Source organism: Aquarana catesbeiana, linkage group LG03 (assembly GCF_042186555.1).
Source record: "Aquarana catesbeiana isolate 2022-GZ linkage group LG03, ASM4218655v1, whole genome shotgun sequence".
Taxonomy (NCBI): Eukaryota; Metazoa; Chordata; class Amphibia; order Anura; family Ranidae; genus Aquarana; species Aquarana catesbeiana.
In genome coordinates this window covers 679,862,342-679,934,430 of record NC_133326.1, presented here as the reverse complement: position 1 = coordinate 679,934,430, position 72,089 = coordinate 679,862,342, and the positions used below count along the sequence as shown (strand labels likewise).

General features: G+C 42.6%; 1 protein-coding gene across 1 annotated transcript; it reads right to left on the bottom strand.

Annotated features, from left to right (window-relative positions):
* Positions 1-19,348: 19,348 nt before the first annotated feature.
* Positions 19,349-70,923, bottom strand: LOC141133519 (uncharacterized). Its single transcript, XM_073622945.1, has 5 exons — positions 70,808-70,923; positions 41,301-41,696; positions 39,534-39,878; positions 26,876-27,265; positions 19,349-21,150 (listed from the first exon to the last, which is right to left on the bottom strand). Exons 1-5 carry the CDS (start codon positions 70,848-70,850, stop codon positions 21,053-21,055), a joined length of 1,272 nt encoding a protein of 423 aa, XP_073479046.1. The 5' UTR covers positions 70,851-70,923; the 3' UTR covers positions 19,349-21,052.
* Between the last annotated feature and the right edge of the window lie 1,166 nt (positions 70,924-72,089).

Below are 72,089 nucleotides of genomic sequence, written 5' to 3'. Positions count from 1 at the left end.
AATCGATTGATTTGTGTTATCCAAGACATCTACTTGCTTAAGAATGCGAATCCAGTAAAGTAACCATTACACAGAACGAGACACTATCCCTCGTAAATAATGATATCTGATTGGTCGTGACCACGCAAAAACACTGTAATAAAAAGGGAGTGTGGCAATTACACCAATCAACGTCCGAGATGAAGCTACGCTACTAGCCCAGCGAAACACGTTGACGTCATCAACGGCGCTGTCGCGTGCCAAGACGCTATGTGAGCTGGATACTCGTGAGAGACCGAACGCCCGTCTCTGCAGGCACGAACAGCGATACTCACCTACGAGTACTGGGCGGGTTGGTGGAGCCATAAGGCGACGGAGCAGAGAACTGACTGCACGGCTAGTGATGTGTCAGTGCATTGGCTAAAAGCGAATGAGAATCCCCACAGCCTAGAAGCTACAACAATTGCTCTGTTAACTGCACAGACATGGACCACTGAAACTGACCTCCTTACAACAGAGTGGTAAAGTATAGATTCAATTTCTACTATACCAGCTAAAGACAGTACTGCAAGTCTGGACCCTGAATCATAGGTCCCTTAGCTATCTGTGTCAGTGCTGCAGCAATTTAGTTGCCTACCTAATGGCAAAGATATCTACAGTCGGCGATCAACAATGTATGCAATCAATGCTGCTATCAGTTACATTTACATTTATGCACTTTCTGCAGCTTATATAATTCAAGGAAGACCTATGCACTAGAGCAAGAGCCAATTTACTACCTGTGAGGATTAGACCAAACAACTCACCTGTACTCCATGAACTGCCTGACCAATGTGGGACTAGTTTTTGCAGTCCCTGACTTCTCTGCATAGCCATTAAGAGTACCGGCATGTACCCAACATTTTTTGTATTGGCTAGGTACCCCTACCCAATAATCTCCCCCCTCACTACTTCTCCCATCTATCCTGTCTCCTTTCCATTTTTGTCTTGATCAGTGCCAGTTATCACCAGAATTCTGATAATTAAGTATCTATTATGATCCTTTTGGGATAATATTTTTACCCTAATTGAACTAGATACTGGCTCACTGACCATCACAAAGCGCCCAGACTGTGTTCAGCGTTGTCTTGTATTTTTGTGTGTTTTGTCTTGTTTTTTCATATTGACATGCGGTTACTTGTTTAATACCACACTATGATTAACTGTTTTTTATGGAATACACCAATGTACTTAAATTATGTGTTCGATTAACATTAATATGACATGATTTAATTTTTAATCAATAAATTTGATACCTTTTTGATACAACTAATTTTGATCCATTTTGTTGCTAATAGTAACCTCTTTTTTGCCCGGCCTTTCTCTACTGCTCAACTCCCTTCCCCCTTCCCCTTCTCTTGCGTTATTACAATCCAGAAAGCAGTAGGTGGGACTAGGAGTGTCAAGGTGTTGATTTACAGGCTGGTGAATCAGCAGTAACAATGCTCATAGCCACGTCCCCTGCAATCTCTTCTCATTCCTCTGTAGTGAAGGCACATCCTACATGAGAGTGACAACTCTGCTCTGAATTTAGGAGCAGTGCAGCATCATTGCCACCCTATCATAGGAAGCTACATTCGGTGGCTTCACTGGCAGGCTCAGTCATCAGGTATTTGAGGGACAAAGAGAAGTTGGGATGCACTTAAAATGAAAGTTGTTGTGAACACAATCCTAAAAAATGCACAATGTAATACAGGCAGTAAAATTTTTTAACTTCATTATAAATGTTTTATACCTTTATTTTAATTTTTTATTTAGTGGTCTTGTGACCGCACAACCTCCCTTTCTATCTCCCTCTACCAGTGTATTGAATTATTGTCTCATACCACAAGGAAGTGCATACATTAACCACTGCCTAACTGGGAATTTACGGCATGAATTTGATGTTAAATTCCGGAGTTACGGCTGCAGCTAGATGCCATAACCCCGGTATTTTCTTTTCCCTTAGGCAGCAAGCTTTCAGATAAAAGTGGTCCCAGTGGCAGCGGGAGAGGTGCCCCCTCCCACCGCTTCCCAGTGGTTCCCGGGATTACGTTACCAATGGTTGAGCCCGAGGACCATCCGGCATTGGTGGTGGCTTGCCATAGAAAAAAATCAATGGAAAGATGCCCTTGGAGGACTGGAGTGACCTCCGATTCTCGGGCCATGCAAACATGTTTTTTTTTTCTTCTTAAAGCGAAAGAAAAAATGTTTTTTGATATTTTGGTTTTAATGATAGTTTTTTCCCGAAAAGAAGCCCGGGTCTTATATTAATTTTGGCAACAAAAGACACAGTAGGGCTTATTTTCGGGGTAGGTCTTATCATGCCATGTGCTGTCTTCTCTCCCCCTCTACCTCCCTGCCTGTCAGGAATCCTCTGTGAAACCGTGTAAAAGTGCTTGTAAAATACTAGAATCCACTCTATTACAGTAGTATATAGTGTAAACCGTGTATGTTTATGTAATCTAATTGTGGCACATACCTTCTTATAGCTCCGCTGGGCACTTATGTGACCCGCCAGAGCTCTGCAGAGGGAGGGGGGCCCAAGATCCTCCCGCTGACAGCTTGGAGAAGAGGAGAGCAGCGTGAGATCAGCTGAGCCCCGCTCATCACTTCCATGGCCTGCCAGAGCTCTCTTTCCCACTCCAAGCACTGCAGAGGGGGGGACGAAATCCCCCACTGACAGCTGGGAGAAGAGGAGGAGAGTAGCAGGAGATCAGCTGAGTGCCGTTTGGCACTTTCCATGGCCCGCTTGAGCTCTCTTTCCTGCTCCAAGCACTGCAAAGGTGGGGCTGAAATCCCCCGCTGACAGCTGGGAGAAGAGGAGGAGAGCAGCGGGAGATCAGCTGAGCGCCGAGCTGCGCTATAAGAAGGTATGCGGCACAATATGATTACATAAACATGCACAGTTTACATGATATAATACTGTAATAGAGTGGATTCTACGATTTTACCAGCACTTTAAACTAGGCCTTACTTTCGGGGTAGGGCTTATATTGCAGCCCTTTCCTAAAATCACAGTAGGTCTTATTTTCGGGGTAGGTCTTATTTTTGGGGAAACACAGTAGAAGAAAGATTTGGGATCTCTCCATAAAGAGGACCTGTCATGCTGTATTGTTATCACAAGGGATGTTTACATTCCTTGCGAAAGCAAAAAAAAGTGATTACATTTTTTTTTTAAAGGGGCAGTGTAAAATTGAGATCGTAAAAACATAGGTCACACCTATATATATATATAAACAGCGTTTGCAATACACATGTGAGGTATCGCCACAAATGTCTGGGTGAGAGCAATAATTCTAGTACCTCCTCTCTAACTCTAAACTGGTAACCTGTAGACATTTTTAAAACAGCGCCCATGGAGATTTTTAAGTCCTGTAGTTTGGTGCCATTTTACGAGTGTGCTCAATTTTAAAGCATGAAATGTTAGGTATCTATTTACTCTGCGTAACATCATCTTTCATATCATATTAAATACAAAAAAAATTGGGTATGTATTGTGTTTTGATTTTTTAAAATTCATTAAAGTGTATTTAAAAAAAAAAAATGTGTCTGAAAAACCACTGCAAAAACCTGTGTATAATAAAAAGTTGCAACGACTGAGATTTTATGCTCTAGGCTAGGATCTCTGCAAAAAACATATATATAATGTTTGGGGGTTCTAAGTAATTTTCTAACTAAAAAAACAGATTTTTACTTGTAAACTACAAATGTCAAAAAAAGGCCTGGTGCTTCCAGTGGATAATGTTGGCAAGAATTTATTATTTCCAAGAATAATAATTTTTAAACCGCTTGCCGACCGCCACACACAAATATACGTCGGCACAATGGCACAGGCAGGTAAATGGGCATACAGGTACGTCCCTTTAAATTTGCCGCCTTTCGCGGGAGCGTGCCCGCGGGTCCTGGGAACTTGATGTTCTTCCGGAGGCCCGCGATTGCGGTGTGGAGAGGTAAAACAGGGTAGTGCCTATGTAAACAAGGCATTTCACCATTCTGCCTTGTGTCATGACAGAGATTCACTGCTCCCTGTGATCGGGAGCAGTGATCGCTGTCATGTCCTAGGTAGCCCCTCCCCCTCACAGTTAGAATCACTCCTTAGGACACACTTAACCCCTCCCCATCCCCTAGTGTTTAACCCCTTCCCTGCCAGTGTCATTTACACAGTAATCAATGCATTTTTATAGCACTGATCGCTGTATAAATGACAATGGTCCCAAAATAGTGTCAAAAGTGTCCGATGTGTCCGCCATAATGTCACAGTCATGATAAAAATTGCAGATCGCTGCCATTGCTATTAAAAAAATAAAAATAAATAAATATGCCATAAAAATATCCCCTATTTTGTAGACGCTATAACTTTTGCGCAAACCAATCAATATACGCTTATTGCGATTTTTTTTTTTTTTTACCAAAAATATGTAGAATACATATCGGCCTAAACTAAAAAAGAAATGTGTTTTTTTTTAGATATTTTGGGGGGTAATTATTATAGCAAAAAGTAAAAAATATTACTTTTTTTCAAAATTGTCGCTCTTTTTCTGTTTATAGCGCAAAAAATAAAAACCATAGAGGTGATCAAATACCACCAAAAGAAAGCTCTATTTGTGGGGAAAAAAAGGACATAAATTTTGTTTGGGTACAACGTCGCACGACCGTGCATTTGTCAGTTAAAGCAACTCAGTGCCGAATCGCAAAAAGTGCTCTGGTCAGGAAGGGGGTACAATCTTCCGGGCTGAAGTGGTTAAAGTACATAAACTATGGTAATAAACCCAGATTCTTACTGACCTGTTTTGGAAAGTTTTGCAAACTTTATTGTTCAATACTTGCTATGAGCATTGAGTTTAGAGCCGCTGTCAATCAACAGAGCAGGGCGGGTGGGAGGTGTAGTGGAAAAACTGGATACAGGAGTAGAAGAACACCATTGATACACCATCTTGTACTTCCAAGCAGCAAGTCTATAGATAAGAACTGACTGCGTCCGTCTGGATCTGATTTCATGCTTGTCGTGGTCAGCCTGAAAAATGGAAATGAGGGGAACTGGCAGGATCAACAGATTTTTGTACAGCACATGAAGAAAAAAATAACGTATAACATTGGTACAGTGTGTATTACCAACAACCTTATTAATGCACAAACGCATATGGTATATGTAATATTTTCAATATTTACGCATACACAGGAGACCAAAGTTCTACTTGAAATACTGTATTTATTGTTTGATTTCAACATTATAATATGAATTTGCACATCATTATTATTATTATTATTATTATTATATTATACAGGATTTAAATAGTGCCAACAGTTTGCACAGCACCTTACAACATGAGGGCAGACAGTACAATTACAATACAATTTAATACAGGAGAGACCAGAGGGCCCTGCTCGTTAGAGCTTACAATCTAAGAGGGAGGGCCAAGAGGTACAAAAGGTAATAACTGTGGGGGATGAGATGATGAAGAAAATTAAAGTACAGTTGTTAGGTGGAGGCAGGAGGGGCTTCTCTGAACAGAAACGTTTTCAAGGAACGCCTAAAAGTGAATAGAGTTGGAGATAGTCTGACAGATTGGGGTAGGGAATTCCAAAGGATGGGAGAGACTCAGGAGAAGTCCTGGAGGCGAGTATGAGAGGAGGTGAGGAGGAAGCTAGAGAGCAGGAGATCTCGGGAGGAACGAAGAGGGCGATTAGGTTGGTATTTTGAGACTAGGTTAGTGATGTAGCTCGGGGCAGAGTTGTGGATGGCTTTGTAACTTATTGTTAGTATTTTGAACTTCATTTGTTGGTTGGGTGGCAGCCAATGGAGGGATTGACAGAGAGGGGTATCAGACACGGAGCGGTTTGTAAAGTGGATGAGTCTGGCAGCAGCATTTATGATGGACTGAAGGGGGGTTAATCTGTTTAAAGGTAAGCCAATGAGAAGGGAGTTGCAGTAGTCGAGGTGAGAGATAACCAGGGAGTGAATCGGGAGCTTTGTCGTTTCATTGGTTAGGAAGGGACGTAGTTTGGAGATGTTGCGGATTTTGAGACGGCAAACTTTGGAAAGTGATTGGATGTGGGGCCGAAAGTAGAGTTCAGAGTCCAGGATAACACCTAGTACTCTTGCATGTGGGGATGGGTGGATGGTTGTGCCATTGCTCTTGATAGAGAAGTCAGGGGAAGAGGCACGTGGGGGAGGAAATATTATGAGCTCGGTTTTGGACAAAACCATTAAACCAAGAAGTATATATACAAAATAATAGCAGCTACAAGCAGTTAAGAAAAAAGTAAAATAATAAAATATATACATAGTGGTGTAACTAGAAGACTGATGAATGCAATACATATGCTATGGAAGACATGTGCAGCAGAAATGGTTTGTACACTACACTGTACAGTGGAACTTCGGTTAACGAGTAACACGGTTAACGAGCGTTTTAAAAGACGAGCAACTTTTTTTTAAAAATCCTGACTCGGTTTGCGAGTGTTGTCTCGCAAAACTAGCAGAATTCAAGCTAATGTGTGCAGTACCACATTTTGACAGTGGTGCGGGGGCGCCGGTGACACTCGGAGCGGTTTGGAGCCGTTCGGAAATACTCGGAAACACTTGGAAATTCTCAGTTCCCGAGGGTTTCCAAGTTCAGCTGAGCTGTACCTGAGTATTTCCAAGACTCTCCAGCGCCCCCCCACCTCTGGCCACATGCGGTATTGCATGCAATAGAAGTCAATGCGGAACAAATTATCTTCATTTCCATTGACTTCTATGGGGAAACTCGCTTTGATATGTGAGTGCTTTGGATTACAAGCATTCTCCTGGAACGGATTATGGTCGTAATCCAAGGTTCCACTGTATATAATATATGTAGCACATACACTAAGTATAGATATAGATATATGTATTAAGAACTGATTGTCCAAATACCATATAATAATAATAGGGGGCTATGTATACAGCTTATAGCTACTACATGGGGGAAGTACAGCCCCTCTTATTTTATATATTTCCCTAATGCCACAACTAAGCTCTTGGATAATTAGGTTCTTCGGAATAAGCTAAAAAAAAAAATATTTGATGATATTTGCCACAGTGGTATAGTCTGATGTAGGTTGTGAGATTAATGTGATAGCTGGTCCCTGTCGATATTGTTTATATACTCAGAATATATAGTAACCCAGAAAGGTCTCTTTTACATGAGGCTTGCTGCTATACACCTATATGTGTTCCCACATAAACTCAACCTTAGATAATAAACCGGTATGGCACTACCCCTCTATTAGTAAGAATTAACAAAATGTGAACAGGGCTACAGATAAATAACTTAAATGGATGCTATCCTTGCAATAATAGTGATATCCACAATGCCAAAAAACTCAATTGCTAGTGTATATATGGCCTAACGTGACCATATAAACATGTCAAGATAAATAACAGTTAGTGAAGACCATACACACTTGAGATATGACACCTCCTAGTGACAAAACTTTGTGTGATAAAGGCTCAAGATACACAAATAAGCGTTAATAAAGTCTTTAAATACAACGCTCTTCCTCTTCACGGATCTTCACGATTCTGCAGGGAAAATATGAACTCCCCCGTACGGCATTTTATAGATACCTCCAGCCGCGTCATGCTCTACAGACTCAATTTGGTGTCAATAGTACTAAGTTCTCAGACTGTCCACTGATTGGAGTCTTAAGGTCACAGGGCCCTAAAGGTTGGATTTCTACCGTTTACTCACATTTATTGGCTACCTCACTTCATACAAGTCCTCTGGAGGTTCGCAATAAATGGCAAACACTTATACTTGACTTATGGGATGAAGATTGGGAGGAAGTGTGTGCCTCCCATTTCATAGTTTCACCGGCTATTAATAACAAGCATATTCAGCTATACATGGTACATCAGTCTTACTTAACACCGGTGAGATCACATGCGATGCACCGTATTCCAACGTCGGCATGTACTAGATGTACCAGCCAACGTGCGGACTTTGTCCATGTGATGTGGCTATGCCCTGTTATTACTATATACTGGAAACAGGTGATAGATATACTGTCTACAATTCTTTCGGTACCCGTACCGTGTGATCCACACATCTTTCTATTGGGAATACCTGATGAAGAACACTGGCCAAAGTTCACTAGAATAATGCTGATAGAAACAATATTCTTGGCCCGAAAGGCTATTGCGCTCATAGCCTATCGCATTAGAGTGCACCCCAAAGCTCAAACACACATGCTTGTGTATATATATATATATATATATATATATATATATATATATATATATATATACACACACACACACACACACACTGTATTTATCGGTGTATAACACGCACTTTTTCCCCTTAAAATCAGGGGAAAAGCGTGGGTGCGTGTTATACACCGATCCCTGCTGTCTCTGAGAGAAGAGGAGCGAGCGCCTCTGAATTACATAGAGCTGCGATTCCCTGTGTAATCAGCGCTCCGTCACTCACAGCCACGCCTCCTGGCCTCACATTGGGCCACTGTTCTGTCTATCATATGAGCAGGACCAGGAGGCGTGGCTGTGAGTCACAGAGCGACGGTTACACAGGATATCGTGGCTCTGTGTAATTCAGCGGCGCTCGCTCCTCCTCTTCTCTCGAAGACAGCAGGGATAATCCAACACTGACAAGGCTGCAATGATGGGAAAGGTGAGGCTGCAGATGGGCACTGAACAGGCTGCATTGTTGGTCAATTTAGAGTCTTAATATAAAATTAAATGTAACAATCTAAATATTAAAAATGTCAAAGTGCTAAAATGGTGTAAACCTCCCAACTAAAACGTTGTCGCACTTGAAGTTAATTTGTATTGTAATTATCTGTAGAGGGGTTTCCACCATCCCTGCTAAGTTTTAAAAAATGTTTATGTCTTATTATGATTTTGATGTGTATTACATGTGAAATCACACATCACTGGAATTATTGCACATGAATTTAATCTGTATGGCAAATATCTATAGGAGGGACTTTGAGTGAGGCACACGGGAGCAGAAGTCAAACTAGAATAAAGTTTCAATTTTTTAATATGAAGTAATACATAAATTCATAAGTTTACATTTGTAGGCACATAGCTCAATAAATATAATTTGTATTCAATCATAAAATATGCCCTTTCTGCCACACTCCGGAGCTGCGACGCATACTGGGGATCCCCCCTCCGCCTTGTTGTGACGTGGGGTGGGCGGTGCCTCCTCCACTGCGCGTCGACGTCATGCCTTCCGCGCCGGCTGGTCAGCGTCTTTATGACGCCCCATAGCGGCAGTGTGTTTTCCATCTCCAGCGCTTGGTGGGGTCGGTTTGGCCAGCTCGGTCGCCTGGCTGGCGGGTCTGCGGCGCCTCCCGGTCCCCCTTTGGTTTGCTGGTTGCATGACGTTGGGGGTGTGTTCTGCGGCGGCACTCCCCGCTTTGGCTTCTCCCAGTGAGGTGTCTCCCAATCCAAGCTTTATCCGTACACCATCAAGCAGCCACACACTTTTGGCAACCATGCCCCTACTCCCTCCTTCACAGGTATGGTCTTTCTTCACCCCCTTTTCTTTTACTCACTTTCCTTCTTTTGTTCTACCATCCCCCTTCTCTGGTCTCTTTCTGAACTATTTTGGTCATTTCTCTCATATTCTATTCTCTCCTTTTCTAAACTTCTTTTTACTTTTTCATTTTTCTCTTTCTCTTTCTTTCACCCTTTTCACTCCAACCCATTCTCACTGCTACATACTCTTTTCTCCATTTTTTTTTCACACTATTCTCACCTATTCACTTCGTGTTTCCGTTTTTCAGGTCTTTTTCTTCACAGCTATGGTCTTTCTTCACCCCCTTTTCTTTCACTCAGTTTTCCTCTTTTGTTTCACCATCCCCCTTCCCTGGTCTTTTTCTGTACTATCTTGGTTATTTCTCTCATATTCTATTCTCTCTTTCTCTGAACTTTTTTTCTTTTATTTCTTCACTTTTTTCCTTCTCTTTCTTTTATTCGTTTTTTACTCCAACCCATTTTCACTGCTTCATATTCTCCCTTCATTTTTTTCACACTATTCTTACCTATTCACTTCATGTTTTTGCTTTTCAGGTCCTTTTTTTTCCTCCTTCCACTGAGGTCACCCCGTCACACTCTGACCCAATCTGGGGGTTTCTCGTTGCCGGGTCTGCTGCCTGGACATGCTCCCTCAGCTTTGGACCCTGGCATTGTGGGTGGGCTCTGCATTCAGGGCTGCGCCGCCTTTGCACGGACGCATTTGTAAGTTCATGGTCTTTGTGGAAGAATGGGGAATTTTATGTTTTACATTTGCCCACTCGTCCTTTAAACTACTCTAAATATTGCTAATTTCCCCTATTTATAGGTGATTAATACGGTTATGCTCCTGATGAGTGGCTATAAGGTCCCGAAACGGCGTAGAGCTTACAACTACCGTTATTCATACACCATTATTAGCTATGTATGGACGTTCCATTGTTATTGCATTTTGTCTTTGCCACTTTTTTCTAGTGACACTGCGTGCCACATATTTACTGTTATGCGTTTTTTATTCATATCCTCATATGTTTACATAGAAGTCCTTATTGGAATGTATTTTATGATTGAATACAAATTATATTTATTGAGCTATGTGCCTACAAATGTAAACTTATGAATTAATGTATTACTTCATATTAAAAAATTGAAACTTTATTTTAGTTTGACTTCTGCTCCCGTGTGCCTCACTCAAAGTCCCACATCCTTTTTCTTTTTTAGTTTTTAATATTGAACCAGGATGGAGGAGGGGTATGAACGGCCCCACTATCCTCATTTAAAGTCCCAATACTGCTGATTTCTCTCCTTTTAATCATCTATAGGAGGGGTTTCCACCATCCCTGCTAAGTTTCATTTTATACAGTATGTCTTATTTTCAGTTTGATGTGTATTATATGTGATGTTACATATCACAGAGACCGGTTTTGTGGTAATATTGACGTTTATTGAGATTTCCATACATTAGAGGGTTCCACCATTATTGTTAAGTTATTAACCACTTGACCACTGGGCACTTAAACCCCCTTAATAACCAGACCAATTTTCAGCTTTCAGTGCTCTCACATTTTGAATGACAATTACTCAGTCATGCAACACTGTACCTATATGAAATTTTTGTCCTTTTTTCATACAAATAGAGCTTTCTTTTGGTGGTATTTAATCACCGCTGGGTTCTTTATTTTTTGCACTATAAAAGAAAAAAGACCGAAAATTCTGTAAAAAAAATGCATTTTTCTTCGTTTCTGTAAAATTTTGCAAATTAGTAATTTTTCTTCATATATTTTAGCCAAAATTTATACCGCTACAGATCTTTGGTAAAAATAACTCAAATCGGTGTATATTATTTGGTCTTTGTGAACGTCCAAAAGCTATGGTGCCAATATCTGAAAATTGATCACACCTGAAGTACTAATGGCCTAATTTCTTGAGACCCTAACATGCCAGAAAAGTACAAATACCCCCCAAATGACCCCTTTTTGGAAAGGAGACATTTAGAAATAGAGTTATTTAGAAAGTTGAAGTTGTCATTTTTTCCCACAATTCTTTGCAAAATCAAGATTTTTTTTCACAAAATTGTCATATTAGCAGGTTATTTCTCACACACAGCATATGCATACCACAAATTACACCCCAAAACACATTATGCTATTACTCCTGAGTATGGAGATACCACATGTGTGAGAATTTTAACAGCGTGGCCACATACAGAGGCCCAACATGCAGGGAGCACCTTCAGGCGTTCTGGAGCACCCAGGTGATTCTGTAATTTCTCTCCTACATGTAAAAATCATCATTTATTTGCTAGAAAAATACATAGAACCCCAAAACATTATATATTTTTTTTAGCAAAGACCCTAGAGAATACATTGGCGGTCGTTGCAACTTTTTATCTCGCACGGTATTTGCGCAGCAATTTTTCGAATGCGTTTTTTTTGGAAAAAGAACAGTTTTGTGCTTTAAAAAAAAACAAAACAGTAAAGTTAGCCAATGTTTTTACAATGTGAAAGATGAAGTTATGCTGAGTAAATAGATACCTAACATGTCACCCTTCAAAATTCCACACGCTCGTGGAATGGCGCCAAACTTCGCTATCTAAAAATCCCCATAGGCAACGCTTTAACATTTTTTACTGGTTACATGTTTTGAGTTGCAGAGGAGATTTAGGGCCAAAATTATTGCTCTCACTCTATCGATCGCAGTGATACCTCACATGTGTGGTTTGAACACCGTTTTCATATGTGGACGGGACTTATGTATGTGTTTGCTTCTGCATGCGAGCACACGGGGACAGGGGCGCTTTAAATTTTTTTTTTATTGTTCATTTTACTTTATTTAAATTAGTTTGACGCTTTTTTTCCAAAAAAAAAAAATTTTTTCATCATTTTTATTCTTATTACAAGGAATGTAAACATCTCTTGTAATAGGAATATGGCATAACAGGTCCTCTTTACAGTGAGATATGGGGTCAATAAGACCCCACATCTCACTTCTAGGCTGGGAAGCCTGAAATCCCCAAAAAAAAAAATGATCCTGGCTTTGATCGTACCAGTGAGTCGGTAGAAGCACCTGAGGCCTCCCGTAAGAATGATCAAGCAGTGGAACAGCCACTATGATCATTCCTATGGTGTAGGCAGGACTGTTTTTAAGGCAGGGCAAAAGGGGCAGCTGCCCAGGGCCCCATCATTGTAGTGGGGCCCAAAGCAGCTGCCTCATACTTGCCAACTATCCCAGTTTAAATTCCTTTATGCCTTGAAGTTTTAGTCCCGTGCTGTGTCCTGATATCTCAGTGTAAAGTTCTGTTGCTGCTGCCCAGTTCTGCCCTATTGCCGTGTACAGATGACTCACCTGCAAATCTTGTGTTTACATGTAAATAACCTGCATTGATATGGAAATAGCCGCAGACTGTGGCATTGATATGTAAATAGAGGCGGCATTCATATGTATATCCTGTCCCCCTGAAGTCATATCTTCCATCACTTCTGCTGAATGCTGCCCACTGGGGAGATAAAGGGGCATGCTTGAAAGTCCTGCCTACAACTGTGGTCATTCAGCCTAACATCAGCCTGTTCTGCAAAAGTAAGCACATTGGAGGTGGAACCCTTCTTTAAAAGAACATAGTGCCACAACACCCTGAATTTTAGTGCATGTGAATACGCAGGCAGGCAGTGAGGAGATGATGTTCTGTAACCTTTAGCAACCAATCAGTGAGCAATAATGCTGTGCATTGACCTCTTGCAACCAATTATTGAGCAGTAATAATGTGCAGTAACCTCTCACAACCAATCAGTGAGTGGTATAGATATTCAGTAACCTCTAGGAATCAATCAGTGAGCAGTATTGATGTACAGTAATCTCTAGCAACCAATCAGCAAGCAGAAGTCATGTGCTGTAACCTCCTAGAAAATAATCAGTGAGCCATAATGTGTGCTGTAACCTCTAGCAGCCAGTCAGTGAGCGGTAATGATACACTGTATCCTCTGGCATCCAATCGTAATCACTGCCTGATCTGAATCAGTAAACTGATTTTGAGTCTAGCTGCTATTTATTGTATGTCTCAGAGCAGGTGGAGAGCGAAATTGTGTGGAAGAGGGGCCCCAAGAAAATGTTTGCCCGGGGTCCAGTCAATAATTAAGACAGCCCTGGGTGTAGGGAATCGCTGGCTGAAAAAGCTGATATCTGAATGATGCCTGAAGCTGCACCCATCATTCAGATATCCCCGCACAAAGTCAAGGACGTAGTATGATTGTCCATTTATACAATATTTCTAACACATGGCATGTACATACCCAAAATGACACCCCAAAATAGATTATCCTACTCCTCCTCAGTACAGCAATATCACATGTGTGAGACTTCCACAGCCTGGCCACATACAGAGGCCGAGTACAGCCGAGTATGGCTGAGTATGGCTGAGTATGGCTGAGTATGGCTGGGTATCCCCGAGTATTGCAGAGTATGACTGGGTATTGCAGAGTATGGCTGGGTATCACCGAGTATTGCAGAGTATGGCTGGGTATGGCAGAGTATGGCTGGGTATTGCAGGGTATTGCAGAGTATGGCTGGGTATTGCAGAGTATGGCTGGGTATTGCAGAGTATGGCTGGGTATTGCAGAGTATGACATGGTATTGCAGGGTATGACATGGTATTGCAGAGTATGGCTGGGTATTGCAGAGTATGACATGGTATAGCAGGGTATGACATGGTATTGCAGGGTATGGCTGGGTATGGCAGAGTATGACTGGGTATGGCAGAGTATGGCTGGGTATAGCACGGTATGGCACGGTATGGCACGGTATTGCAGAATATTGCGGGATATTGCGGGGTATTGCAGGGTTTTGCGGGGTATTGCAGGGTTTTGCGGGGTATGGCTGGGTATGGCAGAGTATGGCTGGGTATGGCAGAGTATGGCTGGGTATTGCAGAGTATGGCTGGGTATTGCAGAGTATGGCTGGGTATTGCAGAGTATGGCTGGGTATTGCAGAGTATGACATGGTATTGCAGGGTATGGCTGGGTATGGCAGAGTATGGCTGGGTATAGCACGGTATTGCAGAGTATGGCACGGTATGGCACGGTATTGCAGAATATTGCGGGGTACTGCAGGGTTTTGCGGGGTATTGCAGGGTATGGCTGGGTATGGCAGGGTATGGCAGGGTATGGCAGGGTATGGCAGGGTATGGCAGGGTATGGCTGGGTATGGCTGGGTATGGCAGAGTATGGCTGGGTATGGCAGAGTATGGCTGGGTATAGCGGGGTATAGCGGGGTATTGCAGAGTATTGCAGGGTATTGCGGGGTATTGCAGAGTAGTGCAGGGTATTGCTGAGTATGAAGGGATGGCTGAGCATGGATGGATGGATGGCTGGATGTGACTGCATTTGTCACAGAGCAGCGCTGTGGGCACTACACATCCAGCCCATCCGATCCCTCCCCCTCTGTACCGATTGGTACACAGAGGGGAGGGAGGAACCGGCGTCATGTCATTTGACAGAGCGATCACATGGTAAACGGCCGCCGTCATTCGGCTATGGGCCGGTTGCTAAGTGGTTAATCAGTAAATTAGCGCTGCACATTTTTTTTTCGTGCTGTGGGAACACATAACAGTGCTTAGCAGAAGGCCTTTTACTGACACTTTTTTATATTACCTCCAGTAGTTTATTGTGAATAGTAGTGTGGTGATTACGTATTATACTAAAGATCGGCATGTGGAATTTATAAACATAAACGGATTTCAGTTGTGTCCCACCAAGTCGGCCCCCCCATGGACAATGTGCCTGGCTGCTGAGTTCATTGCTCCATCCCTGCACTCAGTGCACTGATGGGCACTACCAGGCAGCACTGATGGGCACTGATAGGCAGCACTAATGGGCACTGATTGACAGCACTGATTGGCACTGATAGGTGGCACTGATTGGCAGAACTGATGGGCACTGATTGGCACTGATAGGTGGCACTGATTGGCAGAACTGATGGGCACTGATAGGCACCGCTGATTGGTAGCACTGATGGCCACTGATTGGCAGCACTGATGGCCACTGATAGGCAGCACTGGTTGGCGGCACTGCTGGGCAGCACTGATTGGCACTGATAGGTGGCACTGATTAGCACTAATAGAAAGCACTGATAGACAGCACTGATTGACAGCACTGATGGGCCCTTATTGGCAGTGATAGGTGGCACTGATTGGCAGCACTAATGGCACTGATAGGCTGCACCAATTGGCACTGATTGGCGGCACTGATTGGCAGTATTTAGTGGCACTGATTGGCAGTACTGATTGGCAGCATTTAGTGGCACTGATTGGCAGCACTGATAAGCATCACTTATGGGCACTGATTGGCATCACTGATTGGCATTGATAGGTGGCAATGATAGGCAGCTCTGATGGGCACTGATAGGCAGAACTGATGGCAGTGGCAGGTGGCAGTAATTGGAACTGGCAGGATTGGCATTCAAAGGTAGCACTGATTGGCACTGGCAGGTGGCACTGACTGGGGGAGAGGGGGAGTTTCGTTTAGAGTGTGAAACTGTCATGTAATGTAACTGCATTCACGGAGAGAGGAGCTGTCACAACTCAACGGTGATGTCGGGGGTGGGCAGGACTGAACAGCTATCTAAACACCAGCCAATGATTGGGCTGCTTAAGGAAGGGGGCAGAGCCACATACATGTAGCGGCCGCCCAGACCCATACCATTGGCTGGTGTTTGATAGCCATTTGGTCCCGCCCATCCCCGACATCACCACTGAGTTGTGACAGCTGGTCTCTCTCCGTGCATGCAGTTACATTACATGACAGTTTCACACACTCAGCGACTCTCGCAAGCTTCACGATCTTCTGCATGTGAGACTGTTCTGCAGAGACTGAGCTGCAGACTGCATGGATGACACATTCCAGAGCAGATCTCGGAAGTCAGCACGGCAATTGGGGTATCACTGCATATTGAAGCCATTTTTCCTGTAACAAGAGTTATGCTGCCATCCATTGGAGTTCTACTCCTAAGGGGAAGGTTTATATGGACCTGTTCAAGGTCTATATATGAGATGAGCACATAGTTTGAATGGTGAAGGGACACATGTTGGTGACTTATGGAGAACACCAGATTCACACCAGAGTGTTGTTTTTAAAGACTATATTCACACTTATTTTTGTATCTTGAGCATTTATCACACAAAGTATTGTCACTAGGAGGTGTCATATATTAAGTGTGTATGGTATTCACAAACTGTTATTTGTCTTGACATGTTTATATTATCACCTTAGGATATAAAATAAGTATTGAACACGTCACCATTTTCCTAGGTAAATATATATCGAAAGATGCTATTGACATAAAAATTTTCACCACATGTCCGTAACAGCACATGTAATCCATACATACCAAGAGACCAAAACAATTAGGTTCAGAAATTGAGTTATGTGTAATACAATGGAATGACACAGCATAAAAATTTTGAACACGCTAACTGAAATTTATTGAATATTTCATACAAAAACCTTTGTTGGTAATGACAGCTTCAAGATGCTTCCTGTATGGAAAAACTAGTCACATGCATTGCTCGGGTGTGATGTTGGCCCATTCTTCCACAAAAAAAGTCTTCAAATCTTGAAGGTTCCGTGGGCCTCTTCTATGAACTCTGATCTTTAGTTCTCTCCATAGATTTTCTATTGGGTTCAAGTCAGGTGATTGGCTGGGCCATTCTAGCAGCTTCATTTGCTTTCTTTGAAACCAATTGAGAGTTTCCTTGGCTTTGTGTTTGGGATCATTGTCTTGATGAGATGTCCACCCTTGTTTTATCTTCATCGTCCTAGCAGATGGCAGCAGATTTTTATCAAGAATGTCTTGGTCTATTTTCCCATTCATCCTTCCTTCAATGATATGAAGTTTGCCAGTAACGTATGGTGAAAAACAGCCCCACACCATGATGTTCCCACCTCCAAACTTCACTGTTTGTATATCATGGGGTGATGTGCCATTTGACATCCAAACATGGTGTGTATTATGGCATCCAAAGAGTTTTTTTTTATCTCATCTGACCAGACTAAATTCTCCCAGTATTTCACAGGCTTGTCTAAAAGTTGTGCAGAAAAATTTAACATGCTTTTTCTTCAGCAATGAGTCTTGCATTGTGAGTGTGCATACAGGCCATGGTGGTTGAGTGCATTACTTATGGTTTTCTTTGAAACAATTGTACTGCTAATTCCAGGTCTTTCTGAAGCTCCCCACAAGTGGTCCTTGGCTCCTGTAAAACTGATAAATCTTTTCACTCCTGTCAGAAATCTTGCGAGGAGCACCTGGTCGTGGCCGGTTTATGGTGAAACAATGCTCTTTCCAGTTCCGGATTAAGGCCCCAACAGTGCTCACTGCAACATTCAGAAGTTTAAAATCCTTCTGTAACCAATGCCATCAGTATGTTTTGCAACAATACTATTGCGAAGGTCTTGAGAGAGCTCTTTGCTTTTACCAATCATGAGATGTCTCTTGTGTGACACCTTGATAATGAGACACCTTTTTATAGGCCATCAATTGAGACTGAATCAGCTGATATTATTTGCACTGACAAGGGGCAGGATACTGTAGCTTTCTAATTTCTGATAGATTACAGCTGGTGTCTTGGCTTTCCATGCCTTTTTGCACCTCCTTTTCTTCATGTGTTTAATACCTTTTCTCTGTGTCATTCCATTTTATGACATATAACTTAATTTCTGCACCTATTTGTTTTGGTGTCTCTGTATGTATGGATTGCATGGGTTGTTCCCGACATGTGGCGAAATGTCATGTCAATTAGGCATGTGCAATTCGTTTCATTCCGAATTAGTTTTTTAACGAATTTCGACAAAATTGTTAATTCGGGAATATCCGAATTAACGAAAACCCGTTTAACAAACTTTTTCCAAATATTCGTAAATTCGATAAAATTGGACATTCGTAAATTTGGGCATTCGTACATTCGCAATTTACGAATGTACATTCGTACATTAGTAAATTAGTGAATTCGTAAATTTGTAAATTCGAATTCGGAAATCTGAAATAATAGTTAACTAATAATAACTTAACTATTAGTAATTACTAGTAACTTTTAAATTATAGGTATTGTAATTTCCTTTCAAATTTGGCTGTTAGTGAACATAACACATACAAATTTATACGAAGTTATGAATGATCCGAAAAAACGGAATGGAACGTAATGAATTAATAATAATAAATAATAATAATAACAACGTTTTATTATTATTATTTATTATTAATTTGTTCCGTTACATTTGTTTAGATGCAGCATTCATTTTGGATAATTCGTAACTTCGGATAAATTCGTATTTGTTACGTTCACTGACAGTCAAATTTGAAAGGAAATTACAATACCTATAATTTGAAAGTTAGTTACTATTTCAGATTTTTGAATTTTCGGGTTTTTGGATTTTCAAACTTCGAATTTACAAATTTCCGAATTTTCTAATTTACAAATGTACGATTTTACGAATGTACGAATTTACAAATGTAAAAATGTACGACTGAACGAATGTACGACTGAACGAATGTACGAATGAACGAATGAACGAATGAACGAATGAACGAATGAACGAATGTACGAATGAACGAATGTACGAATGAACGAATGAACGCATTTATGAATTTACGAATGAACGAATTTACGAATTGCGATCATAACGAATGACCCGAAAAACGAAAAAAAATAATTTACTAATGAAACAAAAACGAAAGTGAACACATTTTTTGGCTGTGCACATGTCTAATGTCAATAGCACCTTTAGAAATATATTTACCTAGAAAAATGGTGACGGGTTCAATACTTATTTTACATGTTTTTATACTAGCAATTAAGTTTTTTGGAATTGTGGGTATCACCATTATTGCAAGGATATCATCCATTTAAGTTATTTGTCTGTAGCCCTGTTCACATTTTGTTAATCCTTACTAATAGAGGGGTAGTGCTTTACCAATTTATTACCTAAGGTTGTGAGATTGTATCCCATTGCCTTTTACCTTATACATACCTGTATACAGTATATACATACACAAAAAATACCATATACATATACATACATACATACACACAAAATATGTTCATAAATACACAATATATCCCAAGTATATCAAATGGATGATGCATATCTATTAGAATATAGAACAAATAGAGAAAAATAATATAAAATAAGTATTTTTTACTACCCAGATGTTAAAATAAATCTTACCCTCTTAATAAATGATGTAAAGCTATAACATGGTCCCGGTATAGTCTGTATCACAATTTGGCTTTATATAATTCAATGACAATTATAATATATTTTAATTGGTGAGTGCCTAAACCATTTCCTTCTCATTGTTATATAAGTTGATTTTGCTGTGGATTTGAACAGCCATTTTTTGGGTTTTAACATCTACCGCCACCTCCAAAACCAGCACATTACATATTCTATATTAGATAGATCAAAACACTTTATTGTTGAAACAATTTCAGTGAGGCACTCAAGACAGGAGGAAGTCAACTAAACAGTTGCTGGCAGAGCTATACTTATCAGCTACCATCCTGCGCCCAGTCCCTCTATCCATCCATGTCTGCTGCCCCTGATTTCTAATGGTCTGGAGAAGATCACAGGGCACAGTATCTGAGCCTCTTACCATTCTAGTGGCCACCTCCGACAGACCATCCCTTATGCCCCCACACACAGTTATTTGATGGCAGAGTTATTTTAAATATAAAAAAATAAATAGAGGGCAGCGGTGGCCCGTCCATAGGGGTGTAGGGGTGCCCCCCCAATCTCTGTGCGTCAGCCTCCAATGACCATGTGGGGCGCGTAGAGCTCTAGGGGTCTTTTTATTTTGTGAAGCATGTGATTAGAGCCGGAGGCTTCAAAAGGGCTGGGCTTGGGGCGCTGAGGACTGCTCTCTGAGCTCACCCACTTGTGGACAATAGCGAATCAACATTCACTATAGTCATCCTGCTTCTCCTCCCAACCAATCAGGACAGGAAGTGGATTCTGAGACAGGATTGGCAGGTAGGAGAAGCTGGGGAAGCCTTCTGCGACCTGGATGCGGTAAGTGCGGGGCTTGCGGGTTTGAGAGCAGGGCTGGTGAGCAGGCGGAGGGGTAGGTGTGGTGTTTGTTTGCTACACCCCCGCCCCCCAAAAAATGGAGCACCAGCCACCACTGATAGAGGGGTTATTTGCAAATCCTCTCTCTCTTTATTGGAGAAAACTAGCCAAATGCAGTCTGTTAATGGAGGATCAGCATGGGAGGATAACCCTATCATGTCAGATACTTTTAGATATCTTCTCAGCCTCCAAGGTGCTACTATTTCTATCTAAAAGCCCCAGGGGAGCAGCAACAAGGACACATGGGACCCCAGACACCACCCAAGTTCGCTGGGCCACTAACAAAGGGGGCTTCACATTTTGGTATTTTAAACAGACTTCCCAGGAACAGAACATGGAGACCCCATCACCTCAAATTAACAATTTACAGTTGTTTTTTCAGGTGTCCCGAGTCCCAGCTGCTCTTCTGATTCATTCAGTTTGGATGTTGGTGTGGTCACTTTTTCTTCATATAGATGGCACACAATATTATACTCAGTACAAATAAAAAGGTTTTGATCCCAAAATAAGCTGCAAGTATCAGAACTTGCTGACCTGTGAAATCCAAGAGAGACAGAAAATAAATATTAGAATGTAATAATTTAGTTTTTTTATATGTTTATTATTAACCACTTAAAGACCGAGTCTCTTTCTGAGATGTGTTATTTACAAGTTAAAAACCTTTTTTTTTTGCTAGAAAATTACTTAGAACCCCCAAACATTATAATTTATTTTTTCTAACACCCTAGAGAATAAAATGGCGGTTGTTGCAATGCTTTCTGTCACACCATATTTGCGCAGCGGTCTTACAAGCGCACTTTTTTTGGAAAAAATATACTTTTTTGAATTAAAAAAACAGTAAAGTTAGCCCATTTTTGTTTATATTGTGAAAGATAATGTTACACCGAGTAAATTTATACCCAGCATGTCACGCTTCAAAATTGCGCCCGCTCGTGGAATGGCGACAAACTTTTACCCTTAAAAATCTCCATTGGCGACGTTTAAAAAATTCTACAGGTTGCATGTTTTAAGTTACAGAAGAAGTCTAGGGCTAGAATTATTGCTTTCGCTCTACCGATCGCAGCGATACCTCACATGTGTGGTTTGAACACCGTGCGGGCGCTACTCATGTATGCGCTCGCTTCTGCACGCGAGCTTGACGGGACGGGGCACGTTTTAAAAAAATATATATTTATTATTTCTTATTTATTTTACTTTTTTTTTTTACATTGTTTAAAAAAAATTGTGTCACTTTTATGCCTTTTACAAGGAATGTAAACATCCCTTGTAATAGAAAAAAAGCATGACAGGACCTCTTAAATATGAGATCTGGGGTCAAAAAGACCTCAGATCTTCCGCCCTGCAGTGATATGGAGACGGGTGGGGGCTTCCCCTCGCTCGTCTCCATACCCAAGCAGGGAACAGACACGATCGCCTCCGCCACTGCCGATGGCCCTGGTAAGAGGCAGAGGGCACCAGATCACGGCCGGAATTGGGGGGCCCCCTCCTGCCGCCGATAAAAGCGATCTTGCGGTGAATCTGCCACAGAGACCACTTTTATCTTGTAGCAGACCACCCGCTGAAGAAGAGGATACTGGGGTTATGGCAGCTAGCTGCTGCCATAACAACGATATCCTCCTTCAAAGTCATCACGTAAAACGACGGTGGGCGGTCTGGAAGTGGTTAATTTATAGATGCTGTATATTTTTATTGCTTTATTTTGTGATTACACACAGCGGAAGCTGATTGGTGGGCGCCCGGCACTGGATTTCTGATAATCGTCAGGCAGAGAGACAGAACTATGATCTGCCTATGTAAACAAGGCAGATCACCATTCTCACAGGGGGGAGGGGATGGAGTTTGTGTCTCTGCAAAGCAAAGAATAAATTATGTATCTTCCCCTAGTAAAAGCACCTCCCACAGTTCCCAAAAACACTGGCTAGGCACACAGTTAACCCTTTGATCGCCAAAAGTGTCAGTGTCAGATTTCCCGCCTCAATATCGCAGCCCCGCTATAAGTCGCTGATCGCCACCATTACTAGTAAAGAGAATGCAAAAAAAAAAATTATCCCATAGGTTGTAAAAACCATAACTTTTACGCAAACCAATCAATATACGCTTATTGGGATTTATTTAACAAAAATATGTAGAAGAATATATATTGGCCTAAATTTATGAAGAAATTTGATTTTTTACATTTTTATTGGATATGTTTTATAGCAGAGAATTAAAAAAAATGTTTTTTTTTCAAATTTGTCAGTCTTCTTTTGTTTATAGACCAAAAAATTTAAAAGGTGATCAAATTATACCAAAAGAAAGCTCTATTTGTGGGGAAAAAAATGATATACATTTTATTTGGGTATAGGGTCGCACAATTTTCAGTTTAAGTTACGCAATTCCATATTGCAAAAAATGGCCTGGTCATGAAGGGGGGTAGATCGTCCTGGGGTCAAGTGGTTAATTAAAGCCCTACAATGGATATTTAAAAAAATAATAATAATTTGGGATAACATAAGAATTCCAGTTTTGGTCAATTTTTTGTTTATGCCCCTATCTGGGGGAATTGCACCTCACTCCATATTTGATGGGTGTCAAGCAGATCAAGAAAGGAAGGTAAAATTATGGGGACACTAAATTCTAAAATATAATCTAACCTGGTCTGTGATATTCAAAATAAAAAAAAAGGTAGAATTGGGCATTAATCACCATGTAATATCTAAATTAGATTCTTATTCGATTACCAATTTACTTTATGTTAAAGCTGTAGTAAACCCCTCTTGATGATTTTTACCTACAGGTAAGCCTCTAATATGGATAAAAAAGAAAGAGAAAACCTGCGCTATCAAGCAAAAAATTAATATAACTGCAGCTGCAACAAAACCACAAATATCAATGAGACTTTGCACTTGGGTGGAATAACCTTTGTTTTTTTGTTTTTTTTTGTTTTTTGCACACCAGTTTATAACTTTATTGTTGGTTTATATGTATGCAATGGTCAATATTAGTATTTGACTTACATGTCGCTGTTTGCTCTGTAGCATAGCAACTTTCTAATTCACTCACAATTAACTTTGATGGTGTTTTTTATTTATTTTTTTATTTATTTGTTTATCTACTTATGATAATCATGTAGTAATATAGATTTAAATATCTAATGCAAGAGCACAATTTTTTCTTTGTAATCCTCTAATATGGCCTGTAATAAGGCTTACCAGTAGGTAAAATGAATTGCTCCTAAACCTGCACCATTTAGGAGATATTCACCCTGCATGCACTCTGAAGGTCCGGCAGGAATTTCAGAGCTTCATGCTGGAACCGAAGGCTCCCGCGAGGGTGAAGTCACCGCGGCTCCGGTCAATCACATAGCCGGAGTGCGCAAACCCGGAAGAAGGACAGGGGGAACATGTCAGCCCTCTCAGCAGTAACATTACAGCACTAGAGGGCTTTGTTCCAAGGTAAGTATTTCATAATATGCTAGTATGCAATGCAGGGGTTGCACGTGCAGGGGTTTCTTCCAAAAAAGTAAAGCATTTATACCCTGCTACTCCCATCCACCTTAAACTGAACATAGACTGACTGCTTTTCAAATGTCTCTTTGGTAAACTTGCATTCATGTTACTGCTGTTTCACATCCATCTGTAACCTTGTGCACATTATTGTGATGTTTATTTTTGTTTAAGTCTTCCCTAAATTATGACTTTCCTTATCTTTACAATTCTGGCCTTTTGGTCCTCTTGCAGTTTGTGGTGTGAAAAATTTGCTGTGCTAGCTGTATGTCTAATATTACCTCCTTATTGATTAATTACAAAATTCCATCCCCACGCATAACAGTTTAAAACAAGACCTTCTTTATGGGGAAGAACGTGCAGGGGTTTCTTCCAAAAAAGTGGGCTTCTTTAAATGAGTGGCACTTCCACTCTTGCACTTCAGTGATTTGTAAACAGCAAACTACTTTACAAAACAGACTGCAGATAACCTAATTTCCAAATCAACTCTCCTTTCTCTGAAACGTGCAATCTTTACCTCTCCTTTTCACAGTGGCAGCCTCTCTCATCAAACTCTCTTTTCTTCACCCCCTTCTCCACCCCGCAATCTGTACATATCATCCTCACTTCTCCCCTCTCCCTATTACTGCACTCATCACCTCTTTCTAACTCTAATCCCACATGCTAACAAAACCCCTGGGATGCTGAAGAATGTCCCCTCATATAAATCGTATTCACATATTACCTCCCTTACTCTTCTGTTTCTCCTAACCCCTGGAGATATATCTCCAAACTCTGGGCCTCCCTTATTTAACTGTACCCAACAAACCCATCACCATCACCCCATATCCTCTGGCAGTAGTCGCAATCTACGCAATTTAGTTTTCATTCCTCTTCTTTCCAAAACCAGCCTCCCCTTCTCCTGTGCCCTCTGGAATGCCCGCTCTGTCCACAACAAATTCACCGCCGTTCATGACCTCTTTGTCACTAACTACTTTAATATAATTGCTAACACCCAAACCTGGCTCTATGAATCTGACACTCCTTCTCCTGCTTCCCTCTCCCATGGTGGCCTTCTATGGACTCACTTCCCTAGACCTAATGGACGCAAGGGAGGTGGAGTGGGATTCCTCCTATCCCCCACAGAGCACCTTCCAGGTTCTTCACTCTCCTCCCCCCTCTCCTCCCCCTCTGTCCCTCTCATCATTTGAAGTTCACTGTATATGCCTATTCTCTCCAACTCCCTTAAGAATTGCTGTGATCTGCCGCCCATCTGAACCGTTATTAACTTTCCTCTATGAGTTTTTGGCCTGGTTACCCTACTTTCTCTCTTCTGAAAATTCCCACAATCCTTCTTGGTGACTTCAACATCCCTGTTAATACAAACACTCCTGTTAATTCTAAACTTCTTAGTCTAACCTCCTCATTTGATCTGAAGCAATGGGTACAAGCTTATACTCACTCTGATGGCAACACCCTTGACCTTGTATTCTCCTACCAATGCGCTCCATGCAACCTCTTCAACAATCCTTTACCTCTCTCTGATCACCACCTTATTAGTTTCTCTCTCCTTCACCACCTATCCCTCCAACTGCCTAACCATCACCTGAAGAAACCTTCGCCACTTCAACCCTTCTCTCCTCTGTTCTGCTGCTATTCCTCTATGACAAAATCTCACCCCTGTCCTGCCCCAACCTAGCCACTTCTGTCTACAATAAATCCCTGTCCTCCACCCTGGACGAGCTCTCCCCCCCATTACACAGAATCAGGTCTCGACCCATACAACCCTGGCAAACAGATGACACCAGAAATCTCAAAAAACATAACATGACTTCAACCAATACAAATCTGCCCTCCAAAAATAAAATTCTTGTATCCACACAGCCATCCCATCAGACCTATTTTACCACTCTCATTAACACCTTCTCATCCAGTCCCCATCAACTCTTCTCTTTGTCCTCCACTGCCTCCCCCACTAACTCACTCACTGCCCAGGAGATTGCTAATCACTTCAAAAATAAGATTGATACAATTTGTGATGAAATCTCCACTCTACAGGTATCTCCCCAGTAAACACCCCATGTCATCAGGTTCAATTGACACTCCCCTTATTCAAACCTGCTACTATAGACAAAGTTGCTCAACTCCTTTCTTAAATTGCTATTAAATGAAAACTAAGGCCAACATTCTTTGGTCTGACTTCTCTTGTGGGTTATGGGAGTACACTTACTTTTGTCCTCCTGCAACCCATAGTCAACTGATGATGAGCTTTTGCACATCAGCAGCTGATGAGGCAGAGCTGATCCAGGCTTGGGAAGCATACCAAGCCCAATATTGTTGGGATCCACCACACTGCCTGATTGACAGCTGGTTCACCTTTCAGTGTACAGCTGAGAGCTGGAGCCAGCCACTCGCTCCTCCGCCCTTACCCCAGCCCGGAGCCAACGCAGCACAAGGACTTGTAGTTCTCAATGGATCAAAACTGCAGTGACATCACCACACTTGTAGTCCATTGATACCTCCTCCAGCTCCACAACTGAAGGTTTGTACCTCAGTACAGACCCAAGCTGGAGGAAGAACCTGCAGGAGGCAGAGCATTGCACCAATGATTCATTGATCACAGTTGCAAAACTTTTCAGGCTCAAATGTGAAAAATTATTATGAGCACATTTTGGCTTTTTGCAATATGGGTGTATTTATTCTTTTTAAAAAGGTACAATTCTCCTTTTAAGCCCTGTAATGCATAAACATGTTTGCACATTTAATGAGAATGAAAAAAATAAAGTAATTTATACCTGTGGAGGTCTGATTTTTTACATTTCGATATAATTGTGTCCCGCTCCCGTATTTCAGCACTGAGTTGGTCTTGTTAGTTCCAATGCAAAATTTCAGCATCACAAAGCAGTAGTAGGTGGTGGTATCTGTATCTTGGGCCCCGTTTATTTGGAGATCAGTTGATCCATTCAGCTGAGTTCTTCCACTGTAACTGGGATGAACCATCAGATCAGAGGGGTGATAGGCGTAGGGTCCCGTTGGGCTGCCCACTCTCCAGAAAACTCCACTCCACAGAAGGATTTGGTCTGGTGGGACGGTGTATGAGCAGCTGATGGTGACAGAGGCTCCTTCATTAGCCATTATATTTTCAGGCTGAGTGACTTTGAACTCTGGATCATTCTGAGTAGGATCTGGGAAGAGAAAGTGTTTTACTTTAAAAGAAAATATATAGTGAGCAAATGTCGATTTTGGTGGGGGATGGATCTTTGGCACTCTAGGCTCACATCGGGTGTCATTCAACCCAGAAGACAACTATCACTGCGGTTACCAAGTGACTTTGGTGTTTTACACTCAAGCAGGACCGAGTCATTGTAATAATTAAATAAATTTGCAAACAAAATACATATAATGAATGTGAGTTGTTTTACCTACCATAGGATACTTATTTCTGGCCACCCAATACTAAGACATACCCAGCTCCGCCACACAGCAAAACCCTGCCTGGCAGAAGGGGAGATCGGATTTTTTTTTCTGCTGCATTTAAAGCAGAATTTTACGCATAAAAACTTGATAAAAAAATAATGTTCTTTAGCAAGGAACACACATTCCACATTAATAATGATGCTACCAACATTAGTGTGTGCTGTAAATTGCATCCAGCATTGCTCCTGTTTTTCTTGCTGGAGGCAGCCATTTTGTTGAAGCCCAGAGCCCCTGAGCAGCACTAAATCTTTAGGCTGTCAGCAGATCTGCCGCTGCCTTTTTTGCATACCAGAGCCTTAATCCGAGCATGCAGCCTAGCTGGCCAGGTAAGGGAGGGGGATGGGTGTGTGGCTCCCCTATCCTGGACTATACCAAGCCATGTCCTCGACATGGGAGGGTGTCTCCCTGGCAAAGCACTTTGTCCCCATATTGATGAGGACAAGGGCCTCTTCCCCACAACCCTGGATGGTGGTTACATATTATTATTATTATTATTATTATTATTAAGGATTTAAATAGTGCCAACAGTTTGAGCAGTCCTTTACAATATAAAGAGTGACACTATGGTTACAGTTCAATTCAATACAGGAGGGTTAGGGGGGTACTGCTCCTGAAAGCCTAAAAATCTAATAGGTTGTGGGGATCTGTCGGCAGGGTCTTATTGAAAACGTATTTGATAATAAGGGGGCACCCAGATGCTGCCCCCCCCCCACATAAATACTGTAAGTATGGGCTATATAGAACCTCTGCGCATTCACAAAAAATAATAATTGTAACCTATAAATAAAGACACTCATACATTTGAAAAGTCTTTTAAAAACATTTACAACATACATTATTTGAAGAGTATCCAATATTGTACACAATACCTCTTGACACACACCTCGTACTCTTCTGCGATAATTTCAAAAGCCCAAAGACTTTGGAGTTATATAGAGGAATTCAAAGATGATATAGGTAATAGGATCACTACCCCTGAGGATATTATATATACACATATTGGTGTTTTTACACAGATTTGTGTAAGGTATGCTATGAAATGTCTCATTTACAATACTTTTTGGATTCTTTGACTCTACCGTCTTTATCGTAGGTGGATTGCTCCATATTAGATTCCCCTCTTACCTTGGAGGAGCTGCAGAAAGCGGTTGCTAGTATTCCTAATAACAAGGCTCCAGGAGGCGGTGGGTTGCAATGTATATACAAAACATTATTGGGTGACTCTGTTGCCTAAGCTATTGGCTGTGTTCAATGAAGCATTTGAAGAAGGTTCATTATCGCATTCTATGAGCGAAGCCTTGATAGTTGGATTGTTAAAACCAGAAAAAAAAAACGTTATTGCCAGAGTCATATCACCCAATTTCATTACTTATGGTGGACGTGAATGTTTTAGCTAAAATAGCCAATCAATTGTCTTATTGGAAAATAAATCAATCCGGATCAATCTGGTTTTATACCAACCAGATCCTTGGCTTCCAATATTTGATGTTTGTTCCCTAATTTGCAAATTTCAGCAGTTAAGGCAACAGAGCAATCCTTTTCTTGAATGCAGCCAAGGCCTTTGATAGTACAGAATGGAATTTTCTTTGGCAGGTTTTACAAAGATTTGGCTTTGGCAACTGTTTTATAAACTGTGTTAAACTCATATATGCATCCCCTATAGCACGCACACAAGTTAATGGGAGGCTTTCTGAATCTCTTTCCCTCTTAGAGGTACCGGTGTAGGCAGTTACAGTCTACTTTCTCCCCTGTAGGAGGTGCTCTTCTGCAGTGGCACTGTTGTTGGAGATGAAGTCAAGAGGAACAGAATTCCTTTATAGTTTACTGGGTCACTGGGGAAGCATTTAATTGGTTGTTGCTGTCCCATGTGACCCAGGAAGCCATCTTGGGTCAGGCAGAGCCATTTTAAGGCCATGGCTACCAGTTTTGGTGCGCATTTGCAAGTTGGTAGAATAGGGACAAGTACCTTGCTTGTTAGGGACATGTAAGGGTCCAGGGCTCACTACGCATGCACCAATGGCGCGTTGCCGCAAGAGAAAATCCGTGCCAATTGTGCATGCACCAAAGACGCCTCAGTGCGCCAACCCGCACCTGCGCAGAATACCTGATGGAAAAAGGCAGTAGAATGCTCAGGAAGCGCACAGGAAGTGACCACAACCTGATGGAAAAAGGCCGGAAAATGCCCAGGAGGCGCACAGGAAGTGACCTCAACCTGATGGAAAAAGGCAGGAAAATGGCCAGGAGGCACACAGGAAGTGACCTCAACCTGATGGAAAAAGGCAGGAAAATGGCCAGGAGGCGCACAAGAAGTCACCTCATACTTCCTTATATAAGCCCAGACACTGCCAAATTGCTGGATTATCTTCAGTCCCCCTTGTTTCTGTGCTAGTGTGGGATCTGTCTGAACTTGTTGTGACCTGGAAACCTATTTGACTACTCTTGATTGCTGCTTGACCTCAGATTTGTACCTTGACCATTCTACTTCTTTGTCCCTTTTGTACTCAGCTGCCAGCTTGGAACCGACCCTGGCTTGGATCTCAACCATTCTTCTTCTTATTAACCCTTTTATACTTCGTTGCCAAACGGGACTTGACCTCGGCTCGGATCTCAGGCTAAGGCTTGCATGGTGCTCCGCACCCCTGGCACCCGTGCCACTTGGTGTCCACCAATTCTCTGTCTCCATCTCCAGAGGCTTCAAGGACCTGAGGTGCAAGGGAGGCCTCCCCACTACTTCAGTCTCACATCAGGTACATGGCCCTTATGACACGACAGTTGTAAGGGAAAGGTTCCCTAAGAGAGGGGGGGAAGTGTATGGATGCATCTATCATGGCAGGGGTGCTATTTGTCACCCCTGCTGTTTGCCTAAGCCTTAGAGCCATTGGCTGCAGCTATTCGGCAGTTCTCACAAATAGTGGGTTTTCAGGGATCTATGGGGGAAGATAAAATATCTGTATGCAGATGATACTCTCTTTTTTGTGGGTGATACCATACACTCCATGTCCCTAATTACTACTTATGGGAGATTCTCTGGGTTTTCCCTTAACTGGGACAAGTTTGTGATGATGCCTTTAGATCCCATTAGAGAGACCCTCCCAGTTGCAGCTTCTCAAATAAATGTTACATCTTTTAAATATTTTTCTCTTAATGTGGCAGAATATCCCAACTTGAATATATTTCCATTATTGTGTAAAATGCGCAAAGTTTTTGTTGATTGGTAGAGACGATCCCGCGGTTCTAGTCGAACGTAAGTTCGCCTATTTGACGAATTCCAAACATTATGGGGCGTACGCGGCAAATTTGAGCACCGCGGAATGCCCCATAATGCACTGCGAGATTGCAGTGCATTGATATCTGATAATTGGCCAAAGCATGCACATGACCTGCATGCTTTGGCCAATCACAGCGGGCTCTGCTATGAAAGCCATGATTGGCCAAATGCAGGGTGCCTTCGTCCAATCATGGCTCAGGGGGCTAAGTCCATGCCCCACACTATGTAAGGCTGCTTACATAGCAGCCGTGTATAGTGTAATAAATGAGAGCAGCAAAATTACATTTCTAAAGGAAAAAATATAATTTAAAACTGCTGGCGGCTGTAACATATTGCTGAATCCCGGCAATATAGATAAAAGTACATTTTAAAAAATGGCGTGGGTCCCCCCCAGTCCATAACAGGCCCTTTGGGTCTGGTATGGATATTAAGGGGAACCCCATGCTAATTTTTTTTTTTAATGGTGTGGGGGTCCCCCCCAAAATCCATACCAGTCCCTTCAGGTCTGGTATGGATTTTAAAGGGAACCCCGTGCCAAAATGAAAAAAAAAAAACAAACATACCAGACCCTTCTCTGAGCACGTAACTGAGCGTCGGTTCGCCTTTTGAACCCTAGAGGGCTCATGCACTCTGCCAGAGGCACGACGCCGGAGCCTATGCGTGTGCCCGGCGGTCGCTATGACCGCTGGGCACCCGCGATCGCTCCACACAGAGACAGAACGAAGATCTGTCAATGTAAACAGACAGATCTCCTTGCTGTCAGAGGTGAGGAGAGCGATCTGTTGTTCATACTAAGTATGAACAATGATCGCTCTCCTCACCCAGTCAGTCCCCTCCCCCAACAGTTAGAATCACTCCCTAGGGAACACAGTTAACCCCTTGATCAGCCCTTAGTGTTAACCCCTTACCTGCTAGTGACATTTACATAGTAATCAGTGCATTTTTATAGCACTGATCGCTGTATAAATGCCATTGGTCCCAAAAATGTGTCGAAAGTGTCCGATCTGGCCGCCATAATGTCGCAGCCCTGATAAAAATCGCTGATCGCCGCCATTACTACTAAAAAAAAAATAATAATAAAAATGCCATAAATCTTTCCCCTATTTTGTAGATGCTATATCTTTTGCGCAAACCAATCAATATATGCTGATTGCGATTTTTATTACCAAAAATATGTATAAGAATACACGGCCTAAACTGAGGAAAAAAAATTAGCTTTTTTGAAAAAAAATTGGGGGCATTTATTATAGCAAAAAGTACAAAATATTGCGTTTTCAAAATTGTCGCTCTTTTTTGTTTATAGCGCAAAAAGAAAGACCACAGAGACAATCAAATACCACCAAAAGAAAGCTCTATTTGTGGGGAAAAAAAAATCACATCAATTTTGTTTGGGTACAACGTCACATGACCACGCAATTGTCAGTTAAAGCGATGCAGTGCTGTATCACAAAAAATGGCCTGTTTATTGAGCAGCCAAATCTTCCAGGGGCGGAAGTGGTTAAACTGTCTAAAATGATGGAAAAAAAGTCTGCAACATTTTGGCACATCAAGTCCTTTCAGAACTATTTAAAAGAATATATAAACCCTTTTGGACTAAGAGTTCAGATTTTCCCCACACTGGAGGACCTGGACTCTAATTTAAAAAAAAAAAGTGGGGAAAAATTCTACGCAAATGATCATGTGGAATGATGAATTTATTAAGTGAATAAGTGAATCTAAAAAGTGTTTAGAGGCTCTAGATAGATTAACAACAAATTTCAAACAAATAAGACTCATAAATCATTTCCAGATAGGGAAAAGAAGCTCAAAAATCAATTGGAAGGTCACAATAAAGAGATACTAATTAACAAAGAAAAAAAGTTTGCAAGGGACAAAAATGCATTCCAGAAAGGAAAAGCATATAGATGGAACCAAAATTATCAGTTAAAGCATAGATTTTCTATGAAAAAAGGACCAATACTCTGCAAATTTACCAATTTCTTCTAGTCTATCTTCCACCTTTTCACAGGTACCTTCCAAACATAAGTGTCCGCAGCGCACTAAATGCCAACACCATGGTGATCCAACACAAGGACAAACAGCCAAGAAACCTAGTTTTGTTGTCTCTCAAATGGTATCAAATAAAAAAAACTTCTGTACATGGGTGGGTTTCTTCTATGGTAACAGGTAATGTACCAGCTACGTGATGTCGAAAAATTTGAATTTAACAAAGATCTCCAATTGTTTGTACGAAACCTACTCCAAAGGGCCTCTACCATAAACAAGGAAATGTTAATTATCCGCCTCCAAGTGATAATAAGGCTTTAGACACACTTATTTCACTATTGGAGGAAAGTGACCCATCAGATCAAATTTCCAGCTCCCAAGTCCAATCCCAATATTGCTACATTCCTTAAATTAGTAATTAAAGAACTTGATAATCTCTGGTTACCATCCTCATCTCTGACTAACATCAATGAGGAAATGCAGGCTCTCAAGCAACTTTTAGACAATAGATCTATTACGATGAAACCTGCAGACAAAGGTGGAAACATTGTCCTGATTGATATTAACAAATATGTTACCATGTGTAATAAAATTTTAAAAAATATAAATTGGTATCATCGTATCACTAACTAACGATTTCTATAATCTCATTGATACGGCTTACGTCAATGGTATTATCACAAAAACCACATGATTACATCAGGACAAATTTTCCCATTAATCCAACGAGCAGGCCAATTATGTCTGGCAGGGGAGCCATTAGTGAGAATGCCAGTTGTCTAGTTGAAGAATATCTTAGACCTTATGTAACTAATCTACAGTCAAATGTCAAAGACACCATTCACTTTCTCCAAATTATAGATAACATTTGTATTCCAGAAATGCCTATTTAGTAACAATAGGTGTGGAACCTCTGATCGCTCTATCCCCCACGACAAGGGGATAGCTGCTATCAAAAATAACCTAAATCAAGAAAATGCATCTAACTGTGGCTATAGTGAGTTTATCATTTCTCCTTTAGACTTTATTCTTTGCCACAACATCTTTACCTTCAATGGCCCCCACTACCTCCAAGTGCAGGGGGTAGCGATGGGGACATGTTGTGCCCCATCCTATGAAAACCTGTACCTGGGGGAGTGGGAGAAGATGTTCCTTATGAACATGGCGTTATCACTGTATACGGACCACATTTTATGTTGGTGCCGATATATTGACGACATTTTCGTCCTGTGGGATGTTCCATTAGATCTTACTCAATGTATGCAAAAAATGAATGAAAATTAATTCAAATCTTACATTCACAATGGCACAAGACCAAAATCGCATTGCATTTCTGGATGTAGAAATCTATAGAGATGAAACAAATACTCTATGCAGCAGTTTATATAGAAAGGCGACAGCAGGCAATACCATACTGCATGCCTCCAGCTTACATCCAACGCCTTTATTAAACTCAATTCCATACAGCCAATATCTCAGAGTTAAATGTAATTGTTCGGACGAAAATACTTTGTTGATAGAGGTGGCCAAGTTAAGAGATAGACTGCTGATGAGAGGTTACTCGTGTACCTCTCTAAAAAAGCTTTTAATGGATGTAGCTTTTTTAAAAGTTAACAGAGGAGCACTGGGAACAAATCGTCCTAATGATGGATCCATTGTTAGAATATGACAATATTTGCTTACAAGCTTCCCAATTTTCTGGTGTTGGTTAGAATATTTTGTGATAATTCTCAATGGATTATCCTCATTTTTTGGCTTAGTGAAATATAGTAAGTCTTGATGGGAACGTGTATTAGCTCTTTTAAGGACAAACTAGTTAGAAGTGAGTTTAAGGAGGATTCCAACAAGGATCACTGCAAATACAAAAGGCACATTCATGTGTGGCTCATGTGGCTACTGTAAATACATGTATACCAAGAAACCTGTCCTACCTAATAGACAGATTTTCAGATCCAAACATTTTTCAAATTGCAAGACTTTTGGAGTTGTGCATGTGCTGATTTGCCATTGTGGATGTTTTTACATCCACAATCGCAAATCAGCATTGGCAAAACAATTTTGGAATTTTAGAAAAGGACCTATAGGCACATTAGGAGTATGCAAACTTGCAACCCTGATTTGCCTCTTGGACGACACGTGAAATTGGTGCACAAGGGCAGGTTCCTTAAAGTACAATTTCTCATCCTTGATCGTATCCATTCAAGCCCCAGAGGGAGCGATTGGAAAAAGACCCTCCTCCAAATGGAGCTTCGATGGATACAACTCTGTGAACCACTCAGCTTCCTGGACTTAATGAGGCAATATGTTTCAAATCCTTCCTTGAAGGATTCACTTCAGGTGTAATGGAGAAATAAGAACAATGCTAAATTACAAATAAATAGATTTTTGGTTCTGTTAATGAACCTCTGTCCCTACTAAAGTTCCTTATTATGACAAGCAGAGGAAATGGACTTTTGGGTCCTGTACTTCACAATTGCTATGTATCTCTATTTCACATATTTCCTGTAATCACTGCCTGGATTTGACCTGTATATGACATTATAACTTTTTGTCTTTGTTTATGTACACATTTTCTCATGGGCTCCTTTAATCTTAGTCTCAGGCCCATATGGTTTGTAGTATTTATTGCAAATGTATTCCATGTGCCCTCTGCATGATCTATGGTGGACAGCAAGGCTATATGTATATCCATACACAGGTATGATCACCAGACCACTGGTCACGGTAAGACACCTGGGGCTTTTTTCTTTCCCGTGGTGATGCTGAGGCAAGAGGGAGGACCTCAGGACTCAACATCCATCTTCCTTCTCCCTCTATTTTCTCCCCGTATGATCACTTCGGGGACTCTTCTGTGTGAGTGGGCCGCAGTGGGGAGGCGCCGCGCGCAGCTCAGGGGGGCAATTTAGGATCCAATCCGCATCTCTCCCAAGTCGAACATTGCTGCCACCTATCTGGTGGGAGGTGCGACTCGCTATGGAGTAAGATAATACATCATATGCTATTTGCTCAATGCATCAGTTTGTTCTTTGACAGTATCAAACCCCCTGTATATGGTATATATATATATATTACTCTTATAAAATTTAGTAGATCTAAATATAATACACCCCTAAGTGAAAATGTCCAAAGTGTCAATATTTTGTGTGGCCACCATTATTTCCCAGCACTGCCTTAACCCTCTTGGGCATGGACTTCACCAGAGGTTCACAGGGTACCACTGGAGTCCTCTTCCACTCCTCCATGATGACATCATGGAGCTTCACAGGGTACCACTGGAGTCCTCTTCCACTCCTCCATGATGACATCATGGAGCTGGTGGATGTTGGAATAGTGCCCTGCAGCCCAGTCTCCGAAGGGAGGGGATCATGCTCTGCTTCAGTATGTCACAGTACATGTTGGCATTCATGGTTCCCTCAATGAACTGTAGCTCCCCAGTGCCGGCAGCACTCATGCAGCCCCAGACCATGATATTCCCACCATCATGCTTCATTGTAGGCAAGGCACACTTGTTTTTGTACTCCTCACCTGGTTGCCACCACACATGCTTGATATCATCTGAACCAAATACGTTTATCTTGGTCTCATCAGGCCACAGAACATGGTTCCAGTAATCCATGTCCTTAGTCTGCTTATCTTCAGCAAACTGTTTACGGGCTTTCTTGTGCATCATCTTTAGAAGAGGTTTCCTTTTGGGATGAAAGCTATACAGACCAATTTGATGCAGCGTGCGGTGTATGGTCTGAGCACTGACAGGCTGACCCCCCACCCCTTCGACCTCTGCAGCAATGCTGGCAGCACTCATACCTCTATTTCCCAAAGACGACCTCTGAATATGACGCTAAGCATGTACACTCAATATTTTTGGTCGACCATGGCGAGGCCTGTTCTGAGTGGAACCTGTCCTGTTAAACCGCTATATGGTCTTGGCCACCATGCTGCAGCCCCCTGCCACAAGTTGTCGATTGTCCACTTGCCACATCACCTGCCACAAGTTGCGGATTGTCCACTTGTCACGTCACCTGCCACAAGTTTTGGACTGTCCACTTGTCACGTCACCTGCCACAAGTTGTGGATTGTCCACTTGCCACGTCACCTGCCACAAGTTGTGGATTGTCCACTTGCCACGTCACCTGCCACAAGTTGCGGATTGTCCACTTGCCACGTCACCTGCCACAAGTTTTGGACTGTCCACTTGCCACGTCACCTGCCACAAGTTGTGGACTGTCCACTTGCCACAAGTTGCTTGTTCAAATCTAACAACATATGGGTCAAATTACAATTATACTTCTGATAACAGCAATGCTAGTGGTGTATTGGATTGGATCAAGGGTTCATTAGGGTATATTAATGGTCTATGAATCATTGCAAGCAATTACAATATTTAAAAATATTTTTGTAATGGTTTTTTATCATTTGCCATCAATTTTGAGATTTTTAATGTAAAAAAAACAGGGCCCCTTTAAAAACGCTTATAAACGAAAATGTGGCTAAACGCGGGTACCGCGTTTAGCCGCGTTTGGCGTCTGCAACGTGGAAATCTTCTGCGTCTGAACCCTTTTTTTGCTTCCAAAGAAACGCATGTACATGGTCACATAGGATAACATTGATTGAGTTCAGGGGCAGTTGAAAAAAGCGTCCAACTGCCTCTGAACGTGTGTTTAGCAGCGTCTTATGTACATGGGGCCTAACACTAATGAGTCACATGACACAGGGGAGGGAAAATTGCTAATTGGGCCCAATCTGGACATTTTCACTTAGGAGTGTACTCACGTTTGTTGCCAGCAGTTTAGACATTAACCACTTTAAGACCGGACCTATTTTTCAAACTTGTTGTTTACAAGTTAAAATCATTTTTTTTGCTAGAAAATTACTTAGAACCCCCAAACATTATATATTTTTTTTTCTAACACCCTAGAGAATAAAATGGCGGTCGTTGCAATACTTTTTGTCACACCGTATTTGCACAGCGGTCTTACAAGCGCACTTTTTTGGGAAAGAATTCACTTTTTTGAATGAAAAAATAAGACAACAGTAAGGTTAGCCAATTTTTTTTTTTTATATTGTGAAAAACATTGTTACACAGAGTAAATTGATACCCAACATGTCACGCTTCAAAATTGCGCCCGCTCGTGGAATGGCGACAAATTTTTACCCTTAAAAATAAAAAAAAAAATAAAAATCCTACAGGTTGCATGTTTTGAGTTACAGAGGAGGTCTAGGGCTAGAATTATTGCTCTCGCGCTAACGATTGTGGTGATACCTCACATGTGTGGTTTGAACACTGTTTTCATATGCAGGCGCTACTCACGTATGCGTTCGATTCTGCACGCAAACTTCACGGGACGGGGCGCATTTAAAAAAATGCAATAAAAAAAGTGTAAAGTATAAATTAAATGTCATTTAAAAAAAAACTAAAAAAAAGAATGTTGCTTTAAGAGCTATAGGCGGAAGTGACGTTTTGACGTTACTTCTGCCCTGCAATGGTATGGAGATGGGTGGTCGCCATCTTCCTGTCACTTGTCTCCATACCTAACAGGAGACAGGACGTGATCGTCTCCACCGCTACCGACGGCTCCGGCCCTCTCCCGCCGCTGATAAAAGTGATCTTGTGACAAATCTGATGCAGAAACCACTTTTATCTGAAAGCTGACCACCCGCTGAAGAGGAGGACACCGGGGTTCTGGTAGCTATCTGCTGTCATAACAACGATACTGCTCTTCAAACAGCCGACGTATAATGATGGTGGGCAGTCCGGAAGTGGTTAATGGCTGTGTGTTGAGTTATTTTGAGGGGACAGCAAATTGACACTGTTATACAAGCTGTACACTCACTACTTTACATTGTAGCAAAGTGTCATTTCTTCAGTGTTGTCACATGAAAAGAAATAATAAAATATTTACAAAAATGTGAGGGGTGTACTCACTTTTGTGAGATACTGTATATATACATATTTATCAAATCTTTTCCAGCATTCCCTCTGAATAGCAATCCTTGCAGGGTCTCTGTTCTGGCAATGGATGCATGAGCAGAAGCACCTTTTTATCACTCTCACAGGCAAGTATATATGATACCCCTGAACATGTATTTTCTAGATATTCCAAATACCCAACTAAGCATCTACATTCAGTTTTTTGCCTATTTAGGGTTGTATCCCCCAATGTGGCCCCAGTGAGTTCTGGTTCTCCTTTTGTGGGGTGAACATTTGTTAATGCTCCTCCAGGACTACAATCTTGCTATTTACTGTGAAAACCTTTGATATTCACTAATGTGAGCTGAATGGGAAGGAGCTCTTGAGACTGTGTCTTTTCTTTTAATACATCATAGAATTTTTACATGTACACCTTGAAAGTTGATTCTTTATCAAACTACATTTCCTCAATATATTTATGACTATGTTACTATTATTATGTCTGACCCTTGTGTTTATATCATAGACATTGGATATCTCCTCTACCCCCGACGAAGTTGTATTCTTAACTCTGAAATGCGTTGGTTGTAAATCTACTATTGTCATCTTTTCTGTACAAGTCTGTGCATTGATAGTCACCCATGTTACATTTTTTTCCATTGAAATGTTTTTACCAATGTGTGTTAAATAAAAGTGCATATATTTTAAATTTACTTCAATTGACTTGTGTCAAAGTGCCTCCAAAGCCCCGCCTCCAGGGGAATTTTCTGTTCTTCATTGTGTAATTTGATGTAGAAAACTGAAAATATCTTACCTGCTATCACTATCTGGGTGCCGTGTGTAGATGACCGTCCATCTGATCTTGCTTTTGTGTCTACTTCACAGCAGTATTGCAGACTGTCAGAATCTTTAACACTCTCTATGTATAATAGGAAGATCTTCTCAGATTTCTGTACTCTCCATCGTCCAACCTTTTGTGTTATATTTTGTGTATTCCATATTAAAAATTCATTATTTTCCAAACACAAATCACTTTTTCCTACCCTCCAGATAATCTCCTCTATAGCATCAGGTGATCTATTATGAAGAGCACACGGTATAGAGATATCTTCTCCAATCACAGCAGGGACAACATCCGGCTGTTCTACAGAGAACTGGTCTGTAGAAAAAAAAAAAACACATTATCTATTGAAGCGTATCTCCAAACCAACAGCTAAGAACACGGATTGTATATATATAGTGATTTATATTTCTGGTTATCCAGTTCCGAGATTTACACAGTTCTTCCACACAGCACAGTCCTGTCTGACAGAGCTGAAAATGTGATTTTCTTTTGCTTGCATTTAGTAGATCACACCTCTACATTGTGAATGGACAGTGAAAGTAAAAGCAGCAGACTGATAAATTCATCTGTCACTCTGCTCTCTTCTCCTGTCAGCATTTACCTTTTTAATATGTATGGACTGCAGTACAACTCAGTGGCTCCTGTGCAACATCTCCCTCATGCAATCCTGAGCTTAGCTGTGCAGGTGATTGTAAAAATAAAAATCTTACCTTCTTGCTACTTGTATGTACTTACACTGTTTGTGTTAAAAAAAATGTATATGATGGTGTATTAAAGTGATTACATAAGCTGTACCTTTTTATCTGCAGCTCCTTCTTCTCCAGAGTCCTTCAAAGTACACATATCGGGGGGAGAGCTGAGTGTAATCTGAGACTTGAGAGGAGGGAATGGACACATCCTCTCTACGCTGTCTCACATGGAAATAGGGCTGCAATCACCTGTCGTGTACTGGAGCAGGGGGGCGGGACCATCACCCGGGATTCTGTGGTGTCCTGATAACCTGTCAAACATGGCTCATGCAGATAGCATGATAAATATGGGCTGACCAAGTCCTTCCTCCTGCAGTGTGATACAGACAGAAGGGAGCTATGAGTCTGTCCTCCTCCTGCAGGGTGATACAGACAGAAGGAGCTATGAGTCTGTCCTCCTCCTGCAGGGTGATACAGACAGAAGGAGCTATGAGTCTGTCCTCCTCCTGCAGGGTGATACAGACAGAAGGAGCTATGAGTCTGTCCTCCTCCTGCAGGGTGATACAGAGAGAAGGGGGCTATGAGTCTGTCCTCCTCCTGCAGGGTGATACAGACAGAAGGGAGCTATGAGTCTGTCCTCCTCCTGCAGGGTGATACAGACAGAAGGGGGCTATGAGTCTGTCCTCCTCCTGCAGGGTGATACAGACAGAAGGGAGCTATGAGTCTGTCCTCCTCCTGCAGGGTGATACAGACAGAAGGGAGCTATGAGTCTGTCCTCCTCCTGCAGGGTGATACAGACAGAAGGGAGCTATGAGTCTGTCCTCCTCCTGCAGGATGATACAGACAGAAGGACGCTATGAGTCTGTCCTCCTCCTGCAGAGTGATACAGACAGAAGGACGCTATGAGTCTGTCCTCCTCCTGCAGGGTGATACAGACAGAAGGGGGCTATGAGTCTGTCCTCCTCCTGCAGGGTGATACAGACAGAAGGGGGCTATGAGTCTGTCCTCCTCCTGCAGGGTGATATAGACATTTATTTAAACATTTTACCTTTGAACCTTATATAGGTCCCATGTCGGTTCTGCCACCTTTCTTTTATTTGCCCATTATAGTAAAGTGAGATACTACAGCAGAACATGGGTCCATCCGTGTCCCTCAGATTCTGGATTCTGATTGTTGCTGTTCTCTCCAGCTCTGGATTTCCCTCCATACTGATCCGTCCTCCATAGTCTGCATGTGTCCATCTCTCAGGGTGGTTGTAGATGAATTCATTACTGCCACATCTACCTCCTTTTGCATGTCTCCAGTACACTCTCACCTCTTCTGGTGTCACATCCTTAGGATAGGAGAAGTGACAAGGTATGATCACCGATCCCCCCTTCTCTACCCTTATGGAGTTTGGTTGCTCTGTACAGTAGGTCTTGTTTTCATCACTGTAGACATCTCCTAAGGGGATAGAAATCATATTTATATTTACTCTGTAATGTATTGATGTAAAAACTCTTCAATTAGTTTAAGTATTAATCTCATAAACCAAATGTAATATATTGCAGCTTACCAATCATTTTAGTTTTCTTTATTTTGTTTTGTTTTTCCTTGTATTTTCACCATCTGACCAGTAACACACTTCCTGTATCCTGTATAGATGGAGGAGCAATGGAGACACCTTTGAACAGCATCATTGTCAGTCTGGGGCGATTGTAATGTAAAGCCGGCCATACATGGATGGAAATTCAGACGATTCAGTAGGAAATGGCTGAATTTTGATCCATGCGTGGGCACCCTGTTTGTACACAAGTTGATCCATGGAGCGAATTGTGTTCAACCAGCCTGTCAGGTTTTTTCAAAATGATTTCTGCCACCAGTTATACACTGGTCACAATAGCGCTGCAGGAGAGATTCCACCATCAACACTGACTGTGTTGCTGTTAAATTGAGCAATTTTCTTTCCTTTCACCTCTGGTGGAAGGAAAGAAAATTGCAGAATTTATGGCCTGCCTGAGATGTATTATCAGATTTAGATGGACTTAACAAAATAAAGCTGAACACCAGATAACATATTTTAAGTATTTGGAGCAAACCATTTTTCCTTTTGGGATAAAGGTTTTAAAAGCTGATCATTGTAAGAACCCCCCTGTCAGTGGTAAATGGTTTGTCTCATCCCTTTAAATGGACAGCTTGGTCTGTTAAAAAATAACAGACTTGGTCAGATCACCAGGTAAAAGTAGAGGAAACATCTAAAAAAAAGCAAGCCTCATAATACGATTTTTTAAAATCTGATACCACTTTAAAACAATAATCAAAAAAATAAATACAACAATTGCAAAAATACCTATTTTCAAAAATAGTTGTACAGTTCAAAAATAATTGTACATTTTTTTTTCTCTTTCAGTAAGCAGTGAATAACAGCTTCATGATTGTAGGAAGTAAGATTTGGCTCGGAGAATAAACATGTTGACAAATTGAGCATATATATCAATCAATTTCATAACTTGCAAAGGACAGATAGATACATAATAAAAATAATAGTAATATAAATCTACAGCAAATAGTTTTAACATTATGATGACCCATCTAATATTGAGTAGGTCCCACTTTTGACACCAAAACAGCCCTGACCCGTGGAGGCATGGACTCCATTAGACCTCGGAAGGTATGCTGTGTTATCTGGCACCAAGCCATCAGTAGCAGATCCTTTCGATCCTGTAAGGTGCAAGGTGGGCCTCCATGGATCAGGCTTGTTTTTCCAGTGCATTCTATCAGATTGAGATCTGGAGAATTTGGAGGCCAAGTCAAGACCTCAAACTCCTTGTTGTGTTCCTCAAACCGTTCTTGAATCATTTTTGCATTGTGGCAGGGCGCATTACCCTGCTGAAAAAGGCCATTGCCATCAGGGAATACTGTTTCCATGAAGGGGTTTTATTGGTCAGCAACAATGTTTAGGTAGGTGGCACGTGTCAAGTAACATCCACATTAATGGCAGGACCAAAGGTTTCTCAGCAGAACATTGCTCAAAGCATTACACTGCCTCCGTCGGCTTGCCTTCTTCCCATACTACATCCTGGTGCCATCTCTACCCCAGGTAAGCAAGTCACACACACACAGCCATCCACATGATGCAAAAGAAAATATGATTCATCAGACTAGACCACCTTCTTCCATTGCTTTGTTGTCCAGTTCTGATGCTCATGTGCCCATTGTAGGTGCTTTGGGCGGTGGACACAGGTCAACATGGGCACCCTGACTGGTCTGCAGCAATACAGCCCCATACACAACAAACTGAGATGCCCATTTTTTCTGCTTTCAACATATCAACTTCAGGGACAACATGTTTACTTGCTGCCTAATACATCCCACCAACTTTCACATGCCATTGCAATGAGATAATCAATGTTATTAATGTTAACAGTAGTGGGCACGCCTCCCGAGTCCCAACCAGATCCCAGCCTGCCATCCCACCACCATACCACTGTGAGCAGCACAGACATGGAGACCCGTAGACTGGACTCCTGCTCTGCACCATCCATCCATGGCTGCTAGAGACTCCCACAACATCACTGTGAGCACGGCCACACAGAGTACCAGAGACCGGACCCCCACACTTTCCATCCATGGCTGCTGGAGACTTCTACGTGTAGCGCTGGTAGATTTCTAGTCTACCGCTGATAGGTAAATTTAGTGGGTTACTTGTTAGGTGAAGTTAGATTTGCCTCTGTTCCAGCTTGGCTGAGTTGTGTGTAATTTCACACTGTGCCTGTGGGTGTCGTTGTCACCATGGGCTGGTGTTGGAAAGGCAACGTGCTGAAGTGTATGAGTGCTCCTCTGTCCCGGAGACAACTCGGTGGAGGTGGTCCTCCGAGTTGCATTCTGGGAGAGGGTATTTATGGGACAGACGCCATGTTTGGGGGTTCGTTTTCCAGCCATCTGCTGGCCCTCCTGGCCAACAGGTATGCGTTAGGAGTACCACCTCGGGGTCCTCCGATCCGGAGGTCCGCACGGCTGCAGCGTATGGGTGGGCCCAGAAGCTTATCTGGGGCCTACCACAGCGGCAGAGGAATGGTCCTGGGCTGTCTATCCCGAGTGAAGAAGCTGGACAACTGTGGAGATCCCAGGGGAGGACCCGTCATGGAAGGATCACGCAGAGTGCTGGTCTGGAGAGGGGCCTGGTGACTCGGTTGGAGGACGTATCCTGAAGTAATCTTACTGCATAGTACTGCCGGGTTGGCTTAAAGGTTCAAGTGCTGTGTCTGATATTCACCGTAAACCAATACATCCTGTGGCAGAGGATCGTACGGGTTTTGCTCCAAACAAGTGTGTGGCAGAGACTTTTGTTCGTGCTACGTACTGGCTGCTTGGCAAGTAAGAGAAACCGATCCAGGCGGGCAAAGATTGAATTCCACAAGGGGAGTACATTCAGCTACAAGTGTTCAATTCCTACCAATACACTAGAGAATACTAAGAAAAGGTATTTTAGCTTCCCTGCTGCTTTCCTCCTACCTCTTTCCTGCTACTTCCTTTATTACTTGTTCATTAAAGCATTGGAAAAGTTACTGGAGCGTCTGGTGCCTACATTGTCTGGAGGTAAACTCAACCGGACCCTAGACCCAGTGCCGGTGAAATAGAGGTGGTGAGAGTGAAGGTAACAGCCCACTTTAAACCAGCAGCTCCACCGAGAGTTATTGCTACATACGCCACTGTGAGTACGGCTATGGCCACAATCTCTGACCATCTCTTTTATCCTCTCTGCAGTCCCTGACCATCTCTTGTATCATGTGAGCGCCAGAGGGGGGTGACACCATGATTTACGGATCTGGGTGACACCAACCCTAATGACACCACTCGGACATGCTACTGCAGGCATTACTAAAACACTCCTTATGCGCATTGGTGCGGTGCTTTGCCATTCACTTTGAAGGAAACATGTTGAACTAGCTCTAAGATGTCTACTTCACCAGTGGAAATTTCATAAACATCATTTAACAGTCACAGAGGTTTTGCAATCTGAAATATAAATTTCATAAACGTCATTGCTGCAAATGTAACTATTATTAGTACTGGCACATAAACAAACTCATGGTCACTTTGACATTTACATTTTTAGACTAATGCCGCGTAAACATGACCGGACTTTACGGCATACTTTGCCCAGCGGACTTTTCAACGGACTTTACGATGGACTTTCCGAATGAACGGACTCGCCTACACACGATCAACCAAAGTCAGAAGGATTCATACGTGATGATGTATGACCGGACTAAAACAAGGAAGTTGATAGCCAGTAGCCAATAGCTGCCCTAGCGTCGGTTTTTGTCTGTCGGACTAGCATACAGACGAGCGGACTTTTCGACCGGACTAGAGTCCGTCGGATAGATTTGAAACATGTTTCAAATCTAAGTCCGTCAAACTTTTGGGAAAACAAAGTCCGCTGGAGCCCACACACGATCGAATTGTCCGATGGACTCCGGTACACTGGACCAAGTATGCCGGAAAGTCCGGTCGTGTGTGCGCAGCATTAGTTGCCAACTTCCTTGTGGAAGTGATTACCACGGATTTTACAGCCAACTGATGATTTGTACTACAAAAAAGGTCCTGCCCCCTTGCCTCACCCCTTATGCACATGTTATGATCTGATTGCTTAACCAATCTATAATCTCATTTAGATTTACCAACTAGTGATGAGTCAAATGTACCTGGATTCACTCCAGGGCAGGTTCAGCCAACTTTACAAAAGTTCAGGTGTCCAATCTGAACCCCACTGAAGCCAATAGGAACAGAATCTTCGAAATCAACAATGGACATTTTCTAGGCTAATACTAGGAATTGTCAAACAAATTCTTTGGGGGACTGGGCACTGTCCTGGGGGACATATGCAATGGTTTGAATAATACTTATGCCCTGTACACACGGTCGGATTTTCCGACGGAAAAAATGCGATCGGATTGTGTTGTCGGAAATTCCGATCGTGTGTGGGCTCCATCTGACTTTTTCCATCGGAATTTCCGACACACAAAGTTTGAGAGCAGGCTATAAAATTTTCCGACAACAAAATCCGATCCTTTAAATTCTGATCGTGTGTAGACAAATCTGACGCACAAAGTGCCACGCGTGCTCAGAATAAATTAAGAGACGAAAGCTATTGGCTATTGCCCCGTTTATAGACCCGACGTACGTGTTTTACGTCACCGCGTTCAGAACGATCGGATTTCCCAACAACTTTGTGCGACTGTGTGTATGCAAGACAAGTTTGAGCCAACATCCGTTGGAAGAAATCCATGGATTTTGTTGTCGGAATGTCCGATCAATGTCCGACCGTGTGTACAGGGCATTAAAGTGAAACATTACAAAGATCTATGATTTTGCAGCCTCCAAAAGACATTCTCTTTGTAATGTGCTTTGTCAAAATGAAATTATTGTAAAGCATTATTATTCATCATAGAATTTGCCATTACTAGGATGGGGGGGTTTTGCTTTTTTCCAGGATTTTGCTATGGACAGCCTGGCTGCAATGAAAGTGTGAGTATTGAATGTTTAAAACTGAATAGTCCAATTTTCAATTCCTACACCTAGAAGAGCTAATTTTGGGTCGGGTGTACAAGCGATAAGTTTAACAGAAGATATGAGACTGAATATTTCAGACCAAAAGTGTGTTAATTGCAGACAATGCCATTAGATATGCACTAAAGTTCCATTCTGGCCACACTGTCTCCAACAGAGTGGAGAGTGATCTGGGTAGATAGCGGTTAATCTATGGAGGAGTGTAGCACCACTTGTGTAGTAACTTTTGAGACGATTCAGAGTGTGATATACATCTGGATAATTGAGGAGGTTTTTCAGTTGAGGAGTGCCATTGTGACACAGAGATGTTGAATTTTAATTCTCGCTCCCAACATTTCATAGTGGGTGTTTTACTTTGTTTTCTTGGTTTTTGAAGCAAGGCATAGAGAGCAGATAGAGGAAAGGTCTTTGGTAGTTGGTTGTCGACAAGTTGAAGAAGGTCTCCAGCGAGAGCATTGTTATTCCACTTCACTGTATAAAGAATGTGACAAACTCTTAGACATTTGTAAAAGTCTGTGTGACTTAGTAGGTGTGGCATAAGTTCTGAAAGGATTTTAAATGATTATCAGAGAAGAGTTCACTAAGGTGATGAATGCCACTTGAGTTCCAAGGATTAGGGTCCAAGTCCAGTGATAGCAGTTGAAGAGTCAGTAGTGGTATGTGCCGTAATGCAGATTGGGGAGTACCTTTTGAAGGATGTATAATTGAATTCCAAACTCTGGATGTAGTTATTAAGGTGTCCATATCACATATATCGTGATGCTGACCTAAGACGTAGAGGCTCAACAGACGTTTAGGATCTGAGCCCAATACATGAGTCTCAACTTGTTTCCAGGAGTTACAAGATGAGGGGAGACCACCTATTTACATCTTTTCTTTGTGAAAGTAGAAGTACTATGTACCCCTTATTTAGATGGGGGCAGTATCTGGGGGCCTCCTTATTTTTAAAGGAGGTTTCTAGATTCCAGTAAGCACCTGTAGCTCCCTGAAACCACCAAACTCACATGAGGACATGGTGTTTTGCCAGGGAGGTCCCCCTGGCAAGGTACTCTCCCTAAGTTGAGGGCATGTGGCCTGGTATGGTTTTTGGGGGGGAACTGGGTGCACATTCACCCCCACCCCTTCCTGACCTGACAGGCTGCATGCTCATATGTTTCAACAGTTTGCTATAGAGTTTGGGGTAACCCCATGCCTTTTGTTTTGTGGTTATTGTTTTCACATGGTCCCTGAGAAATCAATACCAGACTTAAGGCTCATACACACGGTCCAAAAGTCGTATGAAAAATACTGCTTTTGAATTGATCGTGCCATAATCAGATTGTTAGTACAGAGCTTTTCGAGAGCCGATCATGACAGTTCATCCGATATTATCCGATCGGACAAGCACGGAAATTTTTCTCGTATGATACCAGATCGTACAATTTTCATTTAATCAGTACAGTTGTAGATTGAAAATACAATACAAATACACTACAACACATGACATCACTTCTGATTTTTATTCTGTCCAATGGCAATTTTCGTAACCTTAGTAAACTCTTCATGTTAGATATGAGACTAGCATGCAAAAAAACCCAGATGATCTGTGATCCGATTTTCAGATCGTGTGTACGGGGCTTTAACCCCTTCAATACTGGGCACTTTCGCCCCTTTCCTTCCCAGGCCAATTTTCATCTTTCAGCGCTCTCACACTTTCAATAAGAATTGCGCGGTCATGCAACACTGTACCCAAATGAATTTTTTATCATTTTGTTCACACAAATAGAGCTTTCATTTGGTGGTATTAATTCACAAATCAGTTTTTTATTTTTTGCGATATAAGCAAAAAAAAGAGTGGAAATTAAAAAAAAAACAATATTTTCTACTTTCTGTTTTAAAAGAAATCCAATAAAATCTAATTTTGTCATAAATTTAAGCCAAAATGTATTCTGCTACATGTCTTTGGTAGAAAAAAATCCCGTTAAGTGCATAATAATTGGTTTGTGTGATCACGGACATATATGTATGCAGATGATCATGTACAGATGTGTGCAGATGATCACGGACCAGTGGCGGCCCGTCCATAGGGGGCGCATGGGCGCTGCCCCCCCAAAGCCAGTCACAAAAACAAACAAAAAGTCCCTTTAAAAAAAAAAAAAGTTCCTTTAAGTGCACTGTGTTCAGAGCGGGCGCCGGTATGGAAGGAAGTGTCATGCCAATGTAATCCCGTGATTGCAGGCAAAACGCTTTATTTGTGGTGTTTTTTGATGCCCTGTGGTGCTGTGCAGTGTGCCTCTACACGCTCATTGGGGCATTCTCCTTCATGTCTTCATGTCTGGGCAGTGCTGTCTCCCGGCGGCGTGTCACTTCCTGTTTCGGCTCTGTGTGAATGGAGAAGCCAGGTAATGTGATACTAACAGCCTGTAATTGTCTGTCCACCGTATTATATTATTCTCATTCTGTGATCGGAGGGTGGAGGGAGTAACACTGCAGTTAAGCCAAGGTAGACATATTCATCTATATTTCAAGATCCAGTGAGTTTAGTCAAGGAACAGTTTTTTTTCCCCTGATAACAATAGAAAAGGCTTTAAAAAAAGATGGAACGAGGAGATTGCACACAAATTCTGTCGCTTTTATAGTGAACTCTATAACCTTAAAGGGACAAATCAGAACCTTACCAATGTTGAAACACGATCACGACTGATAAAAGAATTTCTTAACCTCTTCCCGCCGACCGTACCCACATCTGCGTACTCGGCTTTCGGGGGTTATACCGGGATGATGCCCGCAGCTGCAGGCATCATCCCGGTACCGTTGTTTAGAGCAGGCGATCGGCTATCCGAGTATAAAAACCAATGCGGCTAAAAGCCGCTCGGCTGTTATACCGGAGGAGCGGGAGGGGACATCCCCCCCTCCCGCCGCTCTTACCGGGCCTCCCGTGCGATCGGGAGGCCCGGTGTCCAATTGGCCGCCTTTGGCGGCTGGGGGTGGGCTGGAACGAAGCTGTGGGTGGCTTCGTTCCAGCCTTCTGAATGTAAACGCGGAAGCAACGTCATGACGTCACTTCCCGTTTACTCGGCTGCCAATGGCGCTGAATTTTAAAAAAATACACAGTATTCAGAATCGCCGTTTTCGGCGATCTGAATACTGTGAAGTGCAAAGGAGGGATCGGGGGTCTTTTAGACCCCCGATCCCTCCATAAAGAGTACCTGTCACCACCTATTACTGTCACAAGGGATGTTTACATTCCTTGTGACAGCAATAAAATAAAAAAAATTAAAAAAATGTTTTTTTTAAACGCAATTTACAAGTAAAAAAAAAAATGTTTAAAGCGCCCTCATCCCCGCGAGCTCGCGCAGCTAAGAAAACACATATGTAAACGGTGTTCAAATCACACATGTGATTGAACATGTGAGATCGTCAGAGCGAGAGCAATAATTCTAGCCCTAGACCTCCTCTGTAACTCTAACCTGGTAACCGTAAGAAAAATTTAAAGCATCGCCTATGGAAATTCATAGGTACCGTAGTTTGTCGCCATTCCACGAGTGCGTGCAATTATAAAGGGTGACATGTTTGGTATCTATTTACTCAGCGTAACACCATCTTTCACATTATACAAAAAAATTGGGCTAACTTTACTGTTTGGATTTTTTAAAATTCATGAAAGTGTCCCTTTTCCAAAAATTTGCGTTTAAAACACCACTACACAAATACCGTGTGATATAAAATATTGCAACAATCTCCATTTTATTCTCTAGATTCTCTGCTAAAAAAATATATATAATGTTTGGGAACTATAAGTAATTTTCTAGCAAAAAATACGGATTTTAACTTGTAAACACCACATTTCAAAAATAGGCTTAGTCATGAAAGGGTTTAACAAATACAGCCCTAAAGCCCTCTCAGAGGCTGACAGGATTGCGTTAGAAGCCCCTTTGACCTCTGAAGAGTGGACGGAGGCCCTAAAAGCCACAAAACCCGGCAACTTCTCGGTGCAATACTATAAAAGTTTTGCAGACCTTTTAGCCCCACACTTCCTTGAGGCCTTTAATACGTTAGCCACCTCCTCCTGCCCCTCAGAGACCTTACGAGAAGCCTACTTTTCTGTAATCCACAAAAGAAAATAAAGACCCAACTAATGTGGCCAATTACCGGCCGATTTCACTCTTAAACGTGGATATCAAACTTTTCACTAAAATTCTAGCCAATCGACTTGCTTTCCATATACCAGCCTGGATAGGATTGGACCAAGTGGGTTTTGTTCCTGGCAGGGAAGCCAGGGACCACACCATCAAAGCCCTAAACCTACACCATTGGCTCATCTCCTCCCAACAAGAGGGATTCTTCCTGGCAATGGACGCGGAGAGGGCGTTCAATAGAGTGGCCTCGGACTATATGGAAGCGACGTTGATGGCTCTTGGTTTAGGGAGCAAGATGCGTGCGTTTATAAGCTCCCTGTATGTGAATCCGAGAGCTAGAGTCCGAGTCAACGGCCACCTATCGAACGTCTTCCCTATCCATAATGGCACAAGGCAAGGGTGTACTCTCTCGCCCCTACTCTACATTCTGACCCTAGAACCCTTGCTTCGTTGCATCAGAGAAAACCCAAACATAAAGGGCATTGCAGTACACCAAAAGGAATACAAGATAGCGGCTTTTGCGGACGACATCTTGCTCTTTCTATCCTCACCACTGACGTCCCTACCAAATCTTATGCCAATCTTAGACCTCTTCCAGCGTATGTCGAATTTAAAAATCAATCTGTCCAAATCGTTTGCACTAAATGTCTCCTTACCGAATGACCTGGTAAGTCAATACCAATCTGATTTCCCGTTTAAATGGGAGAAAGAGGCCATCACCTACTTAGGCATTCAATTACCAGCTGATCTAAAAACACTGTACACTACAAACTTCCTATCGGAGTTAAAACTTATACAACAAGATCTTCTGAAGTGAAACGTACCTACTCTTTCATGGTTCGGACGGGCCGCGATCCTAAAGAAGACAGTCCTGCCTCGCTTACTGTATAAAATGCAGACCATCCCGATACACTTACCACCTGCCTTTTTCACAGCGTACAGAGGGATGTGCAGAACCTTTCTATGGGGTGCAAAATCGGCTCGCAACGGGTGGGCAAAGCTAGTTTTGCCCAAAACAAAAGGTGGAATTGGCCTACCGGACTTACAGCGCTATCATTGGGCTGTCCACATGACCAGGGTGGTGGACTGGAATGTCCATGCCCGGTGCAAAAGTTGGTGAACCTGGAGAAACTAATGGTGGACACCGAACTGGGCTTGATACCTTGGGTTTCTAAACAATCTGTACCACCTAGGCTTCACACACACCCTCTTATTGAGGCACTTCAAGCCTCTGAGAGGGCGTGCAAGGCCCACGCACTGTCAGCAAAAGAGTGCTTGATCACTCCCATTAGAGGCAACCCAGACTTCGCCCCGGGTATACCGAAATCCTATCTCCTAAAGGAATGGCCCTTTGCACAGATACAGGCTAAACACTTCTTCAGTAGAGGTAAGTTTCTAAGAATTCAAGATCTCGCTGCATTGTCCAACACTAAATCTTTCCCCTCTTGGTCTTATATGCAACTCAAGCACTTTCTAGATGTGCCATCAAAAATACCCAAATTCACAAGCCCTCCCACAGTCTTCGAATCTTTATGCTCGAGCTCTTCACCCCAGAGTCACGTGATCTCGGCCTTATATGCCTCCATGTTTGGAGAATCACACTCATCTCTACACTCAGATCATGCATTTTGTGAGTCAGCTTTAGACAGAAAGATAGGATAAGCCAGCTGGGATCGTATCCACTTATACATACATAAAGGCTATCTCAATGTACATACGCAGGAAAATGGGCACAAGCTCAAAATGAGATGGTATAAGACTCCACAAGTGCTTCATAAGATTTTCCCGATGGTGCCAGATCACTGCTGGCGATGTGAAACAGAGGTGGGTACCCTCCTTCACATCTGGTGGTCCTGCCCTCTAATGCAGCCGTACTGGCTATGATACATGAAGTGACTACAGCGATCTCTTCACTCCCATTGGAGTTCACTCCAGGACAATACCTGTTACACTTATCAAAAATTCCCCCCAAAAATACTTCAAATCAATAGCCATGCACCTGATAAACGCCGCCAGGCTCTGCATACCGGTACATTGGAGATCCACACAGCCGCCTTCACTAAGGAATGGGCCCTACGGGTCGACCGCATAGCAACGATGGAGGAACTGATCCTTGCATCGCAAGATAAAATCTCCAGCTTCTCAGCTGTCTGGGAGGCGTGGTTCACATACAAAAACTCTCAACCGTATCAGGACTTATTGCAAAAAATTGTGTAATCTATTATCATAATGCAATTTTACTGTGGATGGGCTTCCCCGGAGATCCGGTAAGCCCAGTGAATGTATCAGGTAGACAGTAGGTGGAGAGGGTAGCAGGTGGGACCCCACCCCCTCTCCGAGTATCGCCCTACCCCCCTCTTCTTTCTGTATTCTTTTCCCCCTTCCTTCCCCCTCTACCCTATCTTCTTTCTCTTATCCGGATACAATATGAGCCCTGTAACTGATTGGTTGTGGTGCTTGGTTAGGGTAGTAATGCCCAATACTGAGCCCCATATCCATAGCCACAGATGAGGACAACTGGGTAAAGATGGGCTAATATTTCTATACTCTAGGTGGTGTCGGGAATACGTTTAAATAGTTTTCATCACTAGACACGTGTCTAGTGATGAAACCAGTCGGGAGGAGCCAGTGATGAGCAGTGCTGTGTGTACACTGTTGGCGTGTGAGGAGATCCCAGCTGTTAGCTGTATGCGACTGACCTTACCATATGCGATTCATTCTGCTGAAAAGTGTGAGTGAATCTTTTCTCTTAATATATAGGGATTACATATCACACTGCCTGCGCAATGGTCTTTCTTTTTTTGTTGTTTCATACTGCGGAAGTTCTTTGAAAGCCAGAAGCCAGCCCATGCTAATGAGCAGCTGAATATATGAGCAAGCCATCTATCACTGGGGATTACTCATTTTTCATCAAATCACCAAAGACGTTATATTTTTTCACAGCAGTATGCTGTTCTATTGAGATACCTGTGCACTGTGGTTCATTACATTAATATTTCTCATCTTTATTTTTCTCTTTTTAATTGTGTTCAATAATTTATTATCACATGTTATTTAGTTATAGGATTTTGTTATGGTGAAGGATGTTATGTTATTTATAATAGGCTCCATTTGAATATTTTGCACATGGTTCACTGATCAATCATTAAGAGATCACACCGTGTTATATTGGGGGGTTAATATTAGCGCATTATACATTCTGAATATATACAACACTTTTTGTGTGAAACCAGTTCACATACACAATAATTGCAGCTATATTATTTGGTCATCTTCTAGTATTTGTCACTTATTTATTTATTTACTAGTTCGTATCAGCGCTTTAGTACACTTTTTACTAAATCTTATACTCTACAGCAGGGATCCTCAAACTACGGCCCTCCAGCTGTTGCAGAACTACACATCCCATGAGGCATTGTAAAACTCTGACATTCACAGACATGACTAGGCATGATGGGAATTGTAGTTCCTGAACACCTGGAGGGCCGCAGTTTGAAGACCCCTGCTCTACAGTATGATATAAAAAAAAAAAAAATTTGGGTTTACATCCACTTTAAGAAAGGCCTGGATTATTTCCTAAATGTATATAATATAACTGGGTACTAACATTTATAGGTAAAGTTAATCCGGGGAAAATCCGATTGCCTCTCCGGGATCAGGAAGGAATTTTTCCCCTGCTGTAGCAAATTGGAGCATGCTTTGCTGGGGGTTTTTGCCTTCCTCTGGATCAACTGTGGGTATAGGATTGTGTATATGGGATTGTATGATATTATTTATTTATTTATTCATTTTTATGGTTGAAGTAGATGGTCTTGTGTCTTTTTTCAACCTGATTAACTATGTAACTATTAACTATAGCAACAGACAGGATTTACTAATTAATATCACCTTCACGTGGTCTAACCCAGTGTTTCTCAACTCTAGTCTTCAAGGCGCACCAACAGGTCATGTTTTCAAGATTTCGCCTATTTTGCACAGGTGATTTGATCAGTTTTCACTGCCTTAGTAATTACCACAGCCGTTTCATCTGAGGGAAATCCTGAAAACATGACCTGTTGGTGTGCCTTGAGGACTGGAGATGAGAAGCACTGGTCTAACCCCATTCATTATTAAAACAACATTATTAACAACATTAAATCAACATGACAGTGATCCCAGAGCAAGCATAGAGAACAAACCTGAGATTGGAAGAGTCCAGGTGAATGTCATAAAGAGGGAAACATACCTGCAGTCAATGACCACCTAAGTATTCAGCATGCATGAGCAGGGAACACCACCATGTGTTGCCCAAATATGCCATAAATCCATTTAAAATTAACACCCCTGGCCATTAGTGATGACATCAGCGTCTGATCATGGTCAGATCGCAGTCTGGGCTCTCAGTGCCATCTGGGAAAAGGGCAAGCCAGGAAACTGTCCACAGTATCCACATAAATTCCTGTCATTCATGCTCAGAGTGTATTTGCACTGCTGCAGCCTTGTTAGAAATGGTAAACGCTGCCATTTACTCCAAAGCTTGTCTAAAGCTTTCTTTAACAGGCCTGCACCACCAGAATGGGGCTCTGACCATATAGATCATTTAGAGCAGGGGTCTCAAAGTACCGGCCCGCGGGCCATTTGCGGCCCGCGGACCGGTTAAAAATGGCTCGCAGGCAGGGCCGATCCAGGACTAGAGGTCGACCGATATTTGGCCGTTCTATAGCACCAGCCACTGTTCCTCCTCCCTTCTCCACACTCAGCGCTTGATGCTTGTGTGAAACTGACACGTAACAGGAGGAGAGAGACAGAGGGATCTGTCAGATTTGAGGTTGATGTCGGGGGTGGGCGGGACCCGGCCCGGGTGGGCGGGACCCAGCCAATATCAAACACCAGCCAATGGGATCTGGGCGGGCCACTACGTGTATGTGGCCCACCCCTTTTCTTAAGCAGCCCAATCATTGGCTGGTGTTTGATAGCTGCTGGTCCCGCCCACCCCAGCCGGGTCCCGCCCACCCCGACATTAACCTCAATTCTGACAGATCCCTCTGTCTCTCTCCTCTGTGCTACGTGTCAGCTTCACACAAGCATCAAGCGCTGAGTGTGGACAGCTCCTTGTCAGTTTCACACACGGTTACACTCCGCTCAGTGTGAAACCTGCCAATGCCATCTGTCAGTGCCAGCTGCCACCGCCAATCAGTGCCAACCAGTCTGCCAGTGCCACCTGCCACCACCAATCAGTGCCACCACCAATCAGTGCCACCACCAATCAGTGCCACCGCCAGCCAGTGCCTGCCAGTGCCACCGCCAACCAGTGCCCCTGCCAATCAATGCCACCTGCCAGTGGCAACCAGTGCCACCTTTCGCCACCTGCCAGTGCCACGCCAATCAGTGCCACCTGCCAGTGCCAACCAGTGCCTGCCAGTGCCACCTGCCGCCACCTGCCAGTGCCACGCCAATCAGTGCCATCTGCCAGTGCCACGCAAATCAGTGCCACCTGCCAGTGCCAATAGTGCCACCTGCCAGTTCTAAACCAGTGCCACTTGCCAATGCCTGCCAGTGCCACCTTCCAGTGCCAACGCCAATAAGTGCCACCTGCCAGTGCCATTGCCAATCAGTGCCAGCTGCCGGTGCCAATCAGTGCCACGTGCCACCTGCCAGTGCCACCTGCCAGTGACAGACAGTGCCACCTGCCTAAGCCAACCAGTGCCACCTGCCACAGCCAACCAGTGCCATCGGCCACAAAAATCGGCATCATATATCGGCCGCCCCGATTTCTAAATATCGGCACCGGCCAGAGAAAAGCCCATATCGGTCGACCTCTATCCAGGACGTCTTTTTGAACTGCACCCAGGCACCGCAGAGGGGGAGGCACCAAAGAGCTTTACCTCTCCATCTCTTCTGTCCTCTCCGCTGCATGCTGCTGCAGCCCAGAGAGAGAACAGAGCAGAGGAAGGAGCGGAGGAAGGATCCGCTCATCGATCCGCCCACCTAGGCATTGACGATCGACCAGAGCCCCAAACCAGGGTCCTGCTGCCACTTCAGGGCGGGAGATTGTGTTCTCTGGGTCCCCTGTCACTAGGCCTGTATGGAAGCCAGGAGGAGAGGACTCGGGAGGCAGATGATCCTAACTGCCAGGAGAGCTGAGTGAGCATCACACTGAGGCAAAGTCCTTAGTGGGGTGACTGGGGTAGAAATTTGTGCAGTGTGGGGGGTATTTTATGCAGTGTGGAGGGTGATTGTGCAGTGTGGGGGGTAATTGTGGAGTGTGGGGGGTAATTGTGGAGTGGGTGGGGTATTTTATGGAGTGTGGGGGGTATTTGTGCAGTGTGTGGCTATTTGTGTGGGGGGGGTAATGCTGAGGGTTAATAATGCGTTTGCTGACACCAATGCTGGGTTAATAATGCGTTTACTGACACCAATGCTGGGTTAATAATGCGTTTGCTGACACCAGTGCTGGGTATATTATAGTATATTATTGCTGGTATAGTTTATTGCTTTTGAAGTTTTAAAAGTTTGCATGCGGCCCCCATGGGATATGAAAACTTGTCATGTGGCCCTCAGGCAATTTGAGTTTGAGACTCCTGATTTAGAGGCTGTACAGGAAGGACTTCCACTCAGGAGAGGCTGAACCATGCCCCCCCCCTCCCAGACCACCAGAATGGGGCTCCAACCATATAGCTCATTTAGAGTCTGTACAGGAAGGACTTCCACCCAGGATAGGCTGAACCTGGTTGGGGCAACAAGCGGTAAGGGAAACCTTGTAACTCCAGTCCTGATCAGGTGAGGACAAAAAGGATAATCCCGCAAACTGGCTCTGTCTTTGATTTATAGCTAACCAGTCCTATCAGGTTGCGGGGGCAGAGCCACAACCCATTGAATGCTGCCACGATGCACCAGGAAATATTTTTATTGTTTTGGGTAGAGTATGAGAAAATCTCTACACAGTGAAGAAATATCTCCTCGTAGACAGCCGCCATCGGAATGGGCATCATCAGTTTAGTACTTGGCCTCACCTCTTAATGTCTCAACAATGGTTATTGGCACAAATTGAGTACCATACCAGGGTTCTAATCCTTTCTTTACTCTATTCAAATAAAAATCCTGTACATACACTTTAAATTTATGGTAACCGATTTGTAGGTTCCCCAAAGAATGTTTTTTAATTCTTGCTTGAATTGCTTAGATTGCTCCAACTTGATACAAGGTAAAATTTTTCGTCAAGAGGTCAATCATTTAATGCTTTCACTGCAAGAGCCGTTTATGCAGTTTTGCAAACATGCAAATCCTTTTAGGCCTGAAAATTAGTTAAAAAAACAGAAAGGATTATATATTTTCTGAAATCAGACACCCTGGAGAATGAAATAGTGCTAGTGCCAATTTTGTATGCCACAAGATATTAGCACAGTGGTTTACAAAAAAAAAAATACACTAAAATTAATTTTAGGGCACATAAATGTACATAACATAAATGCAATATATTACCTTTTTTAAATATAGAAGATGATGTTGTGCAAAGTAAATAGATACCTAACCTGCCAATTTTTAAAATGTTGTGTGCCCTTGAAATAGTGACAAACTTTGGTATGCTACATTTTCCTTTAAAATCCATACTAGACTCTGGTATGGAATTAATTTGGGGGGAAACCCCATACCATATGCATTTTTTCTTTGTTAATGTCAATGCTACAGGGTAACAGGCAGAGGCATGACAAGGGCATCCCATAGACATGACATTTAAAGTTTGATTTTTTTTTGTTGCTCTTTAAGCATTATTAAAATCTCTGCCCCCGACCAACTAACCTTTTTTCAATTTTGTTTTGTACACATTTCCCATGGCAGTGCCAAGCCCCTTCATGTCATCTGTTTGACAATCCCTTGCTAATTCCTTGTGAGAGACAGAGAAAACTCTCTGCGTTAGTTAAGGTTAAAACACATCTAAACCCAAAAACAAAAATGTAATATATTTCAGTTTACCGAGGTTTGTTGTCAAGCATATTTCTTGGGTAAACAATTAATCTCATCATTCCACCATGTAAAAGAGATGTACTAAGGCAGATGTGTTTGAAAACCAATTTGGGTGACAGCCTTACAGTAGAGAAATGAGTATTGACATGACAGGAAGGGAAGTGTATAACTGGCAGAGTCAGCAGGCAAAAATCAAATATAAAAGTTTAATGCCCTGTACACACGATAGGATTTTCCGATGGAAAATGTGTGATAGGACCTTGTTGTCGGAAATTCCGACCGTGTGTAGGCTCCGTCACACATTTTCCATAGGAATTTCCAACATACAAAGTTTGAGAGCAGGCTATAAAATTTTCCGACAACAAAATCCGTTGCCGGAAATTCCGATCGTGTGTACACAAATCCGACGCACAAAGTGCCACGTATTCTCAGAATAAATTAAGAGACGAAAGCTATTGGCTACTGCCCCGTTTATAGTCCCGACCTACGTGTTTTACGTCACCGCGTTCAGAACGATCGCATTTTCCGACAACTTTGTGTGACCATGTGTATGCAAGACAAGTTTGAGCCAACATCCGTCAGAAAAAATCCATGGATTTTGTTGTCGGAATGTCCGATCAATGTCCGACCGTGTGTACGGGGCATTAGAAGAAGAAAACAAATGCAACCACCACATCTAAAGGATTGATAAGCTGCAATATATAAAAAATTATTTTGTTTATGGATTTAGAGACACAAACCATCATAAATAAACTGGATTTTCTCAGAACTAATTATAACTATATATATATATATATATATATATATATATATATATATACACACATACACACATACATATATATATATATATATATATATATATATATATGTATGTGTGTGTGTATATATATATATATATATATATATATATATATATATATATATATATGTAGTGGTCATAATATATATATAACTTAATGTTATGTTATATCTTATCATCTGGCGCCATCTAGTGCCCAAAATATAAAAGGTCTGCATCTTTATTTTTTTGTTGTTCAGAAGTTGACATGGAAGTGCTTTGTTTGTTTACATTTGGACATTAACTTGACCTACCCACAATGCTCATTAATTCCCATGAACCTGAGGGAACAGAACTGCATTGTGGGAAGATTATAAAAAGGCTGGCAGCGGCCATCTTAGGTCTCTTAGACACGCATGGCCAGCCTGGGAGGATCTGTGTGAGGTCTCCAGCACAGTGCGGCCTACCTCCACGGAAGAGCGATCCGAGCAGCAGTACTGCGACACACCAGAGAGCTGGACTGACGGCGGGGCAAGACTGGGAAGGAGCCAGAGGAGCCTGTCGGAGTCATCTGGGAGTTCCAGAGCGTCTCGTTGTGTGGAGCGGAGTAGCGCAGGAGTGCCGGCCGGCCGGAGACAGAACCCTGTACATCAGAACGGAGTCTTCTGACAACACTGTCCTGGTTGGGTGAGAGGGCTGTTGCCCGAAAGTTTCTTGGTGCACATTTATACATCCATCTACACAAGACAGAGTTGCTGGGACCCATAGTCCCACAAGCAAAGTCAAGAGGATTTAGTAGTGAGTCCCTGGCATCAAAGTTAGTTATAGTGCTGCTGCACCAGAACCTTATTTTCACATTTTCAGTCTACTTTGATCAGGAGTCATTAACCCTTTGGATTACAAATCTACTTTGTTTTTGCTAGAAGAAGAAAAGAAGGACTGTTTAGTAAAACACAAGGCCTTGTGCCCCTTTACTATATTGCGGTAGTGTGATACTAAATGAGGGAGCTCTCTAATTGTTGTACTACACTTTATCAAGTTAGTCTTTGACTTAGTATAGTAATAAAGCGCGCAGGAAATAGGATAGTACTCATAGTGAGATAAATTCACTCTGATGGTTATCCTATTTACTTTGCTACACCACTCACATATTATTTCAGACATTTTATACCTCCAGGCAGCAAAAAAAACGTAAAAAAAAAAAAAAATGTTATTACTGGCCCTTTAAAAAAAAAAAAGAAAAAAAAAGGTCCTTAAGTGCACTGTGTTCGGATGCCGGACACAGTGCACTTATGGGAAGCGCCACGTCTATGCAATCACGAGATTGCAGACGTGGCGCTGCATTTGCGGGCGTTTAGCCCGCCTTGTGGCGTTTTTCTGAAGTCCCGAGTAGCTTCCGCCCGGCCATAGTAATAGATACTACAGGCACCGGGCAGGAGCTACTCGGTGCTTCAGATTTGATTGACATCTGCCCTGAGTTAGATGTCACTTCCTGCTTCTCTCTCCCATTGCGCCCGAGAGAGGAAACAGGAAGAATGCTGCTGCCAGTGTGAAGGAGACACCGCAGGAGACCCACGGTAAGTACCACTGTACGGAGAAGGGGGGGGTTTAAAGTGACAGAGGTTACATTTGGGGGGGGACAGAGGCTGCATTTTGGGGGGGATAGAGGCTACATTTGGGGGGACAGAGGCTGCATTTGGGGGGGGGACAGAGGCTGTATTTGGGGGGGACAGAGGCTGCATTTTGGGGGGATAGAGGCTGTATTTGGGGGGGGACAGAGGCTGTATTTGGGGGGGACAGAGGCTGCATTTTGGGGGGATAGAGGCTGTATTTGGGGGGGACAGAGGCTGCATTGGGGGGGTCAGAGGCTGCATTTTGGGGGGGACAGAGTCTGCATTTTGGGGGGACAGAGGCTGCATTTTGGGGGGACAGAGGCTGCCTTTGGGGGGGACAGAGGCTGCCTTTGGGGGGGACAGAGGCTGTATTTGGGAGGGCAGAGGCTGCATTTGGGGGGGACAAAGGCTCCATTTTGGTGGGGGACAGAGGCTCCATTTTGGTGGGGGACAGAGGCTCCATTTTGGTGGGGGACAGAGGCTACATTTGGGGAGACAGAGGCTGCATTTTATGTGACAGAGGCTGCATTTGATGTGACACAGGCTGCATGTAAGGAGGGACTCCGCTGGAGGCACCTGATGTAGGGACAGACTGCTGGGGACGCCTGATGGCATCTGGTTGTAGGCAACGTGGCTAGTGACACACTCGGGGCTCCCACTGATTCTGCATTATGGTGAGTTGAATGATTTAATTTTATATTACAATGTAATAATAGAAATAATACACTTCAATCATCCTGACACCATAACAACCATGATGCCGGGATGATTGAAGTGCTAACACCAGGTGTTTGGAGTATCTTTATCTGCTGATTGTTAAACTTTCTACAATACACATATTTCTATTGTGTAGGATCTGGGCCTGCTGTCCCTCTCTCCCTCCATCCCTTGTTCATCTCAGACGCTAACCACACCACCTTAGGGCCACGCCCACTATTTAGCTGAAACCACACTCATTTTAACCAAGTGGGAGGGGTCAAAAAGGAAGGGCGGGGTCTGGCGCCCCCCCATCCTAAAACTTCACCAGCCGCCACTGTGTCAGACTATGTTGGTCTGACAGTACAATCATTGTAGTTTAAACCTTCTAAAACAATTACAGTAAATAAGGTTATTATTCAAGTATAACTGGGTGAGTGTTGTTTTCCTCTTCATCACCAGCCAAGAGGAGGGTAAGGTAACTACAGACAGGTATATTATATTTAGTATTGTGAACTTGCCTTTATGATTTTGTTTTGACTGCACACTATCACACCACAGCTGTGTCAGGGGGACTGAGATATTCAAAGGGGAAACAAAGCAGAGTACAGGCCTAAATAAATCAGCAGCTCCTTCGGGGGTCAGTGCTACATATACTTTCTTAATTATTATTATTATATATTATTATTGGTATTTTTTATTTATATATTTTATATGTATTTATATTTATTTTTTATATATTTATTTTATTTTTCAGCATTTCTTCAAACCTTAATATCAATATTATTCTATATCAATCTATCTACCTATAAATATAATTATATATTTATGTACAATTAGTAAATGTAAACTTAATTACATTGCTGCCAAATCAGATTAGAATGAGCAGACACACATTCCATATCTCTTGTTCAAAGTTTTTTATTGAAAAGCAGACATGAAATTCAACAGGCAATATTTATGCGACATGTAACAATAAGATTTATACAGATTTTTTCTGCGACATATGTATTACAACAGACATCAGGAACATATCAAAAACAGAATGTCCAGAAGATATTCCTCGCAGAGATATTTGTGGACACATTCTAACTGTTTCGATTAATAATTAAATGGAAATTAAAACAAAAACTAAAGTTTTATTCGTTTGCTCAAAAAATAAGTCTGCGAGCATGTGAAGAGTCAGAATCAGGCAATCGTTTTGTAAATTGTAAAAAACATTACCAGTGATATATCTGGAGGAGAAACATTAAGTAGAAAAGGTAGAGTGAGGAGAGTGGTAGGAAAAGAAGAGGTAGAAAGAGACTAGAGGTAGGGAGTGGAGAGGGGAGGGATGGTCGGGGGGGACGCACAAACCAAAGAAGTACCATTAAGTATGTCTAATGTTGTTGTGACCAGATTAGGGTTTTAGAAGTTGTTTATCGAAGTCCAGAGGTAAAAAGTATTCAGCCCAAGAATTCCAGATTTTAAGGTGTTGGGGAATTCTATCAAGAATTGTTGCTTCAATTTTACTGTGGATCATAGCTTGAGTGACCCTGTTTTTGACTTCAGCTAGAGCAAGTTTTGGGGTTTTCCAGGCCCTGGCTATCATCTGTTTGGCTGCTGTCGTGAGCTGAAGGAGAAGGCGGGTCTGGGATCTGGTGAAATTCGAGGGGGTAAGATTCATCAATGCAACAGCCGGGTCAGGATCAATGGGCTGATGAAATAAGGTGGAGGCCATACGGAATATTGCTGCCCAGAATTCCTGTACTATTGAGCACGTCCACCATATATGTATATGGGTACCTCATTCGTTACAGCCACGGAAACAAGCAGCAGGATAGTTTGGGAGAAATTTGGAGATCCTGGCAGGAACCAGGTACCATCTCATGAGTACTTTGTAGTTCGCTTCTTGAGCTATTACATTGTGGGATGATATTTTCGTATTGGACCAGATATCAGACCAGCTCTCTGCATCAAGATCTAATGAGAGGTCTTTGGACCACTGCACAGCATAAGAGGGAAGGTTGGTTGGGGGAGAGGTCAGATGAGTGTATAAGAGGGAAATTAGTCCCGGGGCATGAGGGTCAGAGTTGCAAATCCCTTCAAAAATGGATAGATCATCTAGTGAGGTGTGTGTGCCTATAGTTGTACGGATAAAGTGAGCTATCTGTAAATATCTAAAAACTTCTGTAGGGGGAATGTCAGCATGGTTTTGTAGCGAAGAGAACGTTTTAATAGTAGATCCAGAAGCAAAGTCACATATGCGATATAATCCCGCTCTAAGCCAGATTTGAAATGATCTTGGGTTGATTTGAGCTGGATAAAATTTTGGATGATCCAGGAACGAGAGTAAAGAGGAATGAGCAGATTGTAACTTAAATGGGCCTCGAAGTTTATCCCACAACTTAAGGGAGTGTCCTGTAATGGGGTTACTGATTGGACCACGCGTTGAGGTGGGCAACCATAATATGTTAGACACTTTGAGGGGGTGAAGGTCTATGGCTTCCAAACTAACCCAAAGTGGAGTTTCATTTTTTGCATGGTATAGAGTTATCTGGGCTAGCTGAGCAGCGTGATAATATCCCAAAAAGTTAGGCAGACCCAACCCCCCCTTGAGTTTACTGCGAAGTAATATAGCTTTAGATACCCTAGGTCTAGTGGAGCCCCATATATATTTGGACACTCTTGTCTGAATAATGCGGTGGTAGTATGAGGGAATAGGGATCGGAAGGACTCTATATAAATAAAGCAGTTTTGGCAGCATAGACATCTTTACAGCCGCTATCCGGCCTAGCCATGAGATACATATCGGGCGCCAGGATTCTAATAGTGTTGTTAGGTGTTTTAACATAGGGAGGTAGTTGGCTCTAAAAAGGTGGGCCGGGTCACTAGTTAGCTTGATACCAAGGTAGGCTATTGAGGTTGTAGACCAGGTGAAGGGGAAGAATTCTCGTATATGTTCTAGTTCTGAGTGTGGTAGGGACACGTTGAGGACCTTAGATTTGGATTGGTTGACTTCCAACCCTGATATTAGAGCAAATTTGTCTAGAAGGTAGATTAGGTTCGGGAGTGTGGTTCGTGGGGAGGTGACGAATAGTAGTGCATCGTTGACAAATAGGCATAATTTATGTGATGTGGAGGCTATATCTAAGCCTCTAATATTTGGATTTGCTCTAATGGGGCGTACACACGGTCGGACTTTTCGTCTACAAAAGTCCGACAGCCTGTCCGACAGACTTCCGGCGGACTTTCGGCGGACTTGCGGCGGACTTGCGGCAGACTTTCTAACGAACGGACTTGCCTACACACGACCACACAAAAGTCCGACGGATTCGTACGTGATGACGTACACCGGACTAAAATAAGGAAGTTGATAGCCAGTAGCCAATAGCTGCCCTAGCGTGGGTTTTTGTCCGTCGGACTAGCACACAGACGAGCGGATTTCGGGGTCCGTCGTAGTTACGACGTAAAGATTTGAAGCATGTTTCAAATCTAAAGTCCGTCGGATTTGAGGCTGAAAAAGTCCGCTGAAAGTCCGAAGAAGCCCACACACGATCGGATTACCAGCCAGCTTTAGTCCGTCGGCGTCCGTTGGACTTTTGTAGACGAAAAGTCCGACTGTGTGTACGCCCCATAAGGAGAGCTGCTAGTGGTTCAATCGCTAATGCGAACACTAGGGGGGAGAGGGGGCACCCTTGTCTTGTACCCTGTTGTATCTGAAAACAGTCCGATCGGTATCCTGAATATTTAACATATGCTTGCGGTTGGTTGTAAAGGGAGTCTACCCATTGTAGAAAGTTAGGGCCAAATCCACATCTTTGTACTATATAGCGGAGGTAAGGCCAAGAGACTGTCAAACGCCTTACGAATATCAAGAGAGAGAAGATGCATAGGGATTTGGCGTGTTCGAGCTAGGTGTTGGAGCAGAATGACACGACGGATGTTATCACTAGCCTGACGTTTTGGGATGAAGCCTACTTGGTCTTTGTGTATAAGGCCACCTATAATTGGGTTGAGGCGTAACGCCATAATTTTGGCTAGGATTTTTATATCCAGGTTGAGTAAGGATATGGGCCTGTAATTGGACCACAGAGAATTGTCTGTGTTAGGCTTGGGTATCATGGAGATGATGGCTGTCAACGTGTCTCGACCAAAAGAGTGTTGTTTAAGGAGGGCGTTAAAGGTGTTGGTGAGAAGGGGGGCTAGGATGGGAGCAAATTTTTTGAAGTAGGAACTAGAGAGACCATTGGGGCCTGGTCTTTTGTGTGGTTTAAGAGACTTTATAGCAATAAGAACTTCCTTGGACGTAACGGGGCATTCCATAGACTCTTTATTGGCCTCTGATAATTTCGGAAGTGTGATGTTTTGAAATAATGCCTCAGCTTGTGTCGCCGAGAAGGTACGTGTTGGGGTATATAATTCAGCTAGCTTTCTGCGGAATTCAGAGAGCACCTTCACCGGGTTACTCGTGAAATTATCCTTGGCCAGTTTGAGTCTGATGGGATTGTGTACCCTTTCTGGTCGACGAAGTCTCAATGCAAGGAAGGTATCTGGCTTATTAGATTTAGTATAAATTGTGTGGTTGGATCTACGAATGGCTTTGTCTGCTGATTCTGCCAAGAGCAGGTCCAAATCTGTTTTCGTCTTTTCTAGCAAAATTCTATGAGGTTCAGTTGGGGTGGATTGGAATTGGAGGAAGAGGTGGTGAAAATCTACCTCCAATTGCTGGGTTCTGAGTTTTTTATCTCTTTTGAGGTGAGTAGATACGGATATGCAGGTCCCTCGAATCACGGGTTTGTGCGCCTCCCATAATAGGACAGGTGATATATCAGGTGTGGAATTATGTTGTATGTATTCTTTAAGGGCTAGTTCTATATCAAAACAATAGGATTGGTTAGTTAAATATGCCTCATTCATACACCATGTGCGGTCTCTAGACTGAGGGATCAGGGTAGAGACAGTTGTGATCACTGCACAGTGGTCTGACCAGGTAATTGGAATAATATTTGAGTGGAGTAGGGTTGGTGAGGACGCAACAGGTATAAAGATGTGATCGATCCTTGAAAAGGATTTGTGTGGGTATGAATAAAAAGTAAAGTTTTTCTTGGCAGGATTACATTCTCTCCACATGTCTAGTAAAGAGGCATGCTGGAAAAGTTTGCAAAATAATATAGAAGGGGAGTATTGTTCAGGGGCATAAGGAGATTTATCGAGGTGTGGGTGTAGTACTTGATTGGAATCGCCGCACATATAAAGGGTGCCCTTACAGTGTGATCGTATTACCTGTAAGAGGTGATTGAAGAAGGGGTTGGGATTATTATTGGGGGCATAATAAGAGACTACAGTGGTCATCACGTCTTGCAAGTGCCCAACTAAAATAATGTAACGACCTTCAGGGTCTTTAATTTCATTTGTTAGGGTGAATGGAAGAGTGTGGTGAAATGCAATGAGGACGCCACGTTGCTTAGTGGCAGCCGAGGCGGTGAACACTTGGGGGTATTTAGAGCTGAAGTATTTAGGAGTTGCTTGGGTTGAAAAGTGTGTTTCTTGTAGGGCTACTATACTGGCCTTCAGGTGTGCGAAGGTACGAAAGGCCTTAACCCTTTTGTTTGGGGAGTTGAATCCCTTAACATTGAGGGAGAGTATGTTCAGGGGGGCCATTTATGTGGGCTGGGGGAGGTACTATAGGGTAGTTGTTTGAGGATCATGCGACCCACCCGACCCAGTGGGAAATGAGGAAGGAGGTGAAAAGAGAGGTGAGAGGAAAAGAAGGAGGAGGAAACAGAGGATAGAGCATGGGTTTTGTAGAGAAAATAAGAAAGTGTAATAACACTTGATGCGTTGGACATTTTAGCCCAACAGGTAGATGCCCATACTTCCAAACCAGCCAGCTGGCGAGGGAGCATGTGCATCCTATAGGAGGGAGCAGTGACCTTTCCCCGCCGCAGGTCGGGAAAAGTTAAGAAACTGTAGTGCTCAAACAATATAAACAGTACGTACTAAGACCGTATCACTATATTCAATTGTAAAATACCGGTAGTAGCCCCACCTTGGTGGGAAAAATTTAGTGCCAAAAAAAGAAAAAAGAAAAATTTGAAAAAAAGAGTGGGAACATAAATAGGTGGTTAGGGAAGGGCGGGGGAGGAAGAGCGGAAAGGGGAAGAGAGAGGTTGGGGTGGGTAAGGAGGAACTAGGGGGGTTGGGAGGGAGAGAGAGAGAAGGGGGGTAGGGGAGGAAGAGGGAGGAAAAAAGGGGGGGGGAATGGGGGTGAGAAGAAGGCGTCAATTGGCACAACTGAGATCTAAATCACCAGGGGGGATGTGGAAGTCTAAAAATAAAAGGTATCAACTTAACTATACTCTTATGAGAATTGTAATTAGCATTTTTGAAATCCAAACTTAAACAAGTAAGGTTAAATGGAACAAAGCAAAATGATAGTATCCAAGACATATGCACCTTGAAATGGGATTAATGGGGTCACATATGTTGAGTTCCGCAACAATGGGAAATCTTACCAGAACACAAACTTCTGCGTCTCGATGACGAGAGATAAAAATAAAAAAAAAAAGGAAGAGAAGAAAAAAAAAAAAATCACAACTATCTCAGTTCCATGTGATATTAACCATGTAACCAGGAGCTCTCCTGAGGTGTTGAATAAGAGCAATAGAGGATAGATTTTTCAGCGAGATGTGTGTGCTTTAGGATCAAAAAGGTTTGCTTGATGGGACGGTGTTCCTTTTCGGATCGAGGAAGGGCCAGATTAATTCCGTTTAGGAGTGGTGGTGTATGGATAGGTTGCAGAGCGGGCTGGAGTACGCGGTAGCGAAGTCTCGGATTGATGTACAGGGGGCGACAGGTGAAGTGATTCAAGAAGACGCTGTAGTGATTCTGGAGAAGTGGAGGAGTGTTGCTGTCCCTGGAACGTAAACCGAAGAGAGAAGGGGAATCGCCAGGTATATTTTATCTGATGCTGTATCAGGATTTGTAATTGCGGTTTCATGGCTCGCCGTTTAGCAATGGTAAGGGGTGCCAGGTCAGAGAAAAGTTGGTAGTTGTGGTCTTGAAACTGGAAAGCGTCCTTATTCCGGGCAGCTGCGAGTAGTTGCTCTTTTGTACGGAAAAAGTGTAGTTTAATTATTATGTCCTGTGGAGGGCCGTCTTGTTGGCGGCGAGTAAGCGCCCTGTGAATCCTATCAAACTCCAGGCGTTCAATGGGTATGGAGGCACAGAGTTCTTGGAAAAGGGCTGTTGTAAAGGATTGTATATCCTCAACCACTTCAGGGATACCCCGGAGGCGTAAATTGGACCTGCGTGAGCGGTTCTCGGCGTCCTCCAAACGTGAGAGTAATGTGGCATTTTCCTCACGGAGGGCCGCCTGTTCCTGAGCATGTTCTTGTATGGTAAGCTCTATATCATCCACACTGGTTTCCAAATCTGCTGTATGCTGACCTAGTTCCCTTATCTGTCTGTTAGTAATTTGGTCAGATGTAGCTTTCAGGGCCTTGTTTAACATCTTCTCCATGTGTTTCAAGAAATCAGGCTGAGACATACCTTGTTGTGCAGGGATGGGAGAACCGCTGTATACAGGGTCTGTGGCATCATCCTCCTCACTGTCTGCCTGCTCCGTTCTAGCTGGAGATGCAGCGTGCTGTTTGGCGAGGGCTTTCGCCGCCATCTTGGATGAGGCGCGGGCCAGGGCCTCTTTGATCGGTTTGGTCTTATTCTTGCCTCTGTGGCCCTTCAGAACCATCCCGGTCGTGGCTCGGGTGACGCTGAGGATGATCGCCGGTATTTTGATTCGGCTAGGCGGTCAGAGTGCGCTATGCGGTCCCGAATCTGCGGCGGGGAATGCGGAGCTCTAAGAGGTAACGTCCTCCATGCTGAGCCTCGCGCATGCACCCCCCCACACATTCCATATCTCAAATGGAAAATAAACATGCTTTCAGAAATAGAAGTGGTATTTTTTTTTATCAATTAACAAATTCAAAAGGAAATGAACAGAAGAGAAATCTAAATCAAATCAATATTTGGTGCGATCACCCTTTGCCGTCAAAACACAAAACAGCATCAGCCAATATTCACTCTGCATTTTGTAAATTAATAAAAATAAGCTATTAAAAAAATATACATGTGTATATATATATATATATATATATATATATATATATATAAAATTTATTATTATTATATATTATTGATATATTATTGTTGTTATTTTTTTTTTAATAGTTTATTTTCCAGCATTTCTTCACACCTTCATATCAATATTATTCTGTTCTATCATTCAATATTATTCTCTTCTATATCTATCTATGAACATAATTATATATTTATGTACAATTAGTAAATGTAAACTTAATTACATTGCTCCCAAATCAGATTAGAAGGAGCAAACAAACATTCCATATCTCAAATGGAAAATAAACATTATCATGATAAAAGTTGCAAAAAAGGATATTACCGAAAAACCTCACAAGTTACAAACCTCTACTGAAGTATAAACCTCTAAAAAATACTGTATTTGCTACTTATAGCAATTCAATGTACTCGTTATATTAGGTGATCGCACACACTTGACATGTCACTAAAAATATAAACTCAATTCTAGTGATAAAAAATAAACAAGTCATTTTCAAGGTGGACTAAATGTTAAAAGTTATAAGCATTTTAAATAGAACCTACAATTAATAAATAGTGAAAGAAAGAAGATTCAGGTGGTTTGGTAACTTTTCCCATTTGCCTTCCTCTACATCAACTTTTTTGATTTTTCAAATAGAAGAGTAAAGTAATTTAGCATGAATCCTTTTCAACCCAAGAACAACCCAACCACTTGTATGCTGTATGAAGGCACAGGTCACCAACACTCACCTTGGATGAAGAATAATATCAGGAGGATCTGGATGGCTTTCATGTTGGAAGACAGATACTGAGGACGGAGCAGTCTTATTTATTTTGTCTTAGACAGACTGTAGAAGAAGAAGAAGAAAAAAAAGGAAGAAAACTAATTTCCTAGACCTCACAAATTGTGGGTGGTAGTTCTGTCACAAAGTTCTTCTTTTTTATAACTGGAAATATGAGTACACTGACATAAAGGGGATGATTTATTAACCACTTCAATACCCATCCATAGACATATGACTTCCACAGATGGGATCTCCCATCCTGGGTGGACGTCATATGATGGCCTGGGCTTCCCGGTCGCCTAGGGGGCGTGCGCGCGCCGCCGGAGGCGCACGCGCGCCCACCGCGTTGCTCGGGACCCGGTGCGTGTGCCTGGCGGCGGCGATGTCCGCCGGGCACCCGCGATTGCCCGTTAACCGGGCCGGACCGTGGATCTGTGTGTGTAAACACACAGATCCACGTCCTGTCATTTCAGAGGAGAGCGATCTGTGTTCCCAGTACAGCGGAACACGGATCGGTCTCCTCCCCTTGTACGTCCCCGCCCCCTACAGTTAGAAACACTCCCTTAGGAAACATATTTAACCCCTTGTGTCCCCCTAGTGGTTAACCCCTTCACTGCCTGTCACATTTATACAGTAATCAATGCAATTTTATAGCATTGATTACTGTATACAGTAAATGTGAATGGTCCCAAAAATGTGTCAAAAGTGTCTGATGTGTCCACCATAATGTCGCAGTCACGAAAAAAAAATCGCGATCGCCGCTATTATTAGTAAAAAAAACCAAATAAATAAATAAACATATTTGTATGTGAGTATATATTTTATATCAGTATATCATTATTGTATTGCTGCCCATGGCATCTTCAGCCTCACTTGTTACATGGAAACCTCAGACATGGCTGTCATGTGTATTTCCACTTAAGGTGTGTACTTACCTATTTTTAATCCCTTCTTGTCATGTAATCCCACATCTATAACTCACTTGTGTCAATGAGCAGCTGCTGCAGGGGAGAAGAGGGAACTTTAATAATAACTTGGCCATTAGAGACTATGGGTGTTGTCACAGTTCCTGGAATTTGCAGCCACTGTTGAACGCTCCCTTACACATAGTTGGAGGATCACGTGACCAGACTGGATCAGATCGAAAATAGGTGCACAGTTTACGGTTCCTTTTTGTACAGGTGTAGGGATCTGTTGCCCTCTACTTTCTGTATTTGTAAATAGCTGTTGCTTCTTTATTAACACAG

Bases quoted from the DNA above. Each gene is read 5' to 3' on its own strand.
- LOC141133519 (XM_073622945.1), bottom strand. From the start codon at position 70,850: ATGAAAGCCATCCAGATCCTCCTGATATTATTCTTCATCCAAG. The intron at 41,697-70,807 runs GTGAGTGTTGGT...CTATCCCCTTAG, and splicing joins GATATTATTCTTCATCCAAG to GAGATGTCTACAGTGATGAA. The intron at 27,266-39,533 runs GTAAGATATTTT...TTCTCTTCCCAG, and splicing joins CACCCAGATAGTGATAGCAG to ATCCTACTCAGAATGATCCA.